The following is a 72089-nucleotide window of genomic DNA, read 5'->3' on the forward strand; positions in this document are numbered from 1 at the left end:
GCCTGCAAGAAGAGTGCGGTTTGAAGATGTGTTGGTCACTTCTGATATTAGATCATTCTTGCAGCCAACCCTGACCTGTGACCAGAGTTGGCACAATTTGCCATGGAACTGTTGGCTTGCCCCTCGTCCAGTGTCCTGTCCGAAAGGACGTTCAGCGCAGCAGTGGGGATTGTGACTGATAAGCGCACTCGCCTAGCTCACGACAGTGTGGACTACCTCACATTTATAAAAATGAATGAGGCATGAATCTTGGAGGAATTCAACACATGTGACGAGTAGACCATGTTTGATTGAAATTTCTCATGACAGCCCACAAATATCCACCACCACCCAGAACAAATCATGGTCCCTGTCTTAGGTAAATACAGCGGCATAAAAGGCCTTTTATGTCAGTTGAATGCCTAATTTTTGGGGCCTATACTGGCCAACACTTACTTATTTATCCTGTGAACACCTAATGTACCTCCAGACACAGAATACAAAGTTATTTGCTGTCAGGTGAACGCCTGTTGGTTAATTTTTGGGGCCTGTACTGGCCGACACTTACAAATTTATCCTGTGAACTTCTAATGTACCTCCAGCCACAGAATACAAAGTTCTTTGCTGTCAGGTGAACGCCTATTGGCTAATTTTTGGGGCCTGTACTGGCCGACAGTAGCATTTTAATCCCGTGACCGCCTAATGTCCCTCCAGCCACAGAATCCTACATAATTCTTGATCATGCTGAGTTAGGCCGAGCTATGTGTTTGACCTAAACTACACCGTAAACTTAACATCTCCCTGCTGCTGTTGTCATCATTATCCTTTTTAGCTATGTGAAGGCCTCATACTACACCGTTACCTTTACCTGATGCTGTTGTCCATATCAAGCTGATTTCTTATGTGTAGGCCTCAAAATACCCCCTTTCCTTTACCTGCTGCTGCTGTCCTCATCAAGCTTATTTATGTGTAGGCCTTATACTACACTGTTAACATATACCTACTACTGCTGTCTGTCCGGACCTTGCTGAGATTGCCCCTGGACTAAATGGTCCTTATTGCTAAGTTCTCTGTTAAAATGACACCAAAACATAATATTATTAAAATACTAAAGGAAACGTTATAACTGAAAAAAACGATTTAGTTAAAAAAATAATATAAATAAATTTGCTCTATGGCAATTTATGAAGGTCTTCCTGCAGATCCTTTAACTCTTCCAGGTCCTTCTTATGCATGCTTTCAAATTGATGCAGCTTTGCTGTGGCTTTCTGCAGCTTTGACGTGGCTTTCTGCATCTGGTCCCGTATTGCCCTGACCGCTTTCAGATGATCTTCCTTCATTTGTTTTTCTTTTTTTTTATTTCTGTTAAAATTGAAATTTAGAATATAAATTATTTCCCTTTTTTTAATTATATATATATATATTTTTTAGAATAAGACATTAAGAATTTGACAAAATTTTACCACTGTCATGAAGTACAATGTGTGAAGTGAAAATGTAACTATGCCGTGATAAGTAAAAGCATTTTAAAGTTATTAGCACATAAAAGCCTCATGCACACGACAGTATTTTTTCACGGTCCGCAAAACGGGGTTCCGTTGGTCCGTGATCCGTGACCGTTTTTTCATCCGTGGGTCTTCCTTGATTTTTGGAGGATCCACGGACATGAAAAAAAATCGTTTAGGTGTCCGCCTGGCCGTGCGGAGCCAAACGGATCCGTCCTGATTTACAATGCAAGTCAATGTGGACGGATCCGTTTGACGTTGACACAATATGGTGCAATTACAAACTGATCCGTCCCCCATTGACTTTCAATGTAAAGTCAGGAGTTAATATACCATAGGATCAGAGTTTTCTCCAATCCGATGGTATATTTTAACTTGAAGCGTCCCCATCACCATGGGAATGCCTCTATGTTAGAATATACCATCGGATTTGAGTTACATCGTGAAAACTCATATCCGACAGTATATTCTAACACAGAGGCGTTCCCATGGTGATGGGGACGCTTTAAGTTAGAATATACTACGAACTGTCTACATGACTGCCCCCTGCTGCCTGGCAGCACCCGATCTCTTACAGGGGGCTGTGATACGCACAATTAACCCCTCAGGTGCCGCAAAAAAATGTTTGGGTAAAAAAAAAAAATGGTTTGGGTAAAAGTTATAGCGTTTACAAACTATGGTACAAAAATGTGAATTTCCGCTTTTTGAAGCAGCTCTGACTTTCTGAGCACCTGTCATGTTTCCTGAGGTTCTACAATGGCCAGACAGTACAAACACCCCACAAATGACCCCATTTCGGAAATTAGACACCCTAAGGTATTCGCTAATGGGCATAGTGAGTTCATAGAACTTTTTATTTTTTGTTGTGAGATAAATATCTCGGTCAAATGCCAACTTTGTATAAAAAAATGGGAAAAGTTGTCTTTTGCCAAGATATTTCTCTCACCCAGCATGGGTATATGTAAAATGACACCCCAAAACACATTACCCAACTTCTCCTGAGTACGGTGATACCAGATGTGTGACACTTTTTTGCAGCCTAGGTGGGCAAAGGGGCCCACATTCCAAAGAGCACCTTTCGGATTTCACCGGCCATTTTTTACAGATTTTGATTTCAAACCACTTCTCACGCATTCGGGCCCCTAAAATGCCAGGGCAGTATAACTACCCCACAAGTGACCCCATTTTGGAAAGAAGACACCCCAAGGTATTTCGTGATGGGCATATTGAGTTCATGGAAGTTTTTATTTTTTGTCACAAGTTAGTGGAATATGAGACTTTGTAAGAAAAAATTTAAATAAAAAAATCATCATTTTCTCGTAACTTGTGACAAAAAATAAAAAATTCTAGGAACTCACCATGCCCCTCACGGAATACCTTGGGGTGTCTTCTTTCCGAAATGGGGTCACATGTGGGGTATTTATACTGCCCTGGCATTCTAGAGGCCCTAAAGAGTGAGAAGTCTGGAATATAAATGTCTAAAAAATTTTACGCATTTGGATTCCGTGAGGGGTATGGTGAGTTCATGTGAGATTTTATTTTTTGACACAATATAGTGGAATATGAGACTTTGTAAGAAAAAATAAATAAATTCTGCTAACTTGGGCCAAAAAAATGTCTGAATGGAGCCTTACAGGGGGGTGATCAATGACAGGGGGGTGATCAATGACAGGGGGGTGATCAGGGAGTCTATATGGGGTGATCACCCCCCTGTCATTGATCACTCCCCTATAAGGCTCCATTCAGATGTCCGTATGTGTTTTGCGGATCCGATCCATGTATCCGTGGATCCGTAAAACACATACGGACATCTGAATGGAGCCTTACAGGGGGGTGATCAATGACAGGGGGGTGATCAATGACAGGGGGGTGATCAGGGAGTCTATATGGGGTGATCACCCCCCTGTAAGGCTCCATTCAGACGTCTGTATGTGTTTTGCGGATCCGATCCATGTATCCGTAAAAAACATACGGACGTTTGAATGGAGCCTTATAAGGGGGTGATCAATGACAGGGGGGTGATCAATGACAGGGGGGTGATCAGGGAGTCTATATGGGGTGATCAGGGGTGATCAGGGGTTAATAAGGGGTTAATAAGTGACAGGGGGGGGTGTAGTGTAGTGGTGTTTGGTGCTACTTATTACTGAGCTGCCTGTGTCCTCTGGTGGTCGATCCAAACAAAAGGGACCACCAGAGGACCAGGTAGCAGGTACAGTCAGGTCCATAAATATTGGGACATCGACACAATTCTAACATTTTTGGCTCTATACACCACCACAATGGATTTGAAATGAAACGAACAAGATGTGCTTTAACTGCAGACTGTCAGCTTTAATTTGAGGGTATTTACTTCCAAATCAGGTGAACGGTGTAGGAATTACAACAGTTTGCATATGCGCCTCCCACTTGTTAAGGGACCAAAAGTAATGGGACATAATAATAATCATAAATCAAACTTTCACTTCTTAATACTTGGTTGCAAATCCTTTGCAGTCAATTACAGCCTGAAGTCTGGAACGCATAGACATCACCAGACACTGGGTTTCATCCCTGGTTAAGCTCTGCCAGGCCTCTACTGCAACTGTCTTCAGTTCCTGCTTGTTCTTGGGGCATTTTCCCTTCAGTTTTGTCTTCAGCAAGTGAAATGCATGCTCAACCGGATTCAGGTCAGGTGACTGATTTGGCCATTGCATAACATTCCACTTCTTTCCCTTAAAAAACTCTTTGGTTGCTTTGCAGTATGCTTTAGGTCATTGTCCATCTGCACTGTGAAGCGTCGTTTAATGAGTTCTGAAGCATTTGGCTGAATATGAGCAGATAATATTGCCTGAAACACTTCAGAATTCATCCTGCTGCTTTTGTCAGCAGTCACATCATCAATAAATACAAGAGAACCAGTTCCATTGACAGCCATACATCCCCACGCCATGACACTACCACCACCATGCTTCACTGATGAGGTGGTATGCTTAGGATCATGAGCAGTTCCTTTCCTTCTCCATATTCTTCTCTTCCTATCACTCTAGTACAAGTTGATCTTGGTCTCATCTGTCCATAGGATGTTGTTCCAGAACTGTGAAGGCTTTTTTAGATGTCGTTTGGCAAACTCTAATCTGGCCTTCCTGTTTTTGAGGCTCACCAATGGTTTACATCTTGTGGTGAACCCTCTGTTTTCACTCTGGTGAAGTCTTCTCTTTATTGTTGACTTTGACACACATACACCTACCTCCTGGAGAGTGTTCTTGATCTGGCCAACTGTTGTGAAGGGTGTTTTATTCACCAGGGAAATAATTCTTTGTTCATCCACCATAGTTCTTTTCCATGGTCTTCTGGGTCTTTTGGTGTTGCTGAGCTCACCGCTACGTTCCTTCTTTTTAAGAATGTTCCAAACAGTTGTTTTGGCCATGCCTAATGTTTTTGCTATCTCTCTGATTGTTTTGTTTTGTTTTTTCAGCCTAATGATCGCTTACTTCACTGATAGTGACAGTTCTTTGGATATCATCTTGAGAGTTGACAGCAACAGATTCCAAATGCATATAGCACACTTGAAATGAACTCTGGATCTTTTATCTGCTCATTGGAATTGGAATAATGAGGGAATAACACACACCTGGCCATGGAACAGCTGAGAAGGCAATTGTCCCAATACTTTTAGTCCCTTAACAAGTGGGAGGCACATATGAAAACTGCTGAAATTCCTACACCGTTCACCTGATTTGGATGTAAATACCCTCAAATTAAAGCTGACAGTCTGCCGTTAAAGTACATGTTGTTCGTTTCATTTCCAATCCATTGTGGTGGTGTAAAGAGCCAAAAATGTTAGAATTGTGTCGATGTCCCAATATTTATGGACCTGACTGTATATTAGACGCTGTTATCAAAACAGCGTCTAATATACCTGTTAGGGGTTAAAAAAAATCGCATCTCCAGCCTGCCAGCGAATGATCGCCATTGGCAGGCTGGAGATCCACTCGCTTACCTTCCGATCCTGTGAACACACGCGCTCACGCGTTCACAGGAAATCTTGCGTCTCGCGAGATGACGAATATATGCATGACTGTGCGCAGGGCTGCCGCCTCCGGAACGTGATCCTGCGTTAGGCGGTCCGGAGGCGGTTAATACAATAGAGGGAGGGGGGCCAGGGGGGGGCCACACTGGCCACCAATGAAATTAAAACTGGGGAGGGAGGGGGGTCTGCCCCGTGCTGCCTGGCAGCCCCTGATCTCTTACAGGGGGCTATGATATGCACAATTAAACCCTTCAGGTGCAGCACCTGAGGGGTTAATTGTGCGTATCACAGCCCCTGTAAGAGATCGGGTGCTGCCAGGCAGCAGGGGGCAGTCATGTACACAGTTCGTAGTATATTCTAACTAGAAGGGTCCCCATCACTATGGGAACGCCTCTGTGTTAGAATATACTGTCGGATTTGAGTTTTCACAAAGTGAAAACTCAGCTCTGAAAAAGCTTTTATGCAGACGGATCTTTGGATCCGTCTGTATGAAAGTAGCCTACAGACACGGATCACGGACACGGATGCCAATCTTGTGTGCATCCGTGTTTTTTCACGGACCCATTGACTTGAATGGGTCCGTGAACCGTTGTCCGTCAAAAAAAATAGCACAGGTCATATTTTTTTGACGGACAGGATACACGGATCACTGAGGCGGATGACAAACGGTGCATTTTCCGAGTTTTCAACGGACCCATTGAAAGTCAATGGGTCCGCAGAAAATCACGGAAAACGGAACTACGGCCACGGGTGCACACAACGGTCATGTGCATGAGGCCAAAGTGAAACATGTCAGATTTTTTTTTTTTTTTACATGACCATGAAGGTAAAAACGGGCCTGGGGTAGAGAGGGTTAATGTTTCTGAATATGTAATGTATACAGAATTAGAATAATGTGTGCACATATTTACCCTCCTGGCGTGGGGTAGTAACTAACTCCTCTTCGGAGTCTTCGTCAGGAGCTGGGGTGGGGATATCCTCCTCAGCAGGAGCTGTGGTGGTGGTGGTGTCATGGCCTTTTGAGGGTCCTGGCTCTTCTCCAACATTGCCCACATCAGGTGGGGTAGTGGCGAGCACATTCTGGGAGGGGCCCACTTGCTCATCCTCCTCCTCCTCTGTGGATACCTCCACCACGTCCAAATTAGACAGTGAAACCCGGCCTGGTGGCGCACGGTTGGAACGGAAACCCCTGTAATCACACAATGTTCAAAATTAGACAAACAGCTCTGAACTCATAACAAATGCTAATTAAAGGGGTTGTCCGAGTTCAGAGCTGAACCCGGACATACCCTTATTTTCACCCAGACAGCCCCCCTGAAGCTAGCATCGGAGCATCTCATGATTCTACTGGCTAGGGCAGCGCTAAAGCCAGCCCATCAGTACCGGGCTTCGTGGCAGCCCCATGGAGAGCCCCGGTACATCACCGGAACTCCTAAAAATGCCTTTGCCCTGCGCGATTTAGCGCAAGGCAAAGGAGAGCATCGGAGCATGAACTGATCCGATCCTCATGTCAGGGGGGCTGCCGGGGTGAAAATGGGCATATGTCCAGGTTCAGCTCTGAACCCGGACAACCACTTTAAGGCTAGTTTCACACTAGCGGCATGGACCTCCAGAACAGCCTGAACAGCCTGTCGGATCCGTTTTGCCGCTAGTGTATGTGTGGACCAGGACTACCGCTCCAGCCCCATTGACTATCATGGGAGCCAGACAAAGTTCCACCCCCCTCCCATGATAGTCAATGGAGCCGGAGTGGAAGTACAGGGCCAAAGGTACACTTGCGTCGGGACGGAACAGCCTGGCGGAGGTTCATGCCGCTAGTGAGAAACTAGCCTAAGTGGGGGATGTATGTAATGAAATAATGGACGGGGCCTTTTACTGTAATACAGAATGATGATTGCTGTTTATGTATATATACATACACACACGTATATTTATTATTATGTGTGTATGCAAAGTACGAAATCAGCCGGTTACATCATACATCACTACCGCGCTGTGTGGATAAATATATATATATACACTCACAGCGAGGTAGAGATGTATTAGGTAAATAGATGATTTGCTACGTGTCACACCAGGTAAAAACTAAGTAATAATTTGTAACAGGTGTATATATACAGTACAGATTGTTGGCAATAGAAAAAATTATAATTGTACCTGGGCATACTATCTTACTGAGCTCTGTGATCCAGTCAGGGTGCCTCCTCTTCAGGTCTGACCATTTTTGTATTATGGCCAGATCAGTGTGGGTGTGGTGAAACTTCTTTTCTAGAAGATCCTTGACCCCCTTGGCAATATTCTGCTTCTCCACCTGTTTCCGGCTATCATACCCCTTCTTCAACATTCGCTGCAGGATAAAGATGCACGCATATAATCGCAAATTTTTTAAATACACGTATTAAGAATAAATGTCCTCAACAACACAGCAAAAATTATTTAATTGTCTGAAGGGGAAATATTAGATTTTGGCTAGGTCTACGCGACAATATTTGTCGCGCAACATTTTGCTGCACCAATGTCACGCGACAATTTTTATAATGGCAGTCTATGGTGTCGCACTGCAACATAAAACATGCTGCGACTGCGATGCAACAGTCACAAAAAATCTATTCGAGATAGATTTTTCTGCAACTGTCGCGTTGCAGTATGGCACATGTTGCAGTGCGACACCATAGTCTGCCATTATAAAAATTGACGCGCGACATTGGTGCAACAAAATGTTGCACGACAAATGTTGCAGTGTAGTTGTGCCCTATCTGTCGCGCGACTTAATGTCGCGTGAAAAATATTGTCGTGTAGACCTAGCCTTAATGTTACCGTTATAAGATCAGATTGTATTCCTGTTGTATGTGTATGGTGTGTGAGCAATCGTATATTGGCCTGCTGAGCTGAGATTTACGGTACCTGTCTAGTGAAGTGACAGTACGTTATGGGGTGTACAGCTGGTTCGCCTCCCCGTGGTGCACCCTGGGTAACGCTAAATAAACCAGTAATTACTGGCGGTCAGACCAAAAAAAAAATTCTACAGACCAACAAGACATGAACAGTAATCTATAGATTATGTGTGTCTGTGGTATAAAGTGTGTGGCAGTTGCTGTAGTAGGTTGCGCCTATTTTGCACATGCGCGTACTGAACCAAATTATATTGCCGATATTTTGCATTGAAAAAAATAATGAATGGAGATCGCAAATTCGAATAATACATCTGGTACAGTTGTGTTCAAAATTATTCAACCCCCACTGAAATTGAGTGTTTTGGCCAGTTTGACATTGATTTTGATCATTTCAGTCATCTTGTTTACAATTAAATCAAAGAGGCACTTGTAAGTCAGACAAATATAACATAACATTTATAATGAAATAACCACAAATGTATTTTCTGTGCTCACATCATTATCAGTTTTATTCAACCCCCAAGTGACATTCAATCTTAGTACTTAGTACAACATCCTTTTCCAGTTATAACAGCTTTTAAACGTGAAGCATAGCTTGACACAAGTGTCTTGCAGCGATCTACGGGTATCTTCGCCCATTCTTCATGGGCAAAAGCCTCCAGTTCAGTCACATTCTTAGGCTTGCACGCTGCAACTGCTTTCTTTAAGTCCCACCAGAGGTTCTCAATCGGATTTAAGTCTGGTGACTGCGATGGCCACTTCAAAATGTTCCAGCCTTTAATCTGCAACCATGCTCTAGTGGACTTGGAGGTATGCTTGGGATCATTGTCCTGTTGAAAGTTCCAACGTCTCCCAAGCCTCAGGTTTGTGACGGACTGCATCACATTTTCATCCAATATCTCCTGGTACTGAAGAGAATTCATGGTACCTTGCACACGCTGAAGCTTCCCTGTACCTGTAGAAGTAAAACAGCCCCAAAGCATGATTGACCCCCCGCCATGCTTCACAGTAGGCAAGGTGTTCTTTTCTTCATAGGCCTTGTTCTTCATCCTCCAAACATAGCGTTGATCCATGGGCCCAAACAGTTCTAATTTTGTTTCATCAGTCCACAGAACACTATCCCAAAACTTTTGTGGTTTGTCCACATGACTTTTGGCATACTGCAGTCGACTCTTCTTATTCTTTGGAGACAGCAAGGGGGTGCGCCTGGGAGTTCTGGCATGGAGGCCTTCATTACGCAGTGTGCGCCTTATTGTCTGAGCTGAAACTTCAGTACCCACATCTGACAAATCTTTTTTCAGTTCCTCAGCAGTCACACGGGGACTTTTCTCCACTTTGCGCTTCAGGTAGCGCACAGCAGTCGAAGTCAGCATCTTCTTTCTGCCACGACCAGGTAGCGTTTCAACCGTGCCCTTTGCCTTGAATTTGCGAATGATGCTTCCTATGTTGTCTCTTGGTATGTTTAACATCTTTGCAATCTTCTTATAGCCATTGCCCTTCCTGTGAAGAGAAATCACCTCTTCTCTTGTCTTCCTGGACCATTCTCTTGACTTCACCATGTTTGTAAACACACCAGTAAATGTCTAGAAGGAGCTGAGTATCACAGTCCTTTTAAATCTGCCTAATTGGTGCTTATTATGCTTGATTGCTGCTCCTTGACATCCATCCATCCATGTTTTCAAAACACTTGAATGAACCTCTGTTCTTAAGAGTGGTAGTCTTTAAGGGGTTGAATAATTGTGTCAATGAAGAAATCACAAAAAAAACATTTAATACTGTATTACAAAAACAATTGATGTCATTTTAGTTGCATTTGGTTCTTTAAAAAGTCCTTGTAAGATTTCATTCTGAACACAATTACAAATGTACACTAAATTCCCTAAAACCCTTTACAGCATTGGGGGTTGAATAATTTTGAACACAACTGTATGTCACTGTCCATGTTGTGGGACTATTTGTGCACTTCTAGTAAGTATTTATTGGCTGCAAATATGAGCTGAAGGTTTTTCAGGTTCGCCTGCCATTAAAATGAATGGGACCCGCCGCGAACTTGCGGTTCGCGAACATTTGATCGCGTTCGTGAACTGCCCCAGCAGATGTTCGTCCTTCACTATTGTTGGAGCCCCGGAATGAGAGATTCTCATTACGCAGGAGTGCTGGCTATCCGGGGGGAAAGATGTTTGGACTCCCTACGATGTCCACATTATACGGAATGCAATTATTACAATAATTAAGATGTACCCGATATGATTTATTGCTTATGAGAAATTTTCTTCATCTTCTGATACTCTATTTGAAAATCACCTAGATGTCTGCTATGCATTGGTGCCAATACATCTGATGTGTTAGGCATCACCATGAGGCTCTAGTGTTCCATCCAGGAAACCTCATAACCACTAGTTTGTTAGCATTTGGATGCTTATTTGATTTCAATCAAAGATGAATGTGTATTCTCTCCTACCGATCCAGACTGAATGGCATCGTACAGACAATCTTACAGAACAGCATAAAAATATATAGCATCACATGACATAGATATAAAACATACACAGATAATAAAAGTTATGAGAAAGGTTTCCCCATTTCTCCCAACTACAAATAATTGCAAACCAAATAATATCTACCCAATGTTTACAGAGAATATATTTTTTAATGCACACCTTTTTATACATCTTTTATTATTTCACTCTATGTAGTTATTTTTCAGGTACCTTTGTGTATCTTTTATCAATGACACACCATGTTTAATCTGTAATTCACAGGTCACATCGCTCTTACAGTTCCTTTGCTCTGATCCATTTATCTCTTTGAAGCATTCCTGTGAAACACAACGGCATTACTCAACTTTCAATCTTTAAAAAATGGACATGACCTTTTTTGACCTTGCTGATAACCTTCTTCGCTTTACTCTGCTATGCAGCATTAACAACTCTTGTTCATGACACATAATCACCTGAAATATCTACAGAATTCTGAAAAACATGTTCTGAAAGCCCATTAAACAGAAAAAAGCTAGTGCATGGAACTTTTTCCCCTCTAAGTTAACATTAAAATGTATGTTGGTTATATTTCTTCTGTTTTTAGCTGTCTACTTTTACAAATTCTTCCTGTCAGAAATATATCAGTCTGTTATATTGTAAAGCTAGGAAAAGAAATGGTAGATGGTTCATGACATCCATGCAAGCAAAGGTTACGGAAAACTAGGACAGGATTACGAGCTCATAAAGTAAGACCCATCATTGACAATAGGCCATCTTTTGTGTTCTACATAATAGAAGCAGTTTTGCATCCAGCACAGATTTATTTAACCCCTTAATGCTATATAACATTACTGTACTTCATAAGTATTAATGAGTTGTAGGATGCTGGCTCACTTGCTGAGCTTGCTCCATACATGGCAGGTTCTAGCCGTATAATACAGCAGAAACCCATCAGCAGTGACCAGGAACAGAGATGACTCCGAGCCTGGACACTTAACCCCTCAAATGCCACTGTCAGTAACGGTTAGACAAATCTTTGCTCCCCTGAGAGTTTTATGTAAGACACTCTCCTGTTTCGCTATCGACTGGGGCCCCCAAGTGTCCTTGTGGGGATCGACCTGTGGGGGACCCCGTTGGTAAAGAGGGACAGGTCACTCATGTGCCTCGAGAGTCTTCGGCTTCGACTCCTTTGCGGGCAGACGTGGTAGCGCGTCCACATGGTCGCCGGAGGGGAAGACTGCCGGGGTCTCAGAGGCAGATTGACCAGACTGGTGGCGGCATGCAGCGGCCGGTCCTGTCTCCGGTATCACCTGCGGATTCCGTTCCGGCGTCCGTGCCGACGTGATCATGTATTATGCTGGGCCGCGTGCACGCTCGAGAGGAGGTTCGCAAAAGGATACGCGGCCGAACGTACGAGCATGTTATTCACTGCGCCGGCCGCTGATGGGTAAAATACCTGTATGTAAATTCTAGTAGATTAGAGGGCAGGCATGGGTTAAGTGACTAAGGAACAGCCTAGGCCGCACAAGTGTCAGGGATTAGAATCATTTTATGACCTATGAGGAATAGACACATGGCACTTTGTGATTGGCTAGCAGGTACTTAAAAGGTGATCTCCCTGGCTGGTCAGTGTCCATTGTTGTTTTGACAACCCGGGTGTATTTTGCGGTTCATATTCTCCCAGACTTACCTGTGCATGACCTCTGCCTTCCTCGATTTATCTCTAGAGACTGCCTCTGGATACTTCATCTTTGCTGAACAGTTTTTCCTGTGTATGACCTTGGATCGGACCCTAGAAATCCTGACGTCTTACCCCTAGGTACCACGTTACACAGAATAATACTGCGCATAAGAACTTTAGCCTGGTCACTGGCTGTTCCCTTGGTGTTTCCCTGCACAGGTTGTTATTCGGGTTTGTTACCTGTATATGCTTACTGGTTTGGACTGTACTGCCGTTTATTTAATAAATCCACTATTGTATAACCTCTGTCTGGTTGCTTGGGGTTCTGCACCATTACACTTTATAACTGTATCCTTCTTTTCACTCAGGTTCATTATACTCCCATCTCAGAGAAAGAATCGTTTTTTTTTTTGTCTTTATTATTTTTTTTCAAATTTCATACATCTTCAACAATCACTTAAATTGTATTGCATTATAAAAAAGCATATACACAATTAACATATTACCCAGCCACATTTCCCTGCTTCCTCCCCCCCCCTTTTGGGGAAAAATATAAAAGATAAATTAAAAAAATTAAACCCCCCCCCCTTCTTCCCCTCTACCCCCCCCCCCCACCCCCCATCAAATCCCATCCCCTGCATCGGCCTTCCCCTCATCTTTAGTATTTTAACCATTTCTGCCATAGTCCAGCAAATCTGCGTGTTTTTTTTTTTTAGATACCGGATGAAATTCCTCTCTGACAAGCAAGACTCTAGTCAGGTTCTCCCATTCCCTGACCGCCAGTACCACACTATCTCCCCAGTGTCCAATAATACACCTCCTAGCCTGTAATAGGAGTTTAGAAGCTATGCCTCGATATTTAGAATTATCTATCTTATCCATAACCCCCAAAATACATATTTCAAACTCCCTAGGAACACTAAACCCATGATATGCCTCTATTCTTTCATTTACCTTCTGCCAGAAATCTTGGATCTTTATATATGTCCAAAGTATATGCATATCGTCTGCCCCTATCTGCCCCTAATTCTTTAGATTTATAAAATTTCATTTCATTTAGTATATTAAATTGAGTGATCCTATGAGAGAAGTTGTTTGAAACCCCAATTTTAGCCTGTATCACCCTCTCCCAGAACTCTACCCATTGAGACTTGAGAACATCTTGCCATTTATGCATTAGACAATTATTGCTCTTTTTTCTGTCTTTTGATGTAACAAGCATTCATATATCCTAGACACCAGTTTCTTTCCTACTGTTAATTTAGAAATATTAGCTAAAGGGCGTGGGAAAGTAACAATTTGTGTTCTACTTCCCAACGATACACATAAAGTTTGTTTCAATTGTAGATAAAAGAAGCTCATGTCTATATCCCCAATTCCACACTCGTTTTTAAGATCCAGGTATGTGATTATATCTCCCTCCTTCCATACTTGGCCCAGTCTAAAGATTCCATATTTCCACCAGATTTCCTGTTCAATTAGCTTTAATTCTATAAGTTGGGTATTATCCCATAATAAGGTGTCTGTATGTAATCTAGTCTGTGGCCACAGTTCTCTTACCTCTTTCCAGATTTTAGCCCACAGCCCAAATAGCGGTACTTTATTGTTTTGCTGTTGTGACAAAATGTCAGCTTCCACCAATTGGAAGATGCTGCAGTTGTCCAACTTTTTATTAATCCCTGCTATCATGGTCTTATATCTTTGTGAATTGCTCCATATTAACATATTTCTAATATGGGCAGAGAAAAAATAGAGTTCCAAATCCGGGGCCAACAGACCACCCTCCCTCTCGCGAATGTGCAATATTTGTGCTCTTATTCCGTGTTTTTTTACCTTGCCTTATCAAGTCTGCCAGAAGAGTAGCTGTTTTTTTCATCTGCTCCCCTAATTTCCAATGACACCGTTATTGAGTTGTTCAGAGGATCAATCGGGATACAGGCCGATTTGGACCAGTTAATATTTAGTCCAGCATATTTACTATAATCATCAAATATCTGAAAAATCCTGCAGCGCTGCGGGAGAAGGACTTCATGCGCATGCGCGAAACCGTACACAGCACGTGTGCACTTAGGGGTAGGTAGATTTTCCGGCGCAAAATGTTCCAGCCCCTGAGTGCGCACAAATCATAAGGAGCAATTCATCCTTACAGCAGAGCTGAGTGCAGAATATCGAGGTCACCACTTAGCAGAGCTGAGTGCGGGATATTACCCCAATGGCACAGGCGCTACCACCTAGGATTGCGGGCCCTACATCGATCAGGGTTTCCGCCAGTTAGTTAGTGGCTCCATCCCCCAATTCTCCTCCTCCGCCTCCTCCTCCACTTCCACCTCCGAATTATCCACGTGGAGCACCAGTCAGTTATCAGTCGGTAGCTGGAAGCAGTGTAGCACTGCAGTGGGGAAGCGGCAACAGGCCTTGCTGAAGCTGATATGCTTAGGGGACAAACAGCCCACCACCGCAGGGCTGTGTCGGGGGATAAGAGACCAGACTGAGCTGTGTCTTTCTCCACTCAACCTAGAACCAGGCATGGTTGTGTCTAATAATGGCCGTAACTTGGTGGCTTAGACACATCCCATGCCTTGCCCACGTCTTCAACCTTGTGGTTCAGCGGTTTCTCAAAACCTACCCCAATTTGCCTGAGCTACAGATGTAGCAGGGTTAACACTCAAACTCTTAACTCAAATTTCTTAACTCATCGAGTTATCTTGAAACAAAAGGCATTGGAAAGCAATTGAAGGTGTTTGCTTAACGCATTTAGTTTAGATAACACATCTCATAAAGCATGAGTGTTAACTCTACTATATCTGTACTGTTGAAGGTGCGCCACATGTGTGCACATTTCCGCAAGTCACCAACAGCTTCATCCTGTCTGTCAATGCTGCAGCAGCACTTGAAATTGCTAGCTCACCGGCTGTTGTGATGCGACTTGAGCACGCACTCCACCTTCCACACGTTTCACATGTTGGCCAGGCTTTGTGAGCAGCAGAGGGCAGTAGTGTAATACCAGCTGCAACATGGTCGTCGCCTTTTGAGTCAGCTTCCGTTATTCACAAGTGATTAGTGGGCATGGATGTCTGACCTCTGTGAGGTTTTAAGGAACTTTGAGGAATCAATACAGATGGTGAGCGACAATAACGCTATTATCAGCGTAACCATCCCACTTCTGTGTCTACTCAAACGCTGGCTGCTTACAATTAAGGACGACACTTTGCATGTGGAAGAGGTGGAACTGGGGGAAGAAATTACACTGGGTGATAGCCAGACCACCCTCAGTTCGTCTTCTTAGCACGAATTGGACGATGAAGAGGAGGAGCAGGAGGAGCAGGACACGGTTCCATCTTTTCAGCTTAGGTGGGCTTCTCATCTCTCATTCCTCTGCTGGAGAGGAGGAGCAAAATGGAGCAAAACCAGAAGATCCTGGATGAAAAATTGCTCCAAGATTTCCATCTGACAACACTGGCGGCAGAGACCGTAGTTCCTTGGCCAACCGAGGAGGGGAGACAAGGGGAACACACAGCAGTTCCAACAGAGGCAGGGCAACACTCTCCAAAGCCTGGAACAATTTCATGACACTCTGCCAGCACCCTCACCCTACTGTCACAAGGAGAGAAAAATTTTGGAAGAGGGTGAAGGAGTACATAGCAGACCGTGTCAGCGTCCTCAATGATCCCTCAGTGCCTTACAAGTTACAACTACTGCGTGTCCAAGTTGGACACATGGCACGAACTGGCGCTCTACGCCTTGGAGGTGCTGGCCTGCCCTGCTGTCAGTGTTTTGTCTGAGTGGGTATTTAGTGCTGCTGATGGCATTATAACAGAAAAACGTATCCGTCTGACAACTGAAAATCCTGACAGGTTGACTCTTATAAAAATGAACAAGGCCTGGATTGACCATGACTTCTCAATTCCACCAGAGGAAAGCGGATGAACATAAAGGCACTTTAAATGTGTTGTTTATAATGTACTGAATACACTGTTTTCCCATGCACCACTTCCACCACAAACAATGGTATATGGTTGAATCTTCCTTTTCTCATTCTCCTCCTCCTCTTCCATCATATCAACATGCTTATTCGTCACATATAATGCCCTCACATATATGCTCTTCAAATATAATGTTTTACAGGGTCAGCTCATCTGCAGGCCCTTGCATATAATTTTTAGAGGGTCAGCTCAGCTGCAGGCCCTCGCATATAATTTTTTAAAGGGTCAGCTCAGCTGCAGGCCCTAGTATATAATTTTTTAGAGGGTCAGCTCACCAGCAGGCCTTCACCTAAAATCTTTGACTGGGTCAGCTCCCCAGCAAGCCCGCACCTACAATCTTTTACAGGGTAAGCTCACCAGGAGTCCCACAACTCAAATCTTTTACAGGGTCAGCTCACCTGAAGGCTCTCACATTTAATTTTTTAGGGGGTCAGCTCAACAGCAGCCCTTCACCTACAATCTTTTACTGAGGGAGAAAGAGGGAGGTGCTCTACAGAGCACTAGTGAGACCTCATTTGGAGTATTGTGCTCAGTACTGGAGACCATATCTCCAGAAGGATATTGATACTGTACTTTGGAGAGAGTTCAGAGAAGAGCTACTAAACTGGTACATGGATTGCAGGATAAAACTTACCAGGAAAGATTAAAGGACCTTAACATGTATAGCTTGGAAGAAAGACGAGACAGAGGGGATATGATACAAACTTTTAAATACATAAAGGGAATCAACAAGGTAAAAGAGGAGAGAATATTTAAAAGAAGAAAAACTGCTACAAGAGGACATAGTTTTAAATTAGAGGGGCAAAGGTTTAAAAGTAATATCAGGAAGTATTACTTTACTGAGAGAGTAGTGGATGCATGGAATAGCCTTCCTGCAGAAGTGGTAGCTGCAAATACAGTGAAGGAGTTTAAGCATGCATGGGATAGGCATAAGGCCATCCTTCATATAAGATAGGGCCAGGGGCTATTCATAGTATTCAGTATATTGGGCAGACTAGATGGGCCAAATGGTTCTTATCTGCCGACACATTCTATGTTTCTATGTTACTGGGTCAGCTCACCAGCAGGCCTGCACATAAAATCTTTTACAGATTCAGCTCACCAGCAGGCCCGCAACTCAAATCTTTTACAGGGTCAGCTCACCTGAAGGCCCTCGCATATAATGTTTTAGATGGTCAGCTCACCTGCAGGCCCTTGCATATAATCTTTTACAGGGTCAGCTCACCTGCAGGCCCGCACCCAAAATCTTTTACTGGGTCAGCTCACCTGCTGGCCCTCACCTAATTATACCTAATAGGCAATTTGCGCTCATGCTGCCTTGCTTGGATATGGTAGCCGTTTCTCAGGCTCCCTCTTCTGAATAAAACACTGATTCCTCGTTACCCGTAGTTACAATTGTTTGCGCTGACAATAACATTGAAAGTTGATATGCCAGACATCCGAATGGATCGTTGCCGTCACGGGGACGTGCGATCGGCCCCAGGTTAACTAGAGTCACCAAAGCGGCAGCAGGCCCTCACCCATAATGTTTTAGATGGTTAGATCAGCAGGCCCTTGATCCAAATGTTTTTGAGGGTCACCAGCAGGCAATCAATCATAATTTTTCATGGGTGTGTATGATTCCCTCCTTTATGTGTAATAAAGGGTGTTATTGGAGTGCCGATTCCTTGTAATTTTTGGCAGCCCTTTAACTTAGTGCTTAGGCTTTATGAGTGTAGGAGTCCCACTACATGAACAATTGTACCACAATGTGAATGAGGCCCTCATTTATGTGATATACAGGATGTATCGGAGTGCCTCTTCCTTGTAATTTCTGGCAGCACTTGCATTTTATATACAAGTAAATATACAGGAAAGAATGTTTCCTATAAATTTTTCCTCTAAAATCAATTTTTTCTTCAGTTTTGTGTGTATTATTGTCAGTCTGTAAAAGTGGCTTACTATTCAGACAACATCATTCCCAGCAGCGACCTGCGAGTCCAAGATGCATCCAGACATCCTCCCCATGCTGTTACAGAACCATTTCGGTGGTGTTTCCATACATTTCTGACATTTTTCTATGAACCAGGCACTCTCCCCTCTTCAGAGCAGGGGGTACCTGGTTTAATGCTCAGGTTCTCCCATTGACTTCCATTATACTCAGATGCTCTGTTGAGCACCCAAATATCCCGATGTGTTCGGCCTGAGAACCCGAGCACTACGGTACTCGATCAACACTATTCACAACCCATGTAAAAGGTACTCCTCGTGGTATATGGAGATAGATAAGTGTATTCACTGGACTGCTTCTGAATATCTCATACAGTATAATTAGTAGGGACCAAACATAGGTCCCCCCACACAATAAAAGGCCCATAAAGAAGGTAGTTACTGATATTCAAGAGCTAAGTGGAAAGAGCTGAGCTGTGTAGTTCCGGCACCAAAATCCGACACCAGAGCTAAAACATAAGAGATGATTAGTGGGGGGTGCAGGTTGTTTGATCACCACTGATCTGATGGTCAATCCTGAAGATAAGCCATAAATATCAAAATCCTGGACAACCCTAAATGTGAGTAAATTATGTAGTTTAGTTGTGTCTGATAAAAAATACATAGGAAGCCTAAAGCCCTTACACATGTTTGGGGACACCATGAGTGATAAATAATAGCAAAGTCCAAAATCATGAAAATAAATTCAAGAATAAGTTGTGAAAAAAAATTATTGCAATTGACATTGATGTACACTCAACTGCTTCCAGTTTGCATCAAACACCCTTACTTTTAGCATAATCTTTGCAATAAATAAGGAGTGCTTGACATCTGTAACACATACTGTAAGTGATTAAACTTTTCTTGATGTGGAATTTTAAAGTGGATTACAATAAATTGCAGTACTGGACTTAGCCTTTATTCACTTTTATTGGTTATTTGCTTAATGGACTAGACTGAGTTGTAAATTTCAATGTTTTAATGTTATGGCAGATTGGTATTAGTACACACAAAGTGCTGGCATAGGACACTAGCACAGTATTCAGCACAGTCTGTCTCTCAGGCTACTTTCACATATGTGATCTCCTTTCCGGTTTTGAGATCCGGCAGAGGATCTCAAAACTGGAGAAAAGAGCTTCTGTTATGTCCCCATTCATTGTCAATGGGGACAAAACTGAACAAACCAGAATGCATCAGAATGCATCCCGTTTCTGGTTTGTTGCATTCTGTGACCAGACACAAAACCACTGCAAACTGCAGTTTTGTGTCCGGTTTGCGAAACTGAACATGCCAGATCTGTAACATCCCGGAGTGGTGTTACCACTTCTGCACCCGGCTACTATCTCTAATGGGCTAATATAATTGTCATCTGTGTATTTCTGCTCAGTTTCTCCACATGGTGCAATGATAATATCTTTATGCATCTGTTTTATTCACAGGTGATGTGCCTGGTTCACCAGCAGGTGTTAGCCCGAATGACAGAGCTATAGTTAGAGAGAATGGAACTCACCATTCCATTCTCCCCCATAAGTGGGCCAGTCTTGCTTGCTGCCGGAGGGGTGGGGCAGAAGTTTCCAGTTAGAGTTAGTCTAGTTCTAAGCTAGGTAGGAGGTGTGTGAGCAGGGGCACGCTCAGGCATGCCTACACCAGCCTAAGCTCTGCTGGCCATGAAGAAATATGTCTGGAAGCCATAGGGGCCAGAGGAATAGTTCTTTGGCCACCATAAGACAAATCAGCAAGAGGAAGAGTTCTTTGGCTGAAGATAAGTTTTACTGAGTGTCAGGAGTGGAATAACAGTTGACGGCACCCCATTCAAAGATACCAGGACAGTCCTAAAGTACATAAACCAGACTTAAGCAGAATTTAGTGCAGCTTAAAGAAAGAAAGCAAAGTATTTAGTCAAGCCTGTCAGTACAACAGAGAAAGGGAGCAAGCAGAGTTATTGATGAAGCCTGCCAGTTTATGATAATGCCTGATGGGACCAAGATACAGCTTGAAGATTGTTTTGGATGAACATTTACTTAAGTAAAGATGCTGTTCAACTACCTACAAGGTCTGGACACAATCTTTCTTTATCCCTCAATTACCTTCTCCTTTTTATTGCTTCGGAGCCAAAGCCCGGGGTCCAGCAGTATCCAGGTAGGAGCACCGTGACACACAATAAGAGACATTTAGGCCGCACTATTACACCACTCAGCCTTTTCTACTACACCTGGGATGCGATAGGGGCCCTGGGGGGCGGCACACGTTGCAGATCCGGCACCAAAAACAATGTAAGTCAATAGTGCAGGATCAAGATCCCCTTCTTCTAAAGGGGGCAAGGCTTAGCGGGAACAGGGGGACCCTATCAGGGCCCATTGGATTTACTGTAACTTACACCAGAAACTGGAGTAAGTTATAGCTCAAGCCTAAGCCAGCCCCAAGCTGGCATAGAGAGGAGTTTCTCTCTTAATAAATTACATTACAATTCAAATTCACCCCAATGAATGACGGGTTATAGTTAACACATATTTTCAAAAAGCCATTTGGCCTCTAAAACCCTTTTTACATTTATCACTCGGTGTACCCTTCCCAACCTATCTTTCTTCCCACATTGCTCAAAAAAACTCTAAAGCTAATAATTAAAAGACTTTCGCTGCCCTAAATCCCTGAAAAAGCTAGGGCTCTGGCGGAACATGTCAGGGGGCAGTGTCTCTAGCTGCAAGCTTTTTACACAGGAATACAAGTATAAGTACACCATAGTATATGACAGTGACATAGGGATAGATAAGTTGTGCACACCAACCACATCCCAAGCTGTGCTAGCAAAACAAAGCAGCAGCACTGACAGGGTCTTTTAATGATTAGCTTTAGAGTTTATTTGAGCAATGTGGGAATAAAGATATGTAGGGAAGGGTACAGTGATAAATGTAAAAAGGGTTTAAGTGGCCAAATGACTTTCTTAATAAATAAGGCACATCTTACTCCAGGGCAAAGAGATCAAGATTGGCGTATGCGAACGCCAGTCTTGATAAATGTCTTTGTCTTTTTATATGCATATATCAAAGTTTCTATCATCCTTGGACAAAATGTCACACTCCTTTGTTTGCTGACAATGCAGTTCTGTTGGAAACAGGTTCTCACCACTAAATAGCAGGGCATGGGACCAACCAGCACTGAGTCCTCTTCTCTCGATGGTCCCCATAGCAGCCACATTAGCAGCCACATTTTCAACATTATAAATGATACAACTATTCAACAAGTTCTGACTCCCCTTTCCTAAATTCACATCCCCATATTTCCCTTGGCTGAACTGGATGGACGTATGTCTTTTTTCAACCATACTATGTCACTATGTAATTATGCAACAACTATGGGAGACAAAAGTATAGAATAATTTTATTGGTCTTTCTATGTTTCTATGAACCTTCGGACCATATCACCCACCCCTTAAATTGCTAGCAATGCAGTTCATCTGGTGCAAAGGTTCTTGTCATCTACTAGCATTGCACTGGACCAGGCAAAATAGCTGCTCTCTGATGGATTCATTGAGAAGGAGATGCAACAGCTTGCAGATGCAGTGAACTTGAAGGCTGTGGAATACAAATTGTTAAAGATAAAAATAAAAAAAAGACTATGGAAAAAAATGCTTAGTCCAAAACATGCAGAATGCATTCATTACACAAACATCCCAAATAATGTCCATAGCATTTAACCATTTCTGCTTGTAAAGCTGAATTCACGTACAATGAATTTTGGATCCTGAATGATAATCACAACAATATGGCCTTGTGTGAGATGTTAACACTTGAAGGAAATGAGGCATTTTTTGGAAAAGTTGTGTCCTACTGCTAACATTTGTCCTTAGGAGATGCTTTACACCTGATGTAATACACCTAAAATGGGGACACTTGGTTAAGTGCTCATTGATTTCACAGTAAAAGTTGCATCATTAAATTCAGTACAGCAATGCCTGTATATAACTGATAGCTATAATTTGATGTCCAAACCTGATATCTGGGTATTCAGCCATCTCAAATGTAAAGCTCTCCATATGCTTTATATTCTGTTACCGTGTCTTCAAATAACAGTTACAGGTATTGCTAGTATAACAAGCACCTATAAATATCTTCAGCCATGAAGGGGTTACCAACAATTTTTTGCTCAGTTTATGACAATGTCACGGTTATACAGTTTATGCCACTAATGGTTTACAAATTTCTTTGCCTCATGGAAAAAATTTAATTGGCTCAATCAATAAATGCCTGTAGAGTTTATTGGCTTCCCATCAAATTTTACTGCACTCTAATGTAGGATGATAAAAGTGGCCACAAAAATGAAATGAGAATAAGTGATCTGAAACAAAAGCTACATTCGAAAATCTATTGAGTTTAGTCTGTTAACTGTGTCATTTTTATGCATTAGTACATATCTATTATTCCAGTCATATGGCTCCTTCCAATCCTGACAGTTTATTTCCAGAATAAGAATGTTTATTCTAGTTAATTTATACATTAGATGAAGGAATTTTACACTGATGGAATAATACATTTCTAACGTTTTTTTTTTTTTGTTTTTTTTTGCAACTGTTGCCCATAAGTTATAGAATAAAAAGACCCCCCCCCCAAAAAAAAAAAAAAAAAATTGGGCACTGCAGATTCCATCCCTGTCTCCCTAGCTTCTATCACTCTGTTTAAATAATTTATGACTCTGTAAGTGGTGACAAGGACAAACAGTCATTTGCTGTACATATCAAATCAATTGAATTCTAATAACAGTATTTTAAGGCTCATACCATTGTTGTAGGTGTGTTCATCTGACCCAATGACTCCTATACATAAAGACCAATGGGGCCATGTATCAAACTGGTGTAATGTACAGGTTGGGCCATTTATATGGATACACCTTAATAAAATGGGAATGGTTGGTGATATTAACTTCCTGTTTGTGGCACATTAGTATATGTGAGGGGGGAAACTTTTCAAGATGGGTGGTGACCATGGCGGCCATTTTGAAGTCAGCCATTTTGAATCCAACTTTTGTTTTTTCAATAGGAAGAGGGTCATGTGACATACGAGATGTGCAGCACCTGAAACTACGGATACTGGAAGCCTGTGCTAGCATTTCTCCTGCGGTGTTGCTATCAGTGTTTGAAGAGTGGGAGAAGAGGGTTGCATTGACAATCCAACACAATGGGCAGCACATTGAACACATTTTATAAGTGGTCAGAAACTTGTAAATAACTCATGAAATAATAAAGTTACGTTAAAGCCAAGCACACCATTGTTTTTCTTGTGAAATTCCCAATAAGTTTGATGTGTCACATGACCCTCTTCCTATTGAAAAAACAAAAGTTGGATTTAAAATGGCCGACTTCAAAATGGCCGCCATGGTCACCACCCATCTTGAAAAGTTTCCCCCCTCACATATACTAATGTGCCACAAGCAGGAAGTTAATATCACCAACCATTCCCATTTTATTAAGGTGTATCCATATAAATGGCCCACCCTGTAGAACTGGCTTAGTTGTCCATAGCAACCAATCAGATTCCACCTTTCATTTTTGACAGCTCCTTTGGAAAAATAAAGGGGGAATCTGACTGGTTGCTATGGGCAACTAAGCCAGTTTTATCTTACACCAGGTTGATAAATGTCCCAACAAGTTTCCATTCCACCTGAAGACTATGCCCAACAGCTGGGTCATCTACAGGTAGGTAATCTCCAGCCCAAATTAATTTTGGTATTATATCTCCAATGCATGCCTTTAAAATAACAATCCTTAAAGGGCATCTGTCAGCAGATTTGTACATATGAAATTGGCTAACCTGTTACATGTGCACTTGGCATCTGAAGGCATCTGTGTTGGTCCCATGTTTATATGTGCCTGTATTGCTGAGAAAAGTGATGTTTTAATCTACTTCTAGTTGGAAAGAGAGGGAAGGGGGCTCATTATTCTCTGCAACTGCCAAACCCTCTCCAATTTGATTGACAGGATCAGGAGTTATGATTAGAGATGAGTGAATCGAAGCTGACGAAGTGGAATTCGATCTACATTTGAGGAAAAATTTGATTAGCAACAAATGCAAATTTCCTCACGCTTCGTGGTAACGAATCACAATATTTCCTAAAATGTCAGCTACAATGGCGAGGACATGAGGCAAGGAACTCTGGGAAGGCGGGCTGACCCATAATGCCATGCATGCAGTCAATCAGCAGCCAGCCAGCCCTGTGATGTCACAGCCCTAAAAATACCCACAGCCATCTTGGATTCAGTGCAGGGACAGACATTGCAGGAGCTAGGGAGAGTTATACTGAAAACCTCATTGTGAAAAAAAAGCAATTTACAATTTCAGGGAAACATTATTCAAATTGCAAGAAAACGATAGGGAGGAACCATTTCACAGCATCTTAGTGCAGAGAGACATGTCTGAAGTCGCTAGGGACAGTGCTAGAAAAACCTCATTGTGAAAAAAAGCTATTTACAAGGGCAGGGAAACATTATTTGGGGATCCAAATATCCATTATACAGCTCTAGCATTCCAGCAATTTGTTCTTGTTATGGGGGTGCAAGTTCTATGTTGAAAAGCCTTTAGTGGCTTACAGGTATATCTGTGGAAAAAGAAAAATAGATACGCATTTCACTTCTGCAGTTATATGTGGTGAAAGTGTTCAGTGTCCTATTTCACTACAAAAAGGAAAAAAATATACGCACTTCACTGTTGCATTTATTTGTGGTGAAAGACTTTAGTGGTCTATTTCAGTACCAAAAGAAAAATGTATACACATTTCACTTCTGCATTTATATGTTGTGAAAGCGTTCAGTGTCCTATTTCAGTACAAAAAGGAAAAATATATACACACTTCACTATGGCATTTATTTGTGGTGAAATAGTTTAGTGGTCTATTTCAGTACAAAAAGGAAAAATATATATGCATTTCACTTCTGCGATTATATGTGGGGAAAGCGTTCAATGTCATATTTCAGTACAAAAAGGAAAAAAATATACACAGTTCACTGGTGCATTTATTTCTGCTAAAAGAGTTTAGTGGCCTATTTCAGTACAAAAAGAAAAATATATTCTCAGTTCACTTCTGCAGTTATATGTGTTGAAAGCGTTAAGTGGCCTATTTAAATACAGAAAGAAAACTATATACGCACTTCATGGGTGCAGTTATTTCTACTAAAAGCGTTTACTGGCCTATTTCAGTACAAAAAGAAAAATATATTCTCAGTTCACTTCTGCAGTTATATGTATTGAAAGCGTTTACTGCCCTAATTCAGTACAGAAAGAAAAATATATACACACTTCACTGGTGCATTTATTTCTGCTAAAAACGTTTAGTGGCCTATTTCAGTACAAAAAGAAAAATATATTCTCAGTTCAGTTCTGCAGTTATATGTGTTGAAAGCGTTTATTGGCCTATTTCAGTACAGAAAGAAAAATATATACACACTTCACTGGTGCATTTATTTCTGCTAAAAGCGTTTAGTGGCCTATTTCAGTACAAAAATAAAAATATATTCTCAGTTCACGTCGGCGGTTATATGTGTTGAAAGCATGGCTGGGAGTCAGCAGGGTGGCAGCAGTGGGAGGTCGGGAGCCAAAAGTGCCCGGTGTAGACCACCTGCTTCGCAGCAGCCTAACTGCCTGGGAAGTAGTGGTGCAGGGGTTCACAGAAGCAGCAGCTGTAGTAGTCAATCAGTGCGGACTGTTGGGGGTAAAATCACCTACTCGGCGGTGTGGCAGTTGTTTGTTAAGCCGCCGGAGGAGGTTAACACGGCTATATGTAGAATATGTGGGCAGAAGGTGAAGCGTGGCCAGGGTGCCAATGTTGGCACCACAGTCATGCTTCACCATATGCAGTCTGCTGCCAACTCCAGACTCTGTCATTGTGTTATTCGGTGGACTCCTCATACTGCTGCCACCTCCAGACTCGGTCATTGTGCCACTCGGTGGCCTCCTCTTGATGCTGCTGCTGCCACCTCCACACTCTGTCATTTGTCCACTCTGTGGTCTCCTCATGCTGCTGCCAAATCCAGACTATGTCATTGTGCCACTACGTGGACTCCTCATATTTCTACCACCTCCAGACTCGCTCATTGTGCCACTCGGTGGCCTCCTCCTGATGCTGCTTCTCACCACTAAATCATAGGTCCACTTTGTGGACTTCTCATGCTGTTCCCAACCTCCCCACTTCATGACTGGGCCACTATTTAGCCTTTTGGCCTGGCTGACATCATGATTCATTTGACCTTTCTTCTTATCTGTCAGAAGGAAGGAAAAATAAGACGCACAATGGATCCTGTCTGTGTAGCAGCTGTAAGGCCAGTATGGTCCCATCAGAATTGGCTTATGATTTGGTAGCCAAAAGAAGGAGTGGGTACAAAACACAGAAGACATGCAAATATTCCATTCAGGTGTCATCTCTGTTTTAGATCCACTCCTGTTTTGTTTTTTTTTGGCGTTAGCAATGATGATGGATTATTGAGCAAATGCTGACCTAGTGAAGGCGTATGCTCCACAGACAGGATCCATTTTTTTGTGGGTTATTGTTTTAATGGATCAGAGGAAGGGCAAATTAAACAGTAATGTCAACAAAAAGTTACTGCTGACACCCTCTCCACACTTGTGTGCACGTTTAATAGAATAGGTTCTGTAGACATCTATGTTGAATCAAGAAGAAAGAAATGGAGGGCACACAAAAAATCTGGATGACACAGGGAATACTCAGATGGCAATGTAAAATATTTTTAATCCTAAAACAACTAGTATATAGAAAACATAAATAAAAACATAAATAAAAGTTGCTTTCATTCACACCTCTTTTTGGGTCATGATAGCATCTTGATACTGGATTATTTTAGGGTATAAAGCATTAGTTAATACAAATGGTCGCATCAATATACGTAGCACTATGCACTCAATCCCAAAATGTATATAAAATAATTGCGACCTGCATCACCTAAAAATATGGGGAGTGGTAGATTATTCAATAATACATTCCAAATATTCAAAAATGTTCAAAATATTAAACTGAATGGCGTGGAGGTTTTTTTCCCTTCAATTTTGCATTAATATATATCACGCTCCTTGCTTGTTCACAGGTATATCAATGCTGAACCCACATTTTCCCCTAAATGGCCGCAAATACTAAATCCTATAATAGTCTGCAGGTAAGTTTCTACTTGCGTCGCTTCTCCATTTATGTTAGTAAATACATAGATTGTAGGCTACATTACCGATCCGTTAAGACTACTTTCACACTAGCGTTGTTTAAATCTGGCATTCAATTCCGACACCGGAACTGCCTGCCGGATCCAGAAATATGTGTGAAAACGGATTACATTTGAATCCTGATCAGGATTTTGATCACAATGAAAAAATGCATTGGAAAAAACGGATCCGCCATTTATGAACTTTAACTTTTTTTTCAAATTTTTCGGGTTTAACATGCAAAAGCCGTATCCGGTTTGACTGAACACACGGCTCCGGATCCGGCGTTAATGCAAGTCAATGGGAAAAAGACCGGATCCGGCGTTCAGTCAAAGTGTTCAGGATTTTTGGCCGGAGGTAAAAATACAACATGCTATGGTTTTCTGAAAAGCCTGATCAGTCAAAAAGACTGAACTGAAGACAACCTGATGCATCCTGAATGGATTACTCTCCATTGAGAATGCATTAGGATAAAACTGATCAGTTATTTTCCGGATTTGAGCCCCTAGGACGGAACTCAGCACCGGAAAAGAAAAACGCTAGTGTGAAAGTACCCTAAGCCGGAATACCGTAAAAGGTATATAGATGTATCGTGGCTGTCTTTATATATTAATGCTGTGATGGTAAGTTGTGGACAAAATATGCGGATAGATGTGTTACCGCGGTCCTCAGATGCGCTGTATCAGCGATGAAAGTAGACGTGAACGGTGGGTAACTCGCCACGGTCTTTCGATAGATGCGCTAAGCCGGCATCCCATGCAGCGTCCCATGTGGTTGTGTGTTCACCGGTATATCCTGCGCTTGGAGGTAGTCAGCTGTTAATGATAGCAAGGTGCTCCCATTGGTCAGTACAATAATTTCATCGGAACTTGTCCTTGGTGTTATTTAAGGTTACATTGACCCCAATATGCAGTCCTTATGTTTTGTCACCAAATGCGTTTTGGGACTTACTGCTCCTTCATCAGTGGTGGACTGTATATTGCACCTTTGCTCCCTATATAGGGAGGTGTCGCTTAAGGGAGGTACAAGTTCGGTGAAAAATAATATATGGTCCAGATCAGATGTTATTAGGGATCAGCGAACCCGAACTGTATAGTTCGGGTTCGTATCGAATTTTGGGGTGTCCGTGACACGGACCCGAACCCGAACATTTTCGTAAAAGTCCGGGTTCGGTGTTCGGCGCTTTCTTGGCGCTTTTTGAAAGGCTGCAAAGCAGCCAATCAACAAGCGTCATACTACTTGCCCCAAGAGGCCATCACAGCCTTGCCTACTATTGGCATGGCTGTGATTGGCCAGTGCACCATGTGACCCAGCCTCTATATAAGCTTGGGTCACGTAGCGCTGCACGTCACTCTGCTGATTCAAGCATAGGGAAAGTTTGCTGCTGCGATGTTAGGGCGAGATTAGGCAGATTAACTCCTCCAAAAGACTTCATTCTGTGATCGATCTGCAGCTGTGGATCTTTGAAGTGCTAATATCGACTTGCTCACTTTTTTGAGGCTGCCCAGAGCATTTTTAGATCACTTTTTTCTGGGGTGATCGGCGGCCATTTTGTGACTTGTGGTGCGCCAGCACAAGCTATCACCAAGTGTATTTAACCATCAATAGTGTGGTTATTTTGTGCTATATCCTACATCAGCTGCAGGCTGAGCCTGTGTCACCGAAGTGCATTTAACCATCAACAGTCTGGTTATTTTTTGGCCATACAGGGAGTGCAGAATTATTAGGCAAGTTGTATTTTTGAGGATTAATTTTATTATTGAACAACAACCATGTTCTCAATGAACCCAAAAAACTCATTAATATCAAAGCTGAATATTTTTGGAAGTAGTTTTTAGTTTGTTTTTAGTTTTAGCTATTTTAGGGGGATATTTGTGTGTGCAGGTGACTATTACTGTGCATAATTATTAGGCAACTTAACAAAAAACAAATATATACCCATTTCAATTATTTATTTTTACCAGTGAAACCAATATAACATCTCAACATTCACAAATATACATTTCTGACATTCAAAAACAAAACAAAAACAAATCAGTGACCAATATAGCCACCTTTCTTTGCAAGGACACTCAAAAGCCTGCCATCCATGGATTCTCTCAGTGTTTTGATCTGTTCACCATCAACATTGCGTGCAGCAGCAACCACAGCCTCCCAGACACTGTTCAGAGAGGTGTACTGTTTTCCCTCCTTGTAAATCTCATATTTGATGATGGACTACAGGTTCTCAATGGGGTTCAGATCAGGTGAAAAAGGAGGCCATGTCATTAGATTTTCTTCTTTTGTACCCTTTCTTGCCAGCCACGCTGTGGAGTACTTGGACGCGTGTGATGGAGCATTATCCTGCATGAAAATCATGTTTTTCTTCAAGGATGCAGACTTCTTCCTGTACCACTGCTTGAAGAAGGTGTCTTCCAGAAACTGGCAGTAGGACTGGGAGTTGAGCTTGACTCCATCCTCAACCCGAAAAGGCCCCACAAGCTCATCTTTGATGATACCAGCCCAAACCAGTACTCCCCCTCCACCTTGCTGGTGTCTGAGTCGGACTGGAGCTCTCTGCCCTTTACCAATCCAGCCACGGGCCCATCCATCTGGCCCATCAAGACTCACTCTCATTTCATCAGTCCATAAAACCTTAGAAAAATCAGTCTTAAGATATTTCTTGGCCCAGTCTTGAGGTTTCAGCTTGTGTGTCTTGTTCAGTGGTGGTCGTCTTTCAGCCTTTCTTACCTTGGCCATGTCTCTGAGTATTGCACACCTTGTGCTTTTGGACCCTCCAGTGATGTTGCAGCTCTGAAATATGGCCAAACTGGTGGCAAGTGGCATCTTGGCAGCTGCACGCTTGACTTTTCTCAGTTCATGGGCAGTTATTTTGCGCCTTGGTTTTTCCAAACGCTTCTTGCGACCCTGTTGACTATTTTGAATGAAACGCTTGATTGTTCGATGATCACGCTTCAGAAGCTTTGCAATTTTAAGAGTGCTGCATCCCTCTGCAAGATATCTCACTATTTTTGACTTTTCTGAGCCTGTCAAGTCCTTCTTTTGACCCATTTTGCCAAAGGAAAGGAAGTTGCCTAATAATTATGCACACCTAATATAGGGTGTTGATGTCATTAGACCACACCCCTTCTCATTACAGAGATGCACATCACCTAATATGCTTAATTGGTAGTAGGCTTTCGAGCCTATACAGCTTGGAGTAAGACAACATGCATAAAGAGGATGATGTGGTCAAAATACTCATTTGCCTAATAATTCTGCACTCCCTGTATACTACATCAGCTGCAGGCTGAGCCTGTGTCACCGAAGTGCATTTAACCATCAACAGTCTGGTTATTTTTTGGCCATATACTAATTCTGGTGCAGGCTGAGCCTGTGTCACCCAAGTGCATTTAACCATCAATAGTGTGGTTATTTTTTGGCCATATACTACATCAGGGGCAAGTTGAGCCTGTCACCCAGCGCCTAAAAAATAGACCTGACATTTCTATTCAACCAAATCTGTACTGTTTTAGCTGGTCAAATTATTTGTAGTGACCGTAAAAGCACACTTTTTGTTCTGGGTTGAAAAACTATTCCCAAATTTGCCATTCTCAAAATAACTAGTTTCTGGTATATGAGGCCTACTTGAAATCTATCCCAAAAAGGATATCTTACATTGAAGGTGCTGATAGTGTCATTCAGAAAAACCTAAGACACACGCTACCGTGCAGATAGAAGTCTGATTCTGGGATTAAACCTATACCTGTCACACAGCGCAAAAAAAAACAGGCCTGACATTTCTATTCAACCAAATCTGTACTGTTTTAGCTGGTCAAATTATTTGTAGTGACCGTAAAAGCACACTTTTTGTTCTGGGTTGAAAAACTATTCCCAAATTTGCCATTCTCAAAATAACTAGTTTCTGGTATATGAGGCCTACTTGAAATCTATCCCAAAAAGGATATCTTACATTGAAGGTGCTGATAGTGTCATTCAGAAAAACCTAAGACACACGCTACCGTGCAGATAGAAGTCTGATTCTGTGATTAAACCTATACCTGTCACACAGCGCAAAAAAAAACAGGCCTGACATTTCTATTCAACCAAATCTGTACTGTTTTAGCTGGTCAAGTTATTTGTAGTGACCGTAAAAGCACACTTTTTGTTCTGGGTTGAAAAACTATTCCCAAATTTGCCATTCTCAAAATAACTAGTTTCTGGTATATGAGGCCCACTTGAAATCTATCCCAGAAAGGATATCTTACATTGAAGGTGCTGATAGTGTCATTCAGAAAAACCTAAGACACACGCTACCGTGCAGATAGAAGTCTGATTCTGGGATTAAACCTATACCTGTCACACAGCGCAAAAAAAAACAGGCCTGACATTTCTATTCAACCAAATCTGTACTGTTTTAGCTGGTCAAATTATTTGTAGTGTCCGTAAAAGCACACTTTTTGTTCTGGGTTGAAAAACTATTCCCAAATTTGCCATTCTCAAAATAACTAGTTTCTGGTATATGAGGCCTACTTGAAATCTATCCCAAAAAGGATATCTTACATTGAAGGTGCTGATAGTGTCATTCAGAAAAACCTAAGACACACGCTACCGTGCAGATAGAAGTCTGATTCTGTGATTAAACCTATACCTGTCACACAGCGCAAAAAAAAAACAGGCCTGACATTTCTATTCAACCAAATCTGTACTGTTTTAGCTGGTCAAGTTATTTGTAGTGACCGTAAAAGCACACTTTTTGTTCTGGGTTGAAAAACTATTCCCAAATTGCCATTCTCAAAATAACTAGTTTCTGGTATATGAGGCCTACTTGAAATCTATCCCAAAAAGGATATCTTACATTGAAGGTGCTGATAGTGTCATTCAGAAAAACCTAAGACACACGCTACCGTGCAGATAGAAGTCTGATTCTGTGATTAAACCTATACCTGTCACACAGCGCAAAAAAAAAACAGGCCTGACATTTCTATTCAACCACATCTGTACTGTTTTAGCTGGTCAAGTTATTTGTAGTGACCGTAAAAACACACTTTTTGTTCTGGGTTGAAAAACTATTCCCAAATTTGCCATTCTCAAAATAACTAGTTTCTGGTATATGAGGCCTACTTGAAATCTATCCCAAAAAGGATATCTTACATTGAAGGTGCTGATAGTGTCATTCAGAAAAACCTAAGAAACACGCTACCGTGCACATAGAAGTCTGATTCTGTGATTAAACCTATACCTGTCACACAGCGCAAAAAAAAAACAGGCCTGACATTTCTATTCAACCAAATCTGTAATGTTTTAGCTGGTCAAGTTATTTGTAGTGACCGTAAAAGCACACTTTTTGTTCTTGGTTGAAAAACTATTCCCAAATTTGCCATTCTCAAAATTGTGGTGAACGGGAACAATGAGGAAAACATCTAATAAGGGATGCGGACGCGGACGTGGACATGGTCGTGGTGGTGTTAGTGGACCCTCTGGTGCTGGGAGAGGACGTGGCCGTTCTGCCACAGCCACACGTCCTAGTGAACCAACTACCTCAGGTCCCAGTAGCCAGCAGAATTTACAGCGATATTTTGTGGGGCCCAATGCCGTTCTAAGGATGGTAAGGCCTGAGCAGGTACAGGCATTAGTCAATTGGGTGGCCGACAGTGGATCCAGCACGTTCACATTATCTCCCACCCAGTCTTCTGCAGAAAGCGCACAGATGGCGCATGAAAACCAAGCCCATCGGTCTGTCACATCACCCCCATGCATATCAGGGAAACTGTCTGAGCCTCAAGTTATGCAGCAGTCTCCTATGCTGTTTGAAGACTCTGCTGCCAGGGTTTCCCAAGGGCATCCACCTAGCCCTTCCCCAGGGGTGGAAGAGATAGAATGCACTAACGCACAACCACTTATTTTTCCTGATGATGAGGACATGGAAATACCACCTCAGCACGTCTCTGATGATGACGAAACACAGGTGCCAACTGCTGCGTCTTTCTGCAGTGTGCAGACTGAACAGGAGGTCAGGGATCAAGACTGGGTGGAAGACGATGCAGGGGACGATGAGGTCCTAGACCCCAAATGGAATGAAGGTCGTGCCACTGACTTTCACAGTTCGGAGGAAGAGGCAGTGGTGAGACCGAGCCAACAGCGTAGCAAAAGAGGGAGCAGTGGGCAAAATCAGAACACCCGCCGCCAAGAGACTCCGCCTGCTACTAACCGCCGCCATCTGGGACCGAGCACCCCAAAGGCAGCTTCAAGGAGTTCCCTGGCATGGCACTTCTTCAAACAATGTGTTGACGACAAGACCCGAGTGGTTTGCACGCTGTGCCATCAGAGCCTGAAGCGAGGCATTAACGTTCTGAACCTTAGCACAACCTGCATGACCAGGCACCTGCATGCAAAGCATGAACTGCAGTGGAGTAAACACCTTAAAAACAAGGAAGTCACTCAGGCTCCCCCTGCTACCTCTTCTGCTGCTGCCGCCTAGGCCTCTTCTGCTGCTGCCGCCTAGGCCTTTTCTGCTGCTGCCGCCGCCTCGGCCTCTTCTGCTGCTGCTGCTGCCGCCTCGGCCTCTTCCTCTGCCTCTGGACAAACGTTGGCACCTGCCGCCCAGCAAACATGGGATGTACCACCAACACCACCACCTGCGTCACCAAGCATCTCAACCATGTCACACAGCAGCGTTCAGCTCTCCATCTCACAAACATTTGAGAGAAAGCGTAAATTCCCACCTAGCCACCCTCGATCCCTGGCCCTGAATGCCAGCATTTATAAACTACTGGCCTATGAAATGCTGTCATTTAGGCTGGTGGACACACACAGCTTCAAACAGCTCATGTCACTTGCTGTCCCACAGTATGTTGTTCCCAGCCGCCACTACTTCTCCAAGAGAGCCGTGCCTTCCCTGCACAAACAAGTGTCCGATAAAATCAAGTGTGCACTGCACAACGCCATCTGTGGCAAGGTCCACCTAACCACAGATACGTGGACTAGTAAGCACGGCCAGGGACGCTATATCTCCCTTACTGCACACTGGGTAAATGTAGTGGCGGCTGGGCCCCAGGCAGAGAGCTGTTAGGCGCACGTCCTTCCGCCGCCAAGGATCGCAGGGCAACATTCTTTGCCTCCTGTCTCCTCCTCCTCCTACTCAGCTTCCTCCTCCTCTTCTTCCACCTGCTCATCCAGTCAGCCACACACCTTCACCACCAACTTCAGCACAGCCCGGGGTAAACGTCAGCAGGCCATTCTGAAACTCATATGTTTGAGGGACAGGCCCCACAACCGCACAGGAGTTGTGGCGGGGTATAGAACGACAGACCGACGAGTGGTTGCTGCCGGTGAGCCTCAAGCCCGGCCTGGTGGTGTGCGATAATGGGCGAAATCTCGTTGCAGCTCTGGGACTAGCCGGTTTGACGCACATCCCTTGCCTGGCGCATGTGCTGAATTTGGTGGTGCAGAAGTTCATTCGCAACTACCCCGACTTGTCAGAGCTGCTGCATAAAGTGCGGGCCGTCTGCTCGCGCTTCCGGCGTTCACACCCTGCCGCTGCTCGCCTGTCTGCGCTAAAGCGTAACTTCGGCCTTCCCGCTCACCGCCTCATATGCGACGTACCCACCAGGTGGAACTCCACCTTGCATATGCTAGACAGACTGTGCGAGCAGCAGCAGGCCATAGTGGAGTTTCAGCTGCAGCACGCACGGGTCAGTCGCACTGCGGATCAGACACACTTCACCACCAATGACTGGGCCTCCATGCGAGACCTGTGTGCCCTGTTGCGTTGTTTCGAGTACTCCACCAACATGGCCAGTGGCGATGACGCCGTTATCAGCGTTACAATACCACTTCTATGTCTCCTTGAGAAAACACTTAGGGCGATGATGGAAGAGGAGGTGGCCCAGGAGGAAGAGGGGTAATTTTTAGCACTTTCAGGCCAGTCTCTTCGAAGTGACTTAGAGGGAGGTTTTTTGCAACACCAGAGGCCAGGTACAAATGTGGCCAGACAGGGCCCACTACTGGAGGACGAGGAGGACGAGGATGAGGAGGAGGTGGAGGAGGATGAGGATGAAGCATGTTCACAGAAGGGTGGCACCCAAAGCAGCTCGGGCCCATCACTGGTGCGTGGCTGGGGGGAAACACAGGACGATGACGATATGCCTCCTACAGAGGACAGCTTGTCCTTACCTCTGGGCAGCCTGGCACACATGAGCGACTACATGCTGCAGTGCCTGCGCAACGACAGCAGAGTTGCCCACATTTTAACGTGTGCGGACTACTGGGTTGCCACCCTGCTGGATCCCCAGTACAAAGACAATTTGCCCACCTTACTTCCTACACTGGAGCGTGATAGGAAGATGCGCGAGTACAAGCGCACGTTGGTAGACGCGCTACTGAGAGCATTCCCAAATGTCACAGGGGAACCAGTGGAAGCCCAAGGCGAAGGCAGAGGAGGAGCAAGAGGTCGCCAACGCAGCTGTGTCACGGCCAGCTCCTCTGAGGGCACGGTTAGCATGGCAGAGATGTGGAAAAGTTTTGTCAACACGCCACAGCTAACTGCACCACCACCTGATACGGAACGTGTTAGCAGGAGGCAACATTTCACTAACATGGTGGAACAGTACCTGTGCACACCCCTCCACGTACTGACTGATGGTTCGGCCCCATTCAACTTCTGGCTCTCCAAATTGTCCACGTGGCCAGAGGTAGCCTTTTATGCCTTGGAGGTGCTGGCCTGCCCGGCGGCCAGCGTTTTATCTGAACGTGTATTCAGCACGGCAGGGGGCGTCATTACAGACAAACGCACCCGCCTGTCTACAGCCAATGTGGACAAGCTGACGTTCATAAAAATGAACCAGGCATGGATCCCACAGGACCTGTCCATCCCTTGTGCAGATTAGATATTAACTACCTCCCCTTAACAATATATTATTCTACTCCAGGGCACTTCCTCATTCAATACTATTTTTAATTTCATTTTACCATTATATTGCGGGGCAACCCAAAGTTGAATGAACCTCTCCTCTGTCTGGGTGCCGGGGCCTAAATGTGTGACAGTGGCCTGTTCCAGTGGTGGGTGATGTGAAGCCTGATTCTCTGCTAGGACATGAAGACTTATTCTGTGTTGACATGAAGCCAGATTCTCTGTTACGCGACCTCTCTCCTCTGCCTGGGTGCCTGGGCCTAAATATGTGACAGTGGCCTGTTCCAGTGGTGGGTGACGTGAAGCCTGATTCTCTGCTATGACATGAAGACAGATTCTGTGCTAACATAAGGCCAGATTCTCTGTTACGGGACCTCTCTCCTCTGCCTGGATGCCTGGGCCTAAATGTGTGACAGTGGCCTGTTCCAGTGGTGGGTGACGTGAAGCCTGATTCTCTGCTATGACATGAAGACTGATTCTGCGCTGACATAAGGCCAGATTCTTTGTTACGGGACCTCTCTCCTCTGCCTGGGTGCCTGGGCCTAAATGTGTGACAGTGGCCTGTTCCAGTGGTGGGTGACGTGAAGCCTGATTCTCTGCTATGACATGAAGACAGATTCTGTGCTGACATAAGGCCAGATTCTCTGTTACGGGACCTCTCTCCTCTGCCTGGGTGCCTGGGCCTAAATGTGTGACAGTGGCCTGTTCCAGTGGTGGGTGACGTGAAGCCTGATTCTCTGCTATGACATGAAGACAGATTCTGTGCTGACATAGGCCAGATTCTCTGTTACGGGACCTCTCTCCTCTGCCTGGGTGCCTGGGCCTAAATATGTGACAGTGGCCTGTTCCAGTGGTGGGTGACGTGAAGCCTGATTCTCTGCTATGACATGAAGACAGATTCTGTGCTGACATAAGGCCAGATTCTCTGTTACGGGACCTCTCTCCTCTGCCTGGGTGCCTGGGCCAAAATGTGTGACAGTGGCCTGTTCCAGTGGTGGGTGACGTGAAGCCTGATTCTCTGCTATGACATGAAGACTGATTCTGCGCTGACATAAGGCCAGATTCTCTGTTACGGGACCTCTCTCCTCTGCCTGGGTGCCTGGGCCTAAATGTGTGACAGTGGCCTGTTCCAGTGGTGGGTGACGTGAAGCCTGATTCTCTGCTATGACATGAAGACTGATTCTGCGCTGACATAAGGCCAGATTCTCTGTTATGGTACCTCTCTCCTCTGCCTGGGTGCCTGGGCCTAAATGTGTGACAGTGGCCTGTTCCAGTGGTGGGTGACATGAAGCCTGATTCTCTGCTATGACATGAAGACAGATTCTGTGCTGACATAAGGCCAGATTCTCTGTTACGGGACCTCTCTCCTCTGCCTGGGTGCCTGGGCCTAAATGTGTGACAGTGGCCTGTTCCAGTGGTGGGTGACATGAAGCCTGGTTCTCTGCTATGACATGAAGACTGATTCTGCGCTGACATAAGGCCAGATTCTCTGTTACGGGACCTCTCTCCTCTGCCTGGATGCCTGGGCCTAAATGTGTGACAGTGGCCTGTTTCTAGTGGTGGGTGACGTGAAGCCTGATTCTCTGCTATGACATGAAGACTGATTCTGCCCTGACATAAGGCCAGATTCTCTGTTACGGGACCTCTCTCCTCTGCCTGGGTGCCTGGGCCTAAATGTGTGACAGTGGCCTGTTCCAGTGGTGGGTGACGTGAAGCCTGATTCTCTGCTATGACATGAAGACAGATTCTGTGCTGACATAAGGCCAGATTCTCTGTTACGGGACCTCTCTCCTCTGCCTGGGTGCCTGGGCCTAAATGTGTGACAGTGGCCTGTTCCAGTGGTGGGTGACGTGAAGCCTGATTCTCTGCTATGACATGAAGACAGATTCTGTGCTGACATAAGGCCAGATTCTCTGTTACGGGACCTCTCTCCTCTGCCTGGGTGCCTGGGCCTAAATGTGTGACAGTGGCCTGTTCCAGTGGTGGGTGAAGTAAGCCTGATTCTCTGCTATGACATTAAGACAGATTCTGTGCTGACATAAGGCCAGATTCTCTGTTACGGGACCTCTCTCCTCTGCCTGGGTGCCTGGGCCTAAATGTGTGACAGTGGCCTGTTCCAGTGGTGGGTGACGTGAAGCCTGATTCTCTGCTATGACATGAAGACTGATTCTGCGCTGACATAAGGCCAGATTCTCTGTTACGGGACCTCTCTCCTCTGCCTGGGTGCCTGGGCCTAAATGTGTGACAGTGGCCTGTTCCAGTGGTGGGTAGCGTGAAGCCTGATTCTCTGCTATGACATGAAGACAGATTCTGTGCTGACATAAGGCCAGATTCTCTGTTACGGGACCTCTCTCCTCTGCCTGGGTGCCTGGGCCTAAATGTGTGACAGTGGCCTGTTCCAGTGGTGGGTGACGTGAAGCCTGATTCTCTGCTATGACATGAAGACTGATTCTGCGCTGACATAAGGCCAGATTCTCTGTTACGGGACCTCTCTCCTCTGCCTGGGTGCCTGGGCCTAAATGTGTGACAGTGGCCTGTTCCAGTGGTGGGTGACGTGAAGCCTGATTCTCTGCTATGACATGAAGACAGATTCTATGCTGACATAAGGCCAGATTCTCTGTTACGGGACCTCTCTCCTCTGTCTGGGTGCCGGGGCCTAAATATGTGACAGTGGCCTGTTCCAGTGGTGGGTGACATGAAGCCAGATTCTCTGCTATGGCATGAAGAGACTGATTCTCTGCTGACATGAAGCCAGATTCTTTGCTATGGCATGAAGAGACTGATACTCTGCTGACGTGAAGCCAGATTCTCTGCTATGGGACCTCTGTCCAATTGATATTGGGTCATTTTTATTTTTTTTATTTTTATTTTAATTCATTTCCCTATCCACATTTGTTTGCAGGTTATTTACCTACATGTTGCTGCCTTTTGCAGCCCTCTAGCTCTTTCCTGGGCTGTTTTACAGCCTTTTTAGTGCCCAAAATTTCGGGTCCCCATCGACTTCAATGGGGTTCGGGTTCGGGACGAAGTTCGGTTCGGGTTCGGATCCCGAACCCGAACATTTCCGGGAAGTTCGGCCGAACTTCTCGAACCCGAGCATCCAGGTGTTCGCTCAACTCTAGATGTTATAAGTCCACTTCCTTATCTATTTCAATTCAAGTCAAATGCCAATACATAACATGTATATTGCAATTATATGGCAAATGTGATGCGAATATATAGCACATCAATGAGTGTATTACTCCCCTAAAAGGTTATGATAAATACAAGCTTGAAAGTACTGAGTGTGTTTTTTATGCAGCATTTGTGCTATTTTTTTGTAGTAATGCTACCAGCACATCTCATATCATTCACCCGCATGTCTGGTGTTGAAAAGACATTCCTTATCAGAAATAAAATAGAAATATAAAAATAGTGATAACAATAAGATGAAAAAATAAGATGATGAATTGCAAAAATATGGGAATGTGTGGGAAATCTTCTGTATTATTCAGGTTCATACATTTTGGGTATAATTTTGGATATAATTGATTATTAAGATTACTCTCTTGATATACAGTTGCAAGAAAAAGTATGTGAACCCTTTAGAATTATATGGATTTCTGCACAAATTGGTCATAAAATGTGATCTGATCTTCATCTAAGTCACAACAATAAACAATCACAGTCTTCTTAAACTAATAACACACAAAGAATTAAATGTTACCATGTTTTTATTGAACACACCATGTAAACATTTACAGTGCAGGTGGAAAAAGTATGTGAACCCCTAGACTAATGACATCTCCAAGAGCTAATTGGAGTGAGGTGTCAGCCAACTGGAGTCCAATCAATGAGATGAGATTGGAGGTGTTGGTTACAGCTGCCCTGCCCTATAAAAAACACACACCAGTTCTGGGTTTGCTTTTCACAAGAAGCATTGCCTGATGTGAATGATGCCTCGCACAAAAGAGCTCTCAGAAGACCTACGACTAAGAATTGTTGACTTGCATAAAGCTGGAAAGGGCTATAAAAGTATCTCCAAAAGCCTTGCTGTTCATCAGCCCACGGTAAGACAAATTGTCTATAAATGGAGAAAGTTCAGCACTGCTGCTACTCTCCCTTGGAGTGGCCATCCCATAAAGATGACTGCAAGAGTACAGCGCAGACTGCTCAATGAGGTGAAGAAGAATCCTAGAGTGTCAGCTAAAGACTTACAAAAGTCTCTGGCATATGCTAACATCCCTGTTAGCGAATCTACGATACGTAAAACACTAAACAAGAATGGATTTCATGGGAGGATACGACAGAGGAAGCCACTGCTGTCCAAAAAAAACGTTGCTGCACGTTTCAGTTTGCACAAGAGCACCTGGATGTTCCACAGCAGTACTGGCAAAATATTCTATGGACAGATGAATCCAAAGTTGAGTTGTTTGGAAGAAACACACAACACTATGTGTGGAGAAAAAGAGGCACAGCACACCAACATCAAAACCTCATCCCAACTGTGAAGTATGGTGGTGGGGGAAACATGGTTTGGGGCTGCTTTGCTGCGTCAGGGCTTGGACGGATTGCTATCATTCAAGGAAAAATGAATTCCCAAGTTTATCAAGGCATTTTGCAGGAGAACTTAAGGCCATCTGTCCACCAGCTGAAGCTCAACAGAAGATGTGTGTTGCAACAGGACAACGACCCAAAGCATAGAAGTAAATCAACTACAGAATGGCTTAAACAGAAGAAAATACGCCTTCTGGAGTGGCCCAGTCAGAGTCCTGACCTCAACCCGATTGAGATGCTGTGGCATGACCTCAAGAAAGCGATTCACACCAGACATCCCAAGAATATTGCTGAACTGAAACAGTTCTGTAAAGAGGAATGGTCAAGAATTACTCCTGACTGTACTCCTGACTACAGGAAATGTTTGGTTGAAGTTATTGCTGCCAAAGGAGGTTCAACCAGTTATTAAATCCAAGAGTTCACATACTTTTTCCACCTGCACTGTGAATGTTTACATGGTGTATTCAATAAAAACATGGTAACATTTAATTCTTTGTGTGTTATTAGTTTAAGCAGACTGTGATTGTCTATTGTTGTGACTTAGATGAAGATCAGATCACATTTTATGACCAATTTGTGCAGAAATCCATATCATTCCAAAGGGTTCAAATACTTTTTCTTGCAACTGTATGACACATGGCAAATGACAGTTTGAAGAGAATGCTGGATAAAATGGAAGATGATAGGGACCGTCCAGGGAGGGGAGATCGAGGTGCTGGTAAAACAATCGGGCCTCGATTTTCCATCCCTAACCGGCACCCACCCTAAAATTATAAAAATCCAAATAATTCCATCTCCGCATTCAGGCCAGAAGGTGCTAGTGGTGTCAAATTTTTATATTTTTCTAGATTCTGCTATAGACATACTTGCGAGATGGTTACCCCCTCGCCATGGTTTCCTAATTTTCTCTAGAGCCACAACGACAAGTGAAGTGGGGTCTTTGTTATGGTATTGTTTGCAGTGCTGTGAAACTGTATTATTTTCAAATCCTTTTTAAATATTGTTAATATGTTCAGCCATGCGTTTTTTCAGTGTTCTCTTTGTGCGTCCAATGTATTGTTTATGGTCATTCCAAAAGGTAGATCCCATCTGTGGTGTTGCAGTACAAACTGTCCCTAATAATGTGACGGAATGAACTTTGGTTAGAATGTACCTCTAAAGTTTTCCTCGAGAAATTTGTCATTCTACAGTAGTTACACATGCCACGTCTGTGAAATCCCTTTGAGAACAACCAATTGGAATTTGTGCACGGTAATCTTGTCTTTTTTATGGATGGTGCTACTAACAAACCTAAATTAGGCGCCTTTGTATATGTGATAAGGGGTTTAGATGTTAATATAGATCCCACCATTTTGTCCTTTAGAAAATGATGCCAATGTTTTCCTATCATTTTCTCTGTCTTCCGGTATTAAGAATGAAAGGGTAGTATAATTCGTAACTCATTATCTTGTAAATTTGCCTGCCTCTTTTCCCATTGTAAAAAATGAGTCCCTACTCATCTCTCTCATCTTCTTTAACAATGTTTCTACTATTCTATCGGGATATTGCTTACTTGCAAATTGTTGCTTTAATAACGTGGCTTCCTTTTCAAATTGCTCGTTAAGTGTAAAGTTCCTTTTTAATCTCCTGAAATGACTTGTATGTATATTGGAAAGCCATCTAGCGAAGTGGCAGCTGGAATAAAGGATATAACTATTTTTCATAACGGCTTGTGGTAGGTGTTACATATCAATCACTGATTATCAATGGTGATGTTCAAGTCCAAGAATTCAAAGTGGGATCTACTTGTATTTGTGGTGAACTTAAGGTTCTTTTCATTCTCATTAATTTGTTGTAAAAAAAAGTATTTGGACGTTCTGCATTTGTCCAGTTAAAGCTGATATCATCAATGAATCTCCTCCAGAGTACCAGATCCGTCCCCAAGAGTGGATGAATGACTTCTGCCTCCCATTGAGCCAGATTCATTGATGATATCATCTTTATCTGGAAAAATAGAGAAGAACGTCTAAATACTTTTTTTTACAACAAATTAATGAGAATGAAAAGAACCTTAAGTTCACCACAAATACAAGTAGATCCCACATTGAATTCTTGGACTTGAACATCACCATTGATAATATGAGATTGATATGTAAAACCTACCACAAGCCCGTTATGAAAAATAGTTATATCCTTTATTCCAGCTGCCACCTCCCTAGATAGCTTTCTAATATACCTACGAGTCAGTTCAGTAGATTGAAAAGGAACTGTACACTTAACGAGCAATTTAAAAAGGAAGCCACGTTATTAAAGCAACAATTTGCAAGTAAGCAATATCGCGATAGAATAGTAGAAACATCATTAAAGAAGGTGAGAGAGATGAGTAGGGACTAGTTTTTTTACAATGAGAAAAGAGCCAAATTTACAAGATAACGAGTTACGAATTATACTACCCTTTTATTCCCAATACCGGAAGATAGAGAGAATTATAGGAAAACATTGGTATCATTTACTAAAGGACAAAATGGTGGGATCTATATTAACATCTAAGCCCCTCATCACATATACAAAGGCGTCTAATTTAGGTTTGTTAGTAGCACAGTAGCACCATCCATAAAATAGACAAGATTACCAGGCACAAATTCCAATTGGTTGTTCTGAAATAGATTTCACAGATGTGGCATGTGTAACAAATGTAGAATGACTAATTTCTCGAGGAAAACTTTAGAGGTACATTCTAACCAAAGTTCATTCCGTCACATCATTAGGGACAGTTTGTCCTGCAACACAACAGATGGGATCTACCTTTTGGAATGCCCATGCCATAAACAATACATTGGACGCACAAAGAGAACACTGAAAAAACGCATGGCTGAACTTATTAACAATATCAAAAAAGGATTTGAAAATCATACAGTTTCACAGCACTGCAAACAATTCCATAACAAAGACCCCACTTCACTTGTCTTTGTGACTATAGAGAAAATTAGGATACCATGGTGAGGCGATATTCATCTCGCAAGTATGTCTAGAACAGAATCTAGAAAAATATTCAAATTTGACACCACTAGCACCTTCTGGCCTGAATGCTGAGATGGAATTATTTGGATTTTTATAATTTTAGGGTGGGTGTCGGTTGGGGATGGGAAATCGAGGTCCGGCTGTTTTACCAGCACCTCGATCTCCCCTCCCTGGCCAGTCCACATCCACTTCCATCTTATCCAGCATTCTCTTCAAACTGTCATTTGCCATGTGTCATATATGAAGAGAGTAATCTTAATAATCAATTATATCCAAAATTATACCCAAAAATATATGAACCTGAATAATACAGATTTCCCACACATTCCCATATTTTTGTAATTCATTGTCTTATTTTTTCATCTTATTATTATCTCTATTTTTTTTTTCTATTTTATTTCTGACAAGGAATGTCTTTTCAACACCAGACATGCGGGTAAATGATAAGAGATGTGCGGGTAGCATTACTACAAAAATATACAGAAAACACTTTTAGCGTTTTTACTGCACGAATGCCACATAGGAAATGCAGTCAGTGTTTTAAAGCTTGTATTTATCATAACTTTTAGGGGAGTAATACACTCATTGATGTGCTATATATTCGCATCACATTTGCAATATAATTGCAATAAACATGTTATGTATTGGCATTTGATTTGAATTGAAATAGATAAGGAAGGGGACTTATAACATCTGATCCAGTAAGCCCCAAAACTCATATTGGGGTCAATGTACCCTTAAATAACACCAAGGACAAGTTCCGATGAAATTATTGTATTGACCAATGGGAGCACCCCGCTATCATAAACAGCTGACTACCTCCAAGCGCAGGATACACCGGTGAACACACAGCCACGTGGGAATCATCTATCGAAAGACCGCGGCGAATTACCCACCTGTCACGTCTACTTTCATCGCTGATACAGCGAATTTGAGGACCGCGGTAACACATCTATCTGCATATTTTGGCCACAACTTACCATCACAGCATTAATATATAAAGACAGCCACGATACAACTATATGCCTTTTACGGTATTCCGGGTTAACGGATCGGTAATGTAGCCTACAATCTACAGTCGTGGCCAAAAGTTTTGAGAATGACATAAATATTGGAAATTGGAAAAGTTGCTGCTTAAGTTTTTATAATAGAAATTTGTATATACTCCAGAATGTTATGAAGAGTGATCAGATGAATTGCATAGTCCTTCTTTGCCATGAAAATTAACTTAATCCCCAAAAAACCTTTCCACTGCATTTCATTGCTGTCATTAAAGGACCTGCTGAGATCATTTCAGTAATCGTCTTGTTAACTCAGGTGAGAATGTTGACGAGCACAAGGCTGGAGATCATTATGTCAGGCTGATTTGGTTAAAATGGCAGACTTGAAATGTTAAAAGGAGGGTGATGCTTGAAATCATTGTTCTTCCATTGTTAACCATGGTGACCTGCAAAGAAACGTGTGCAGCCATCATTGCGTTGCATAAAAATGGCTTCACAGGCAAGGATATTGTGGCTACTAAGATTGCACCTCAATCAACAATTTATAGAATCATCAAGAACTTCAAGGAAAGAGGTTCAATTCTTGTTAAGAAGGCTTCAGGGCGTCCAAGAAAGTCCAGCAAGCTCCAAGATCATCTCCTAAAGAGGATTCAGCTGCGGGATCGGAGTGCCACCAGTGCAGAGCTTGCTCAGGAATGGCAGCAGGCAGGTGTGAGCGCATCTGCACGCACAGTGAGGCGAAGACTTTTGGAAGATGGCCTGGTGTCAAGAAGGGCAGCAAAGAAACCACTTCTCTCCAAAAAAATATCAGGGACACATTGATCTTCTGCAGAAAGTATGGTGAATGGACTGCTGAGGACTGGGGCAAAGTCATATTCTCCGATGAAGCCTCTTTCCGATTGTTTGGGGCATCTGGAAAAAGGCTTGTCCGGAGAAGAAAAGGTGAGCGCTACCATCAGTCCTGTGTCATACCAACAGTAAAGCATCCTGAGACCATTCATGTGTGGGGTTGCTTCTCATCCAAGGGAGTGGGCTCACTCACAATTTTGCCCAAAAACACAGCCATGAATAAAGAATGGTACCAAAACACCCTCCAACAGCAACTTCTTCCAACAATCCAACAACAGTTTGGTGAAGAACAATGCATTTTCCAGCACGATGGAGCACCGTGCCATAAAGCAAAAGTGATAACTAAGTGGCTCGGGGACCAAAACGTTGACATTTTGGGTCCATGGCCTGGAAACTCCCCAGATCCTAATCCCATTGAGAACTTGTGGTCAACCCTCAAGAGGCGGGTGGACAAACAAAAACCCACTAATTCTGACAAACTCCAAGAAGTGATTATGAAAGAATGGGTTGCTATCAGTCAGGAATTGGCCCAGAAGTTGATTGAGAGCATGCCCAGTCGAATTGCAGAGGTCCTGAAAAAGAAGGGCCAACACTGCAAATACTGACTCTGCATAAATGTCATGTAATTGTCGATAAAAGCCTTTGAAACGTATGAAGTGCGTGTAATTATATTTCACTACATCACAGAAACAACTGAAACAAAGATCTAAAAGCAGTTTAGCAGCAAACTTTGTGAAAACTAATATTTTTTTCATTCTCAAAACTTTTGGCCACATCTGTATGTATGTATGTTCATCTGAGGAACATCGTGCTATCAGGTCCTTGAAAGAGGATAAGGATATAATTATCAAACCATCAGATAAAGGTGGCAACACGGTGATCATGAATCGAACTGATTACCAATCCATGTGTGAACATATCCTAAAAGATAAGAATAGCTATCAGTTATTAACATCTAACCCGACAGCACTATACCTAGTTGAACTTAAGGAGATCCTTTTGGCAGGAAGAGCATCGAATCTAATCTCAGCAGATGAGCTTGATTTTCTGTACCCCAGGCACCTGATTGTGGCAACGTTTTATAGTCTCCCCAAGGTCCACAAAGGCCTGAAACCACTCAAGGGTAGGCCAATCGTGGCCGGAATCGGGAGCATTGGACAAAATCTAGGTGTGTACATTGATCAAATCTTAATGCCATTTGTCGTTGCACTCCCCTCTTACACCCGTGATACTATGGATCTCTTAAAACGGGTGGAAGGGATATGCATCGAGGATCACTCCCTACTAGCCAGTATTGATGTGGAGGCATTATACTCCTCCATACCACATGAGGCTGGTTTGTTGGCGGTCAGTTACTATCTAAGTATGCGGGGGCAGCAGTACAAAGCGTACAATACTTTTGTTTTACAGCTGCTCAAATTCTTGCTGATGCATAACTTCTTCACCTTTGACGGTCGCCTCTACCACCAGCTCAGGGGTACGGCCATGGGTTGCTCCTGTGCGCCGTCCTATGCCAATCTGCTCCTGGGCTGGTGGGAGGCCACCGTTGTCTTTGGTGAAGGAGAACCGATGACCGGGCCCATTACCTTATGGGCCCGGTACATCGATGACATCCTCATAGTCTGGAATGCGGGCACCCTGGCATTCAAAAAGTTTGTGGACTTTCTCAATGTAAACACCATTGGCCTCTGTTTCACCTATGAGGCTAATGATAGTTCCCTTCCTTTTTTGGATGTCCGCATCTCCAAGAAACCTGGAGGTGAGCTCTCTACAACTGTTTTTCGTAAGATCACGGCCACTAACTCAGTCCTGCACTGGCAGAGTAGCCATCCACTGCCACTAAAAAGAGGTATACCCTACGGACAATACTTGCGTTTACGCAGGAATTGTTCTGATGAACAAGAGTTCTTACATCAGGCAGCCGACCTTCGACTAAGGTTTAGGGCTAGGGGTTACCCTGATAAGGTACTGAGAGGAGCCTTTCAGCGAGCAGTTAACACCGCTAGAGAGACCTTACTTACCCCCAAGACTAGACAGGAGGGTGAGAAGAAGGTGAGATTCATCACTACTTTTGACGACTCTGCCAAAGAATCTAGAGAGATTTTGGTACGACACTGGCCCATCCTACTTATGGACCCAGATGTCCGAGAAGTCCTGCATGATTACCCACAGGTGACGTTCAGAAGAGGCCAAAGTCTCAAGGACTTATTGGTGCATAGTCACCTTGCACCACCAACCCGACCTAGTACGTGGCTGAGCCGTCGCCCCGTGGGCTCTTTCAGATGCAGTGGCTGTGTGGCCTGTGGTAATATTGACCAAGGAAAAATCTTCCACAGCACTAATCTCAAACGTAATTTTGAGATTAAAGATTTCATTTCATGCAGAACAGCTGGGGTGATATATAAAATCACATGTATTTGCCAAAAGGAATACATCGGCAAGACTAAGCGCGAGTTGCGCAGACGCATAGGAGAGCACCTCTTGGATATTGATAAGCGTCGCGATACCCCAGTTGCCCGTCATGTCTGTGACATGCACCAAGGCAACCCCAAGGCCATTAAAGTCATGGGCATTGAAGTTGTTAGTCCCCCCAAAAGAGGTGGCGATTGGGATAAGATCCTTCTACAACGGGAGTCACGTTGGATATTCCTTTTGAGGACTGTTACACCTAATGGTCTTAATGAGCAGCTGAATTATAGCTGCTTTTTGTAGAATAGACCTTGTGTTAGACTTATTGCCGTCTGTACCAGCCTAATTGATCTAGCCGTCACTATTCTGTACTAATCATCTTTCTGGGAGCAGTTAATTATTATGTACACCGAGGCGTTGTATGTACGTGTAGTATGTACGTGCAGTATGTACTTTCTTTTTGTAGTAAAAACATCATGCACGTAGTCTGTACCTCTTTTTGATATTATTCATTAGTATCTTAATTCTGTATCAATAGTCTCTAGGTCTATTATCACCATTGACTATGACCCCACATGGGATTTCAATATATCTCTCATGATTACCTACTCTGACTTGCCTTTTCGTTTGTTCCACTATGTTCTAGCTGTACTTATCCAACACAGGATTAAAAGCCACAAATATCTTCAAATTTGAACCGATTGTGGTTTGGCATATTCGGCTGTACTTCCGTATGTCCGATCGTTTGTACTTTGCCGAATATTATGAAGTAATCGATATCTTTGTTGCTTCCTATCTCTTTTGCTGCTCTGCACAGCTCCCGCGATCTCGCGATACCTAAGGCGAGTTCGCGCATGCGCAGGAGAGCGTCTCGTATCACGCACCCTTCCTGCGCTGCAGGCCTCGTTTCCACCCTGTGATGAGCGCATGCGCCGCGCTCACGTGCAAGCAGGCAGACGCGCCCATTGGCCTCTATTATGGACGGCAGCGGCGGGAAACGAGGTGTATTTAAATAAGGTGGGTACACCAGGCTTGTTGGCGTCCCATATGCAGTCACTCTCATCTGCATACTGCATTTACCTGTAACCTCTTACCTATGAGGTAGCCCTTGGAGGGGTTGACTATCATCATGCACCTCCTGACCATATGACTGACCGTGTCATACTTGGTCTGCAGGCTTGACCGCTTCATCCAGGATCGACTTGCCTGATTGCTTATGGGCGTCCCATATGCAGTCACTCTCATCTGCATACTGCATTTACCTGTAACCTCTTACCTATGAGGTAGCCCTTGGAGGGGTTGACTATCATCATGCACCTCCTGACCATATGACTGACCTTGTCATACTTGGTCTGCAGGCTTGACCGCTTCATCCAGGATCGACTTTCCTGATTGCTTATCATCTCCCTTGATGAACTGCCACATGTCCCGGCAGTGAAACATGCATGTAGGGATCTTGCCTATGCATATTTAGGGACATACAGCTTCTAGAGTTAGGGACAGGTTCCAGACAGGGTCGTCCTTTCAAGGACGAGTGCCCTGTGGTCAGGCTGCTACCACACTTTTAGTATCAGGGTCTACGGCTAGACAGCTATAGGGAATACCCTAGGGACCCTACACGCATGTGTTTCACTGTCAGACGTTGTATTCTTTCCCCCTGTGATTTATCCGTCTATCCATACAGGATGAACTACTATTATTACATTGTGTGGTGAAGCTTCTGACGACCTTCCCTGGGTACCGGTAGGACTCACTGGTTACCTATTCAGTGCCGTTGTGCACTTTAATTATCTTTGTATTTGTTACTGGGGTGACCATTGACCACTGCTACTAGTGGCTATATTCCTTGTCCATCCCAGTATACAGTTGTTGCACATTATCTAGGATTTTATTAGCATATCAATAAATGTTATGTTTTATGTATTAGGATTATTTCTTCATTATTCTGCTACTTAATTCAGATAATCCAGAGCGCAGACACACCCTGATCTGACCTCTTTACTTTACCTTTGATTTTTGATTATTTACTAACATAAATGGAGAAGCGGCGCAAATAGAAACTTACCTGGAGACTATTATTGGATTTAGTATTTGCGTCCATTTAAGGGCAAATTGTGGGTTCAGCATTAATATACCTGTGAACAAGCAAGGAGCGTGATATACAGTACAGACCAAAAGTTTGGACACACCTTCTCATTCAAAGAGTTTTCTTTATTTTCATGACTATGAAGGCATCAAAACTATGAATTAACACATGTGGAATTATATACATAACAAACAAGTGTGAAACAACTGAAAATATGTCATATTCTAGGTTCTTCAAAGTAGCCACCTTTTGCTTTGATTACTGCTTTGCACACTCTTGGCATTCTCTTGATGAGCTTCAAGAGGTAGTCCCCTGAAATGGTCTTCCAACAGTCTTGAAGGAGTTCCCAGAGATGCTTAGCACTTGTTGGCCCTTTTGCCTTCACTCTGCGGTCCAGCTCACCCCAAACCATCTCGATTGGGTTCAGGTCCGGTGACTGTGGAGGCCAGGTCATCTGGCGCAGCACCCCATCACTCTCCTTCATGGTCAAATAGCCCTTACTTTCAAAGTTTTCCCAATTTTTCGGCTGACTGACTGACCTTCATTTCTTAAAGTAATGATGGCCACTCGTTTTTCTTTACTTAGCTGCTTTTTTCTTGCCATAATACAAATTCTAACAGTCTATTCAGTAGGACTATCAGCTGTGTATCCACCTGACTTCTCCTCAACGCAACTGATGGTCCCAACCCCATTTATAAGGCAAGAAATCCCACTTATTAAACCTGACAGGGCACACCTGTGAAGTGAAAACCATTTCAGGGGACTACCTCTTGAAGCTCATGAAGAGAATGCCAAGAGTGTGCAAAGCAGTAATCAAAGCAAAAGGTGGCTACTTTGAAGAATCTAGAAAATGACATATTTTCAGTTGTTTCACACTTGTTTGTTATGTATATAATTCCACATGTGTTAATTCATAGTTTTGATGCCTTCAGTGTGAATCTACAATTTTCATAGTCATGAAAATAAAGAAAACTCTTTGAATGAGAAGGTGTGTCCAAACTTTTGGTCTGTACTGTATATTAATGCAAAATAAATAAAAACTCCACGCCATTCAGTTTCATATTTTGAACATTTTTGAATATTTGAAATTTTATATATACATTTTTGGAATGAGTGCATAGTGCTACATATATTGATGCGACCATTTGTATTAACTAATGCTTTATACCCTAATATGATCCAGTATCAAGATGCTATCATGACCCAATAAGAGGTGAATAAAAGCAATTTTTATGTTTTTATACATGTTTTTTATATACTAGTTGTTTTACGATAAAAAATCTTTTATATTGCCATCTGAATATTCCCTGTGTCATCCAGATATTTTGTGTGCCCTCCATTTCTTTCTCCTTGTTTTGCTCTAGTTATTTGGGGCTGAAGGTTTAGCCCTGCGAGTGAGCACCATACCTATGGCCAGTGCTTTTTGGTGAGCCACTATATACAATTTATATCTATGTGGAATCAGCTGGCGACGGTGTAAAAGGAGTGTGCTTCTTTTTGGCGCTAGCATCGACCTGTAAGGCTGAGGTTAAACTTGTGTTATTTGGTCAGTTTTGGCCCCATGATTGCCCTAATGAGTGAAGTGTGCAGTGATTCTAAGAGTGACACCTGTCATCCGCATGTCATACAAACTCACAGTATTATTTCACTACCAAAGCAGACTCCCTATGCATGTTACTACAAGCCACAGTTTTCTACACCACTATAAAGGCTCTCAGCAGCCAGGAAATAGGCGTTTTTACATAATTTGCCGCAAATATATTCAGATTTTTCCCAAAAAATTCAGCGAATCGGCAAATCAATTTTTTATATCTTTTTTTCTCATATCTAGTTATGATGTTTTCACTGCCTGACTCTGTCAAACAAAGTATAAAGGGTCCAGCAGTTGCAGAGAGATTAGAGTCTCTAGGTGTAATGGCAACACCCCTCATTTGCATATAACTTTTTTTTGCATATAATTTTTCTCGCATATAATTTTTCTCAGCAATGCGGCACATATGAACATGGGACCAACACAGATGCCTTCCGCTGCCAATCACACATGCAACAGTTTAGCCAGTTTCATAGGTAGAAATCTGTTAACCTATGCATTTTAAGTTATTGCGTAGACTTCAAAGACATAGCCCACCATACTGCTGTGACAGAAATGTAGACAAAACCTCTTAAAAATAGGGGTAGGGCTGCTACCTACAGATTCCTGCTCAGCATGGCCCCTACCATTAATCCTCTGACTTTACATCCGCTTAGAACTCCTCTGTTTCACTGCATTCTACACTTAACACCTATATATGTGCTCCTACTTCAAACAGTGTTGTGGCTTACTTCACTTTTGCCACCAACACTCTCTTTCTCTACCAATTTTTCTTTTTTTAGAAAATCAAGTGATTTAAACAACTAATCAATAACAACATGAACAGAAAAACCATGCTACAATATATAAAATCTTTTTGCCGTGAGATCAAATTAACCCCAATCCACAGAGAATCTTGTCTAAAACCTTTTGCAGCATTTTCTGCCCCGCCTCCCCCTCTTCTTCCTCTGTATGTGCCTGTCTAATGAGTGAAATTTGGTGTGCGTTGCTAAAAAAAAATATTTTCAGAGGGCATACTTCTGTACTTTTAGTTTCCTTTTATGTTTCCTTTAGACTTCAATTAAGTTTATACTGTATCTCATATACTGTTTTCTATGTTTAGGATGGTAACAACTCTAGTTAGGGACAGACAAGGACAGCAAGATTAGAATCCAGCCCACTTTACCTACTTGCAGTACAGTCCCTAGATTGCTAGACTGCAACTGGTTGATGGTCCCTACACTTTTTAAATGCAGAGACGGAAAACAAACAAAGACAGACAAACATAATACCAGAGTTGAAAGGGTAATATTTCCTTATCAATGCACCTTGATTCCATCCTTTGTCCCCGAAGACAGACGTCTGGAGAACAAGTCAGTGACACAAGCAGTATTATGTCAGTAACAGTTCTATTTATTGTTTTGTCATACAGGCCTTATATACATTCATGCATACATACGAGAATAGCTGCAGCTCTCATTACAATAATAGCAGTTCCTTATACAGACAGGCAGCTCTTGTTATAATACTGCTGACTAGAAACTTTTCCTCATAGAGACAGGAGGTACATGTAAATATAGTCACCCTTCAATATGATGTCACCCAACCTCCTGTCCTTCATACAGATCATACAGCTAATTCTTGTTAACCCTTCAAGAGTCATGCATAAATGGGTCAGAACCGGATGGTCTACACATTACCAAACAAGCGACAGAGAGTGGTCAGAAGACAAATCAAGGTCTGAAGCACAAGCAATCCAATAAAGCATAGGAACAAGAACCAGGATCACAGCTAATGAAACCAAAGACTATCAATTGCAATGGTATACTGGCCAGGAAGGGATTTAAATAAAGTGCCAAATCCTGGATCAGACTCTGATAGGTCTATGACTCCAGCATTCCATTAGTCCAGAAACACTAGCTACACAGTAATAGAGCTGCTGAGCTAATTAGCCCACTGCTACTCTACTCCAGAACACGCTGCCCAGGACTGCTGCAGGAGAGAAAAGAGCATTGCATCTTGTTTACTAAGGATGTTACCAGGGGCATGGCTCAGCAGCGTGTCTCTCCTGACATGGCTGTGCCGAGGCTGAGGAAGGCGATGCTGGTACCGTAAGTTTATTACAGGGACCCAGTAAGCATCACAATAGGAGCAGCATAGGACCATTTTACTGTAAAATTTTACTGTAGCCCACTGGAGTACAGGCCCTAAACATTAGGCATTCACCATACAGAAAAGATCAAGTAATTATGTGGATGGAGGTATATTAGATGGTCATTGGTTAAAGGGCTTCTGTCACCCCCAAAACCCTTCTTTTTCTTTTTGGGCTTGTTAAAATCGTTATTTAACGACTATTCCCTATATAGGGATCTTACCTTTGTCTGTGGCTTCTTTTCATTAAAAAACGATCTTTTAAAATATGCAAATCACTTCACTACCAGCAAGTAGGGCGTCTACTTGCTGAAAGCCGCCGCAAAAAAACACCCCCTCCTCTTGTTGATTGACAGGGCCAGCAGTGCTCTCCTCCTCCGGCTGGCCCTGTAAGCATTTAAAAAATCCCACGCATGTCTTCATTCGGCACAGGCGCTCTGAGAGAAGGAGGGGCGCCTCCTCAGCACTCCCTCAGTGCCCCTGCGCTGATGACATCTTTTCTTTCGGTGACGTCATCGGCTCAGGCGCCCTGAGGGAGCGCTGAGGAGGCGAGCCTCCTTCTCTCAGAGCGCCTGTGCCCAATGAAGACAGGCGCAGGATTTTTGAAATGCTGACAGGGCCAGCCGGAGGAGGAGAGCACTGCTGGCCCTGTCAATCAACAAGAGGAGGGGGCATTTTTTTGCATCGGCTACCAGCAAGTAGACGCCCTACTTGCTGGTAGTGAGTGATTAGCATATTTTAAAAGATCGTTTTTTAATGAAAAGAAGCCACAGACAAAGGTAAGATCCCTATATAGGGAATAGTCGTTTAAATAACGATTTAACAAGCCAAAAAAAAAAAAAGGGTTTTGGGGATGACAGAAGCCCTTTAACAATTTTTATTGCAGGCCAGTGGAGTATAGGACCCAAACATTAAGTATTCACCGTACAGAAAAGAACAAGTGATTATGTGGCTGGAGGTACATTAGGCGGTAACCGCATGACAATTTTACTGTTGGCCAGTTAGATTACAGGCCCCAAAAATTATGCATTCACTGTACAGAAAAGATCAAGTGATTATGTGGCTGGAGGTATATTAGACGGTCATTGGAAATCAATTTTACTGCAGGCCAGTGGAGTACAGGCCCCAAACATTAGGAATTTCCACCGGACAGAAAAGATCAAGTGATCTATGTGGCTGGAGGTATATTAGACGGTCATTGGATAAACATTTTACTGCAGGCCAGTGGACTACAGGCCTCAAAAATTAGGTATTCACTGTACAGAGAAGATCAAGTGATCATGTGGCTGGAGGGATATTAGACGGTTCATTGGATAACAATTTTTACTGTAGGCCAGTACAAATACATGTCAAATAAATATGGTTTAGAGTTATTCACACGTCCGTAGTGTATTTCGGATCCGCAAATTGTGGATAGGCAATACACCCGGCCGGCACCCCCCATAGAACTGACTATTCTTGTCCACAATTGCGGACAAGAATAGGACATGTTCTATTTTTTTTGCAGAGCCGCGGCCCCGGAAGTTTGGGGCCGAAGCCCGGAAGTTCGGGGCCGCGCTTTGGAAATGCGAATGCGGAGAGCAAATAGTGTGCTCTCCGCATCTCTTCTGGCCCCTTAGAGAATGAATGGGTCCACACCCGTTCCCAATATTGTGGAACGGATGCGTACCCATTTGCGGACGTGTGAATGGACCCTTAAAATAACTAAAAATATAAAATTGAATTAAAAACATGGCTAACGAAATCCCCCCTTTTGAATAAACCCCAGATGATAATAGGTGAAATTCGATCACACGTGGTCATCACAGATGTTGAATTGCTCCGAAGCCCCAACAATTAGGCATTCACTGTACAGAAAAGATCAAGTGATTATGTGGCTCGAGGTATATTAGATGGTCATTGGATATACATTTTACTGCAGGCCAGTGGAGTACAGGCCCCAAACATTAGGCATTCACTGTACAGAAAAGATCAAGTGATTATGTGGCTGGAGGTATATTAGTTGGTCATTGGATAACCAATTTTACTGCAGGCCAGTGGAGTACAGGCCCCCCAAGCATTAGGAATTCACCGTACAGAAAAGAACAAGTGATATGTGGCTGAGGTATATTAGACGGTCATTGGATATCAGTTTTACTGCAGGCCAGGGGAGTACAGGCCCAAAACGTTAGGCATTCACCAGATAGAAAAGGATATAAAAGTGATTACAGTATGGGGCTAGAGGTATATTAGACGATCAGTGGATAAAAACCTTACTACAGGCCAGTGGAGTACAGGCCCCAAACATTAGGCATTCACTGTACAGAAAAGATCAAGTGATTATGTGGCTGGAGATATATTAGACAGTCATTGGATAACAATTTTACTGTAGTCCAGTACAAATACATGTCAAATACATATGTTTTAAAAGAACTAAAAATATTAAATTGAATAAAAACATGGCTAACGAATCACACCTCATAAATAAACCCCAAATGATAATAGGTGAAATTCGATAACAAGTGGTCGTCAAGGTGTTAAATTCCTCTGAGGCCCCAACAATTAGGCATACACCATACAGAAAAGATCAAAGTGATTATGTGGCTGGAGGAATATTAGTCGGTCATTGCAAAACAATTTTACTGCAGGCCAGTGGAGTAAGGCCGCAAACATTAGGCATCACTGGACAGAAAAGGCCTTTTATGTAGCTGTATTTACATAAGACAGGGACCATTCTTTGTTCTGGGTCATGGCGGATATGTGTGGGCTGGCATGAGGAAATTCAATTAAACGTGGTTGTCACAGGTGTTGAATTCCTCCGAGTTCCATGCCTCATTAATTTTTAGAAATGTGAGGTAATCCACACTGTCATGAGTTAGGCGAGTGCGCTTATCGGTCACGATCCCCCCTGCTGCGCTAAACATCCTTTCGGACAGGACACTCAACGAGGAACAAAGCCAAGAGTTCCATGGAAATTGTGCCAGCTCTGGCCACAGGTCAAGCCTGCACACCCAGTAGTCCAGGGGTTCCCTTGCTACTCAGAGCGTACACATCAGCCGTTAAACCCGATGTAGTCGGACACCTGTCGGTCTAGGCGTTCTCTGAGGCTGGATCCGGAGAGCGGCTGTCGATGGGTTGTTTGCAAGAATGATCTCAATATCTGAGTGACCAACACATCTTCAAAACCGCCCTCTTCTTGCAGGCATGGTAGGATTGGTACCCCGTTCCTGTTTCGCTATTGCGTGGAAAGTCCTTTGACAGCGCCCCGCAACAGCAGAATGCAGCATCTCTCGCAGCAAGGCCTGGAAATGCTGCATTCTGACAGCCCTCTGTGAGGCTTGTAACCTGTCCGCCATTTTGTGTTTGTACCGTGGGTCTAAGTACATTGCCACCCAGTACTGGTCCTTACCCTTTATGCTTTTTATACAGGGGTCTTTCTTTCAAACAATGGAGCATGAAGGCCCCATTTGCACTAAATTGTAAGTGCCCTGTCTCCTGCTCATCGCCCATGAGAATGTCGTCCTCGGTCTCCTCCCCCCAGCCCACGGACAACACCAGGGATCCCTGAAAAGTTTAAAGCCTGCTTCTCTTGCTCTCCTCCTCCTCCCCCGAGCCACCATCCTCTTTTGACTCCTCTTCAGACTCCTGCTGACTTGTCTCACATGGTAGCCCCCCCTGGGAATTTATTCAGCATTACGACTTCCTCATCTCTCAGCTCTGCTCCTCAACGGCTTGATCAATAGTGAGAAGCGGCAGGAGTAATATTTGAATTTGTGATATTTTGAGAATATTTTAGCGAATATTCGCCATATACTCACGAATTAGAGAAATCGTTATCTCCAGTTATTATTTTAGTCTTGATTGTGGAAATCGGCAATAATTCGCAATAGAAATTTGCAATCAACACTACTCCTAAAGTCAAAGATATTGCAGCCCTTCTCATTGCCCCACAAGCTAGAAGCAGGGAATGATCATGTGTACTGATTTAAAAAAAAAATCTAGAATATTTGAAATTACAAATATACAGTCACCTAAAGAATTATTAGGAACACCATACTAATACGGTGTTGGACCCCCTTTTGCCTTCAGAACTGCCTTAATTCTACGTGGCATTGATTCAACAAGGTGCTGATAGACACACCATTCTTTAGAAATGTTGGCCCATATTGATAGGATAGCATCTTCCAGTTGATGGAGATTTGAGGGATGCACATCCAGGGCACAAAGCTCCCATTCCACCACATCCCAAAGATGCTCTATTGGGTTGAGATCTGGTGACTGTGGGGGCCATTTTAGTACAGTGAACTCATTGTGATGTTCAAGAAACCAATTTGAATGATTCGAGCTTTGTGACCATGGTGCATTATCTGTGAAGTAGCCATCAGGGATGGATACATGTTCTCATTCTGTTACGCCAAATTCGGACTCTACATTTGAATGTCTCAACAGAAATCGAGACTCATCAGACCAGGCAACATTTTTCCAGTCATCAACAGTCCAATTTTGGTGAGCTCGTGCAAATTGTAGCCTCTTTTTCCTATTTGTAGTGGAGATGAGTGGTTACCCGGGGGGGTCTTCTGCTGTTGTAGCCCATTCGCCTCAAGGTTGTGCGTGTTGTGGCTTCCAAATGCTTTGCTGCATACCCTTGGTTGTAACGAGTGGTTATTTCAGTCAACGTTGCTCTTCTATCAGCTTGAATCAGTCGGCCCATTCTCCTCTGACTCTAGCATCACAAGGCATTTTTGCCACAGGACTGCCGCCATACTGGATGTTTTTTCCCTTTTCACACCATTCTTTGTAAACCCTAGAAATGGTTGTGCGTGAAAATCCAGTGACTGAGCAGATTGTGAAATACTCAGACCGGCCCCGTCTGGCACCAACAACCATGCCACGCTCAAAATTGCTTAAATCACCTTTCTTTTCCATTCTGACATTCAGTTTGGAGTTCAGGAGATTGACTTGACCAGGACCACACCCCTAAATGCATTGAAGCAACTGCCATGTGATTGGTTGACTAGATAATTGCATTAATTGAGAAATAGAACAGGTGTTCCTAATAATTCTTTAGGTGAGTGTATATCCTATATTCTAAATATTCGTGAATTCTCGAAGTGCCGATATTAGTGATAAAAAATTCACAATTTAATATTCGTGATCAACACTATTAATCAATGACACAGCGCAATGCACGCTCCAGAAAGAAGGCATAAGGTACAATGTCACTGATGGTGACCTGGCTGCGACTGTTTCAGTGCGCTCAGCAGATTGCCACCGTTGTCGCACAACCACTTTACCAACTGTCAAATTGAGCGGGGTTAGCCACTGATCATCCTCGTGACCGCAGAGCTGAAAGCAGTGCAGGACCGGTGTGGCTCTTGGCACAACAGCCGCAGCACAGGCGTGGCAATGTCTCACCTGACACGTCAAAAAACGTTCTGGGGATCTTGGGAGGTGCAGCGGAAGAGGCGGGGTAAGCAGTGGAAAAGGAGGAGTCAGCCGAGTAGGAGAAGCTTGACAGCCGTCAAAAGGTTCAACTAGTGGGCAGTAAAAGTTATGTACCTTCCCTGCCCATGGTTTGCTAGACCACGTGTCTGTGGTCAGATGTATCTTGGCACTGACACTGTGGTGCAAGAAATACATTCACTTGCCGCTGAACATGGCCATATAGCTCTGGGATGTCTTTCTGTAAGAAATATTTCTTCCGGGGACCTTCCATTGCGGTGTGCCAATGGCCACAAATTTTCTAAAGGCCTCTCAGTCCACCATTTTTTATGGCAGTAGTTGGCGGGCTAGCAGTTCCGACAAGCCGGCAGTCAGCCGTTGGGCAAGAGGGTTATCCGGCGTCATCATCTTTTACACTCGAACATTTGGGCCACGGAAGCCTGCCTTTTGCCAGATGAACCACAACTACGGCACGGTGGAAGGGGGAGTGGAGGACAAATGGGAGAAGAGAGGAGAAGGAGAAGAGGCAGGACTTGGAGCGCCAGGAGTGTGGCTTTGTGGGTTCTGATGGTGTTGCTCACACTGGGCTCAGTGATGGGAGGCCAGGTGCCTTCTTAAGGCGGTCGTCACTAGGAGAGTGTTGGGCTTACCGCGACTTATGTGTTGACAGCACAGGCTGCAGATGGCAACACTATGTCAGCAGTTACACGTTAAAAAAAGCCCACACTGTGGAGCAAGTGCCAGCATCCTGGGAGAGACAGATTGACAATGCATGGTGGATGGCTCACTCAGATACATTTGCAGTCTGCTTTTTGCCCTCCTGTGCACTGCGAGTTCTGCCTGCTTCTCCTCCTCTACCCCCTATCTACTGCTCTGTCTCTCCCTCTCAATTCCCCTCCTCTTGATCTCTTGTGGGCACCCACGTGACATGCATCGACACGTCATCATCGTCACCTTCACCACCACTGACATTAGAGATCTCAATGTCAAGAATTTCTGCGCATCAGTAAGATCTGGGAATGGATGGAAAAATAATTCTTCTGACTCGAGTGGAGGGGCTATGGTGGTGGTGGTGTCTTTGGGGGTGCACACAGTAGAAAGTGAGGAGGATCCAGATACAAGGGATGAGGAGGGTGCAGAAGTGGAAGGCTGAGTGAGCCACTTAACCAACTCTGGTGTGTCCTTTGACGTAATCGCACACACCTTCTCCAACGTATCACTTAGGCTCTGGCCTGGTGCACCTGCCCGACTCCTACCACCCCTGCGGAATGGCCTGCCTCTTCCTATGCCTGGTCATTTTCAATATGACCCAGTGAAAAAGTCCCTATAGAAGAGCAGTATTTGTGAGAGCAGGTATATTGCAGGCCTCATAAATATTTGCTGGAAGTTGGTATATCAAACCACTTTATCAATATTTGGTGAAGCTGTTCTTTCGCAGGCCTTAATCATTATTTGGTGGAAGCCAGTATATTAATCCCCTCTGTAAGTATTTTGTGGAAACAGGTATATAGAGCCACTTAATGAGCATTTGCTGGAAGCTGGTATATCAAACCCCTTAATCAATATTTGGTGAAGCTGTTGTATCGCAGGCCTCAATCAATATTTGGTGGAATACGATATATCAATCCCTTCTATTAGTATTTTGTGGAAATAGATATATAGAACCCCTTAATGCAAAGTTTTCTGATACCACACTAGGCATCACATTTTTCACCAAAACACAATTTTTTCCACCAATATCTATTTTGATTGATCTGCCCAAATAACCTTCTACAAGAAGGACTATTCCAACAGTCATACTGGCGCAATCCAGTCAGACTTATTTTTTGTGTGTCGTTTCTCTGGGTATCCACTATGTAGAAGAGTTAAGTTTCAGAAATTAAGAGAGCAACAAATAATGCAACTTGAAAGGGTTATCCCTAAAACTTAAAGGCCAGGAATGACTTGTTTTCAAGTGTCCTCCATTCTTAAGAGTTTAAACTATTTCTCATCATGCATGTGTCAGTTTTCTTTTGAAGCCATGTTCAGGGCTGTTTCCTATAGTTTTATGGGCCTTTTAGATTATCTTAAAGACTTAACAATAACCATATCTAGTTTTTACCTTCTTTTTACTTTCCTCTGCAACTTTGGTCTCCAATGAAAAATCTTTTAACCAAGTATCCCCAGCTACCATATGCTATTTACAATTCTGGTGCCCTCTGAAATGGCAGACAGGTTTTAGACACCGACATATTTGACACAGTGGCCTAGGTTTATCTTCTATATTTGCATACACAATAACTACAGTATATCCCAAGGTGAACGCACAACTCAGTATGCCTAATATATATACAGTATCTCTGCTATCCTGTAAATCACCCCAGCTTCAGAAAAAAGAGTGCAGAAGGTTGGTACCGTATCCATACACCAACAATGTTTTCTGTTGACTGTCTATTTTAAAGTTTGACATGTAACTATCAAAACTTTAATTTTGTAGTAAAGTTCATATGAATATTTAACACACTTTTTTGCTAAACAGAATATATTAAATACTCTTATCTCATTTGGCAAACACTACATCTTAATCCTATTTCCGCAACAGAATCCTTTATCCACAACACAGCTAATATAACAAGTACGCATTTAAATTCAGAATTTTCAAAACACTTGGTTCCAAGCACCACTAGAAACTACCTTCCTGACAGAACAGACTGTTAATAACACCAGTGCATAATTCTAATTTGCATGCGTTCAGTGGACTAGACCCACTGTGAATCACAAATTACATGAGAGAAAGCCCTGGTGTGCTGCTTCAGTTACTGCATTGCATATATTTTCCAATGAATTTGAAAGCAGCATGAATATTTTTTAGCTGATTGATGCCTTCAATCAAATTCTCGATATTTGCTTTAACCACAATAGATTTGAGATTTTGTTGTTGATTTTATTTTCTTTATTTCATTATTAAGATGCACTGATGAAAAGATTAAAATATCTCATTATTTACTAGAATATAAGGAAGTCAACAGCTTCACAGGAGCTTCTTGATACAAAATTGTTTCTTATGCACATTAATGCATCCACAATAAAGTACAACATTTTTGGCAGAAACAAACTGCCTTTTCAAGCATAACAGTGTATAAAGTGCAAATATATACTGTATAGCCTACCCTATTGTATAATTGGTTAGTGCATCAATCAGCAATCTACTGAAATAAGAACCTATTCCAACATATAGTAGCAATAGCAAAGCCTCTACCATTTTTATGTAGTACTAGCTGAACGACCCAGCTTCGCACGGGTATATTTCATAAATTTTATTTAATGTTTGTGTGTAGAGTTGAGCGGACACCTGGATGTTCGGGTTCGGCCGAACTTGAAAAAAAAGTTCGGGTTCGGGAACCGAACTTGACTCGAACTTGACACCGAACCCGATCCCCATTGAAGTCAATGGGGACCCGAACTTTTGGGCACTAAAATGGCTCTAAAATAGTCCTGGAAAGGGGCTAGAGGGCTGCAAAAGGCATCGAAATGTGCTTAAGAGCATGGCAACTGTTCTGCAAACAAATGTGGATAGGGAAATGACTTAAAATAACATAAAATACAGAAAAATGTAAATAACAATCTGGATCTAGGAGTAGGAGGTTGAAGGAGGAATAGGTAGCCAACACTGTATTGTGTTATTTTTTATTTTTAAATTGGGGTATCCCCCAAAATATTAGGACATATAACAAAATAAAAACTAAGAATAAGTGCACTTGAGTACAAGAATGGATGGTTGAGGCTGGTATAAATGTCTATTCTTCACAAGGTACGGACAAGTCCTGTGGGATCCATGCCTGGTTCATTTTAATAAACGTAAGATTGTCCACATTGGCTGTGGCCTGTGATAATGCTCTCTGCCGTGCTAAACACACGTTCACACTATACACTGGCTGCGGGGCAGGTCAGCACCTCCAAGGCTGACAAAGCTTTTCCACATTTGGGCCATGCTAACCCTACCTCTCAGGTGCTGGCGGTGCCCAGCTGTGTTGGCGACCTCTTCCTCCTCCTCTGCCTTCGCCTTGTGCTTACCACTGTACCTCCGCTGTCCGGTGGAATGCCATCAGCAGCGTGCGCTTGTAGTCGCGCATCTTCGATCAGTAAAAGATGTTTTCACTAAATTTAGTTCCCTGTCAGCAATGCAGAGCAGGGGTTCATTCACGGCAAAAGGGGGTTCATGTCACCCAGCAATAGAACAGAGGATTTTGAGAGAATTAGGCTCCTGTCACCCAGCACAGCAGGGGTTCATTCACGGCAAAAGGGGGTTCATGTCACCCAGCAATACAACAGAGGATTTTGAGAGATTTAGGCCCCTGTCACCCAGGCACAGCAGGGGTTTGTATACGCCAAAAATGGTAAAATGTCACCCGACAATTGAAAATAAGAATTTTTTCAATTTAGGGCACTAAAATAGTCCTTGAAAAGGCTAGAGGGATGTAAAAGGCAGTAAAATGTGCTTAAGAGCATGGCAACTGCTCTGCAAACAAATGTGGATAGGGAAATAACTTCAAATGAAATAAAACAACTAAAAATTCCAAATTATTAACCTGCAACTCAGAGAAGGAGGTGGATATGGAGTCGGAGGTTGAGGAGGCGGTGAATGTGGTGTTGTAGGTGGAGGCAGCAATGAAGGAGGAACAGGTAGCCAACAATGTTTTTTTTAAATTTTTTATTGGGTAGGTAGCTCCCAAAATATTGGGACAAATAAAATAAGAAATAAAACAAAGAATCATTGCACTTGACTTGAGTACAAGAATGTATGTTTGATGGTGGTATAAATGTCAATTCTGCACAAGGTACAGACAAGTCTTGTGGGATCCAAGCCTGGTTCATTTTAATGAACGTGAGCTTGTCCACATTGGCTGTGGACAGGAGGTGCATCTGTCTGTAATGACGCCTCCTGCCGTGCTAAATACACGTTCAAAGAGTACACTGGCTGCAGGGCAGGCCAGCACCTCCAAGGCATACAGGGCAAGCTCTGGCCATGTGGACAATTTGGAGACCCAGAAGTTGAATGGGGCAGAACCATCAGTCAGTACGTGTAGTCGTGTGCACAGGTACTGTTCCACCATGTTGTTCAAATGCTGCCTCCTGCTAACACGCTCCATATCAGAAGTCGGGGCCGGTTGTTGCGGCGAGGTGACAAAGCTTTTCCACATGTCGGCCATGCTAACCCTGCCTTCTGAGGTGCTGGCGCTGACACAGCTGCATTGGCGACCTCTTCCTCCTCCCCTGCCTTCGCCTTGTGCTTCCACTTGTCCCCCGGCGTCAGTCGGGAATGCTCTCAGGATGGCGTCTACCAGCGTGCGCCTGTAGTCGCGCATCTTCCGATCACGCTCCAGTGAGGGAATTAAGGACGGCACATTGTCTTTGTAACGGGGATCCAGCAGGGTGGCCACCCAGTAGTCAGCACACGTTAAAATGTGGGCAACTCTGCAGTCGTTGCGCAGGCACTGCAGCATGTAGTCGCTCATGTGTGCCAGGCTGCCCAGAGGTAAGGAGAAGCTGTCCTCTGTGGGAGGCGTATCGTCTGCGTCCTCCATATACCCCAGCCACGCACCAGTGATGGGCCCGAGCTGCGTAGGATGCCACCCCGCTGTGAACATGCTTCATCCCCATCCTCCTCCTCCTACTCGTCCTCCAGTAGTAGGCCCTGGCTGGCCAAATTTGTACCTGGCCTCTGCTGTTGGAAAAATCCTCTTTCTGAGCCACTTCTAAAAGACTGGCCTGAAAGTGTTAGAGATGACCCCTCTTCCTCCTCCTCGTCCTGGGCCACATCCTCTTCCATCATCACCCTAAGTGTTTTCTCAAGGAGACATAGAAGTGGTATTGTAACGCTGATAACGGCGTCATCGCCACTGGCCATGTTGGTAGAGAACTCGAAACAGCGCAACAGGGCACACAGGTCTCGCATGGAGGCCCAGTCATTGGTGGTGAAGTGGTGCTGTTCCGCAGTGCTGACAGGCGAGCAGCAACAGGGTGAGAACGCGGAAAGAGCGCACAGAGGGCCCGCACTTTATGCAGCAGCTCAGACATGTCGGGGTAGTTGTGAATGAATTTCTGCACCACCAAATTCAGCACATGCCCCAGGCAAGGGATGTGCGTTAAACCGGCTAGTCCCAGAGCTGCAACGAGATTTCGCCCATTATCGCACACCACCAGGCCGGGCTTGAGGCCCACTGCCTGATGTTCTATACCCCGCCACAACTCCTGCGCAGTGTGGGGCCTGTCCCCCAAACACATCAGTTTCAGAACGGCCTGCTGACGTTTACCCCTGGCTGTACTGAACTTGGTGGTGAAGGAATGTCGCTGACCGGATGAGGAGGTGGAAGAAGAGGAGGAGGAAGCCGAGTAGGAAGAGGAGGCAACAGGAGGCAAAGAATGATGCCCTGCGATCCTTGGCGGCGGAAGGACGTGCGCCAAACAGCTCTCCGCCTGGGGCCCAGCCACTACATTTACCCAGTGTGCAGTTAGGAAGATATAGCAGGCGAACTGTTTTGGAAATGGCTGCTCTGCTTTTGCACCCTGCTCCCGCTTTTGCTGCGCTGTTGGCTCGGTCTCACCACTGCCTCTTCCTCCGAACTCTGAAAGTCAGTGGCACGACCTTCATTCCATGTGGGGTCTAGGACCTCATCGTCCCCTGCATCATCTTCCACCCAGTCTTCCTCCCTGACCTCCTTTTCGGTCTGCACACTGCAGAAAGATGCAGCAGTTGGCACCTGTGTTTCGTCATCATCAGAGACGTGGTGAGGTGGTATTCCCATGTTCTCATCAGGAAACATAAGTGGTTGTGCGTCAGTGCATTCTATTTCTTCCACCCCTGGGGAAGGGCTAGGTGGATGTCCTTGGGAAACCCTGCCAGCAGAGTCTTCAAACAGCATAAGAGACTGCTGCATGACTTGAGGCTCAGACAGGTTCCCCGATATGCACGGGGGTGATGTGACAGACTGATGGGCATGGGTTTCAGGCGCTACCTGTGCGCTTTCTGCAGAAGACTCGGTGGGAGATAATGTGAACGTGCTGCATCCACTGTTGGCCACCCAATTGACTAGCGCCTGTACTTGCTCAGGCCTTACCATCCTTAGAACGGCATTATGCCCGACCAAATATTTCTGTAGATTCTGGCGGCTACTGGGACCTGAGGTAGTAGGTTCAGTAGGACGTGTAGCTGTGGCAGAACGGCCACTTTCTCTCCCTGCACCAGAGGCTCCACCAACACCACCACCACGACCATGACCGCATCCCTTATTAGATGTTGCCTCATAGTTACGTTTACAAAGCAAAGTAAAAAGTGGTTAAGTCTGTTAAAAAAAATTAACCGCCAATAAATACCCTGATGTAGGGTATTGCACTCAATTATTATTTTTTAAACTCTATATGACAGCGGTATTTGTGGCCTAAATGTGACACTCACTTATGCATGTGTAATCCCAGATGTGCAATATATTAGAGGCTTTTTTTACCCCAGTAACCAAAAAGGCGTATTTCTGGCCTAAATGTGACAATCACTTATGCACGTGTAATCAGAGATGTGCAGTATATCAGAGGGTTTTTCCACCCCAGTATGACAAAGCAGGATTTCTGGCCTTAATGTGACAATCACTTATGCACGTGTAATCACAGATGTGCAGTATATCAGAGGGTTTTTTCACCCCAGTAAGAAAAAAGCTGTATTTCTGTCCTAAATGTGACAGTGACTTATGCACGTGTAATCACAGATGTGCAGTAAATTAGAGGCTTTTTCACCCCAGTAACCAAAAAGCTGTATTTCTGTCCTAAATGTGACAGTGACTTATGCACGTGTAATCACAGATGTGCAGTATGTAACCAAAAAGCTGTATTTCTGTCCTAAATGTGACAGTGACTTATGCACGTGTAATCAAAGATGTGCAGTATATTACAGGCTTTTTTCACCCCAGTAACCAAAAAGCTGTATTTCTGTGCTAAATATGACAGTGACTTATGCACGTATAATCACAGATGTGCAGTATATTTGAGGCTTTTTTCACCCTAACCAAAAAGCTGTATTTCTGTCCTAAATGTGACAGTCACTTATGCTTGTCTAATCCCAGATGTGCAGTATATTAGAGGGTTTTTTCACCCCAGTATGCTAAAGCTGTATTTCTGGACTTGCAGATAGCCTATGCTGTTTCACTATCGTTGCATAAAATGGCTGCCGATCAGGTATGGATATGATGAAATGAAGAAAAAAAAGTTTGTTTTCAGCAGTAGTTGGCTCAGGGCAGGCTTAAAAAAATTGTGCACTGCACCCACAAAACACTTTTTCTGTAGATCGCTGAGTACATAAACCAGTTATTGATAAGATCGCTCCCTGATCTCTCCCTCACAGCAGCTGCAGCCTCTCCCTACACTAATCTGAGCAGAGTGACGGGCGGCGCTAAGTGACACTAGCTTAAATAGAGGCTGGGTCACATGCTGCAGTTGGCCAATCACAGCAATGCCAATAGTAGGCATGCCTGTAATGGCCTTTTGGGGCAAGTCGTATGACGCTTGTTCATTGGCTGCTTTGCAGCCTTTCAAAAAGCGCCATAAATATCGCCGAACACCGAACCCGAACCCAAACTTTTACGTAAATGTTTGGGTTTGGGTCCGGGTGCCGAAAAACCTAAAGTTTGGTACGAACCCGAACTTTAGAGTTCGGGTTCGCTCAACTCTATTTGTGTGTCGTTAAAAGATATTGACAGTATCCACTATATACAGTACCCCCGCCCCCTTAACAGTGACCTCCACAGTCCCCCACCCCTTAACACTGACCCCCCTACAGTATGGCGTGTTAAATTTTTTTACTTTGTTTTTCAAACAATGAGGGTGGTCAAAAAGTTGTGTTTTGGTTAGCAATTCACAATGATATTTACAAGAAATGGCAATTACATTGTTTTGTTGGGTAAATAGCTACTTCAATTTTGTGATATTTTGACATTTTATGTAAAAATCGCAGCAAACTGTCTTCTTTCAAGAAGTGCCTTCTTATTATTATTTCTGTTTGTACTTCTGCTCTAAGGTTAAGAATATACTTATATTATACTATAAAATATGTAAAAAATATATATGCCATTCGTAAAAGTTTTTAAACTAGCAATACTCATTTGTATCAGAGTGTCTTTTTAATAATTTTTACTAATGTCATACTCTTCAATTTTTATCATAGTATCATACAAATAGTAAAATTTTCTTGTCTTTCTTTTTCCAGGCATGAATAGTTTCTTCCACTTGCACAATCTGAAAATTCGGAACCATGGCTAGTAAAAGGAAGACAAGACTGGCAACTTCCACTCACATGAGTAACTTCATTGGAACTGGTCGAGAAATGCTGCCTTCTGAACTCCGAACTCTGCGTGATGTTCTAAGATATGGCCTTCTGCTAAGAGAGCAGAGTGGAGAGAATGTCAGAAATTACCCAGCAGCCACTCTTGCAAAGCATATTTATCCAAAAGTGCTTGAAAAGTGGGAGCTAACAAACAGTTGTTTTGTGGTGCCAATTTTAAATTCGAGAGTCACAGTCCTGAAAAAGATAGAAGACAACTGGGAAAAGGCCAAAAACATATCACTGTCCAGGTGGAAGGTATCTTTGCCATTTTACTCCAGAGAAAGACTTAACGAAAAAGATACGTGCTTAAGTTATTGCTAACCAACTTGTGGATTTTTTGTAAGAAAAACAGCATTGATAAAAGTTTGCAGGCTATTGGTGGTGACTTAACGAATGTTAACACTCGTTGTGAAGGAGGAGTCATGCATTGGGTTGAGGTAAAGCTGAATCGTAAACTCTTCTGGTTGGTTTGTGCTCTTCATACTAATGATCTACCTTTGCGGCACTTGATCAAACAGTTGGATGGGAAAACTTTCTCTAACAACAAGTGGAGTGGTAAAATTGTCAACATGCTTGATAGTGCAACTGAACTTGAAATCAATCCCTAATTTGTCAAAATATCCTTTACAGAGCCTTTGGTTCCATTGAGTGACACTGTTGTCAAAGATCTCTCTACAGATCAGGCTTATGGTCACAGGATAACTCAGGCCATAAGGACAGGTGTACTTCCAACTGATCTGGCATTATTAGAAATTGGTCCTGTAAGCCACTCTCGGTGGTTAACAACTGAAAATAGGATTTGTCGCATATGGGTTTCAAATCATGGCCTTAAAGACGTTGCATCTGCTTGTGGAATACATTGTTGGCGTATATTATCCCTGCTGGTTTACAATCAAATCTAAATTATCTTGGGTGGAAGGACCCCGCCACATTCTTTATCAATTGAAGCTCCTAAAATCCCAGAAGAAGGCAGTAGCAGATATTGTTTTAATAGTAGTAGCGGGCAGGCACTCTAATTATGGGGTCATGAGGAAATCTTTTGAATGAGAAAATGTTTATTTGTTCTAATTAAAATCGATACAGCAGTAAAATATTCAAGCAATAAAATATTCTGGCAATAAATAATATGATTGTCGTTATCTAGCAGTAAATAATAGCAGCATTTACATAGTTTGAAGAAACATTATAAATAGAAGCATAAAAAAGCAGCATAAAAAACTCAATATAGGAATAGCGGCTATATTCGGGCATGTGTGCTGATGACAATGTTGCAACAACGTCGGTATCGCTGGTAACAATAGCAACAATGTTAGTAACGGTGACAGTGATAATGACGATGAATTGATAATGAATATGAGACGCAATATGAGTTAGACTTGATCTTGTATGCACAGAACTAGTCACAAATTTTCTCAATGATGACAATTCCTCCGTTGTTAGTGAGATATAAACATGCAAGATGGTTTACTCACGGTTTGTCTGTCTCTATGTGTGGCGTCAATGAAAAATAATAAATAAACAAGATATAAAAGTTCAAAGAGACGATCCAGGATTCCATTTCGGTCTTTATGGATGACCTGGACGTGATAAATAACTGCTGAGTGTTTGGTATGCTTGACCACTGAGGAAGGAGCAAGTTCACGCTCCGAAACATGTCTGGTGAACAAGCGTACTAATATAAAGATCAATACCGTTGGAGCACTCTAAGAAGAAGAAGAAAATAGAATCACGGATATCTGACCCTATTCTCGTACATCACAAGTGGAACACCGGCAGCAGAGTAAAGAGGCAAACCCATTATTGGGCGGGTGAATCCGAAACAACACGGAGACGCCACCATAACACGAGGGACAATGGTCAGTCTGTTCTCTGAAACTGTGTGGGACGCCACACATAGAGACAGACAAACCGTGAGTAAAACATCTTGCATATTTATATCTTACTAACAACGGAGGAATTGTCATCATTGAGAAAATTTGTGACTAGTTCTGTGCATACAAGATCAAGTCTAACTCATATTGCGTCTCATATTCATTATCAATTCATCGTCATTATCACTGTCACCGTTACTAACATTGTTGCTATTGTTACCAGCGATACCGACGTTGTTGCAACATTGTCATCAGCACATTGCACCTTAATATTTCTGCTGCTCCAATTACTAACAGCATTGACATTGAAATAGTGTCTTTGGAACATTGACACAACCAGCCCAGACACTGTTAGGCTACTTTCACACTAGCGTTCGGGGCTCCGCTTGTGAGCTCCGTTTAAAGGGGCTCACAAGCTGCCCCGAACGCATCCGTACTGCCCCAATGCATTCTGAGTGGATGCGGATCCGCTCAGAATGCATCAGTCTGGCAGCGTTCAGCCTCTGCTCCGCTCAGCAAGCGGACACCCGAACGCTGCTTGCAGCGTTCGGGTGTCCGCCTGGCCGTGCAGAGGCAAACGGATCCATCCAGACTTACAATGTAAGTCAATGGAGATGGATCCATTTAAATTTGACACTATATGGCTCAATTTTCAAACGGATCCGTTCCCCATTGACTTTCAATGTAAAGTCTGGACGGATCCGTCTGAAGCTACTTTCACTTTTACAATATAATGCAGACGGATCCGTTTTGAACGGATCCCAAGTCTGCATTATATGAGCGGATCCGTCTGGGCAGACCCCAGACGGATCCGCTCTGAACGCTAGTGTGAAAGTAGCCTTACTGTCAATTCTACTCCTAATGAATTATTGCTAGGATCCCGGCACATGCCCGAATATAGTCGCCATTCCTATATTGGGTTTTTTATGCAGTTTTTTATGCTGCTATTTATAATGTTTCTTCAAACTATGTAAATGCTGCTATTATTTACTGCTAGATAACGACAATCATATTATTTATTGCCAGAATATTTTATTGCTTGAATATTTTACTGCTTTATCAATTTTAATTCGAAGAAATAAACATTTTCTCATTCAAAAGATTTCCTCATGACCCCATAATTAGAGTGCCTGCCCGCTACTACTATTATTATCATATATATTTACTTGACAAGGGTGAGTCAACTTGGGCAAGAGCAGCTATTTCCAAAAAAACTGTGGAGAGCCGCCATTTTGCTTGCAATATCTCAGATATTGTTTTGCA

The sequence above is a fragment of the Bufo bufo genome, chromosome 1, assembly GCF_905171765.1.
Source record: "Bufo bufo chromosome 1, aBufBuf1.1, whole genome shotgun sequence".
NCBI classification, from domain to species: domain Eukaryota; kingdom Metazoa; phylum Chordata; class Amphibia; order Anura; family Bufonidae; genus Bufo; species Bufo bufo.